The following is a 72,089-nucleotide window of genomic DNA, read 5'->3' as shown; positions in this document are numbered from 1 at the left end:
GGCTGCTGAGGGGAACATGCCCCCCCCCCAGACCGGCAAGAAGATGAGACACGTGGATGTCTCCTTGCTGCTGCTCAGGGAAATACAGCCTTCCGCTCCGTTTCCCTAGGAAGGAAGTGCCCAGCAGTGTCTTCACACTGGGGTGCTGGGACTTGTATTTTAAAAACCTTAGGAAGAATATGGCAAGCTTTAGCACAGATTATGGATTGCATATGAGGGATCTGAGGTTTCACTACAAGACAGATGTTCCTGTGGGGCGGTTGGCCTTCACTTCTGAAATGAGCCTCAAGCTGAGATTTGGAGATGACCACACAAGGCATTTACATGTAAAGTGAGTCTCAAAACCCTCAGCTTCTTTTCCTCAAGAAGGCTGTTTTGCTTCACCGCTGCACACCACAGGGGGCGCCACTGAGTTGGCAGGAGGCTCACAGGGGCAGTCCCATTCCCAGCTGCCCTAACCTTCGGTCTTTTCAGCTCCCATTATATTTCTTGCTTAATGAACTGTGTTCACGTTTTCCATATTCTCAACCATCAGTAAGAAATCATTTGCAAAACGTTATCATGCAGCTCGGAATAGTATTTTTTCTTTAGCATCGGCTTATAGTCATTAGCGCAAAGAGGGAGATACAGAACACAGGGTTCTGCTAGCCCTGGAATCCACCAGTGGGCTGGGCAATGGCAGATTTTGAAGCTGCGTGGCTTCATCAAACCCAGACCTCCACCCAAATCTCACATAACAGAAATGATCCAGTTTCTCCCTTTTAGAAATGTCAGGGGTGCAGTATAAGAAAGAGGACAAAAGTTAGTCTACCTTCACGGGATGGAGGGCCGGGAGGGCGCGCAGACCCTGACCTGCTCGGGGCTGCTGCTCCTGCCCTTGGTCACCGGGCAGATCTGAGGGCAGCAGGTGGCAGTGCTCAGGGCACATCTGCTGTCACAGACGCGGGCGTACTGTCACAGGCACGGGCGAATACAACAATAGCTTCGTCTGATGCCGAGAGGAGCGCACGGGAGTAGAAGACTCACTGTCTATACCCTCCAGGTGCGACTCTTCCAACTGCCATTTGTGTGAGGAACGTCAGCCATCCAGTGTCACCTTGTAATGCAATTTATAAAGCTCATTGCAGACACTCTTCCTTTAACTCTAACGGCTGCTTGTTAGGAAAAGTTACATATCAGTGAGAATGTATTGATTTTCTGAGTCTCAAACCTACCCAGATCCACAGAAGGCAACATCTGTCACTTTTAAAGGCACATTTGGAAACAGTGAGTTCCCAGATGTATCAACCTGCTGTGTCTCAGCTTCTCCACAAGGTCTTGGACAGAGTGACACGGTCTGCGCCTGGTCCTGGCTCCGCCTATGTCAGGGACCCTGGGCACCTTGGCCGAGACAGAGACTGATGTAAGACAGGTGTGTGCTCTGGGGCAAGCTCCCCGGCTTTGCCAGGCCCCCGTCTGCTCGGATCCAAATGGAAACGGCAGGAAAGGTGCTCTGGAGGACTGCGGGAGTGTTACATGGTTAACAGATGTCCCGAGGAGCTCAGGACTGTCAGTGTCATCGGTGTTGTCATTAGGCTGAGGGTGTGCTGGAACCTGCCCCAGTCTTTGTTCCCGCGTCTGGACCACATCAGTGCTTCTGAAACCTTTCCTGCCAAGTCCCTGTAGCCTCTCATCTGAATGTGTCCCCCGGAGGCCACCTGGGACAGTAACCGAGAGGTGGAGATCTCGTTTTTACAGTTTACATTTTTCTTACATATTTCCTTTTTTAAAATATGTTTTTATTGATTTTAGAGAGAGAAGAAGGGAGAGGGAGAGATAGAAACATCAAAGAGAGAGAAGCATCGATCAGCTGCTTCCTGCACGCCCACTTCTGGGGATTGAACCTGCAACCAGGGCATGTGCCCTGACCAGGAATTGAACCAGTGGCCTCTGGGTGCACGGGACAATGCGCAATCCTCTGAGCTACACTGGCCAGGCCTTACATATTTTCTTAATCAAATTTTGAGCCCTGGCCTGTTTGGCTCAGCGGTTAGAGCGTCGGCCCGCAGACTGGAGAGTCCTGGGTTCAGTTCCCTCTAGGGGCACGTACGTTGGTTGCGGTTTGTCCCCAGCCCCTGTAGTGTGGGTGGCAGAGACACATCGATGTTCCTCTCTCTCTTCCTCCCATCTACCTGAAGATAAATGCAAAAATGTCCTCGGGAGAGGATAAAAAAAAAAATATATATATATATATTGAATTCTGCTTCATAATCAATCTTTGTTTAAATTTTTTTAAAATATCAGAATTCAAATAATCTTCAACTGCATTTGAGACTTTGGGAAGACGGCCTTTGATCAGCCCCCCACGCGGGGGTAGATCCCAGCAGGTACAGTCTGCCAGACCCCTGCTGTCAGTGCGGTCAGTGGGTCAGGTGCTAGAACGCCTCCTCCCATAGAGCTCGCGAGCAGTGCAGACCCGGCCCCACCACAGACCCCCAGGATCCGAGCTGAATTTCATCAAGATCCCTGCGTGATCCGTATACACATTGCACTTGAGAAGCACTCAACTAGCCAGGCTCAAAGAAACTATGGGCACTAGCTACTATCATTAAGTCAGGGGAAATCAGTAAACATTCAACGAGCAGCTAATTAGGGCCTGGCATTGTGCTAATTAAAGTGAGGAATATAGAGATGACCATGATTTAAGAAGGCTGGGAAAATTCCTTGACAAGTGGAATGAAGGAAACTGAGACAAGATAGTTAAATAAGGCTGAGCAATTAACAGCCTGCTAATAAACCTCAAGATCTTATCTTTCCTGACCGAGGACACTTAGGATGGTTTATGCATCTCAACCAAACAGTGAGTAGCTTAAATCACCCTGCTCGAGGAGACAGACAACAGAGACCCAGTCAGTGCTAATAGTGCCAGCCAAACCCCAGAATGGATGAAGTCAGGGGAATCAATAACAGCAGCTAAGAAACAACACATAACAAAACTAACCAACCAAACAAAAAATACCAATTAGAGCTTGACAAATGCAAGTTAAAAGTAAAACAGTGAAGCTGACCAGAGAATGATCCCAAACTCCCCTGAGCTCATTTTGATGCATCAGCATATCAAAGAACACACCTAGAAATCTGTTGAATATTCTATTGAGACCCTCTCCTGTGACCTCCCCTAAAACTTTGCCTTAAAAAAAACATAAAAATCCTTCAGACAAATGACCCAGTAGGCGCTCTTCCTTGAGCATGCCTGTGCCCTGCCTCTCCACTTTCCTTAGGTTCATACCTTTGCTTTCTTTCTCCTAAGCTCTAAAGGTTCCTAGGAGACTTGCAATCAGGGGAGCAGCAGGGAGTGGAAGCTTGTCTCAGGCTAACTTCCTGAACTTGTCTCCAAGGGCAACTACTCTGCCTCTGTAACTTGTTTCCCGAGCCCACACAGCCCAGTGTGGCTCACTTCTGTTCTGTAACTTCCTTTCTTGAGTCCACCCACCCACATGGCTCACTTCCTCTGCCTCTGTGGCTTTCGTTCCTGTGTCTAGGCGCTAAGCCTAGGCTCCCTCCTGTTCATGTGATCTTGCCTCTTTTATCTTAAGCTCTTCCTTGGTTTCACTGTCCCAACTTTAATAAAAGTACTCTCCAAATCACCTGGACTTGTGTCATAAAATCTTTCCTGCATGAAGTCAAGAACCCACATATTCCAAACTGTGCAAGGGCAGACCCTCCCAGTCCCTTTCAGTGACAATATGTTCCCTTCTCTTGAGGGTTTTCTAACCAGGAACAAAAGAGTAGCAACAACTTGGCCCCACAGGCACTTGTCTTCTTCTCCAGGAGAAATGTACTCAGTAATTCTTTCAAGATTGTCCACATTTAAGGAGAAGTGAAAGTAAAGGAGACTGGTGATCTTAACCCAGAAACTTAAAAGAATGACCATAACCCTCTTTCCTTCTATTCCTTTCTCCACCTCCCTACTATCTTTAGCACTATTAAAAATTCTCCAGTGCTTTAACATATTTTTCTTACATTCCTACAAATATTAGTGTTGAAACATAAGCTACCTGATGTAAAGGAGTAAAAATCCACTTTAACCAGGCTGGCAATGAGCAATTTTCATTATTATATTTGTTGTTATTGTTAATCCTCACTCAAGGGTATTTTTTCCACTGATATTTAGAGAGAGTTGAAGGGCAGAGAGAGAGAGAAACATCAATGTGAGAGCGAGACACATGGATTGGTTGTCTCCCACATATGGCCCGACTGGGGCTGGGGATTGAACCTGCAACCCAGGTATGTGCCCTTGACCAGGAACCGAATCTGTGACCCTTTGGCGTTTGGGCCGATGCTCCTACCACTGCGCCACACTGGCCAGGGCACAGCATGTAGCTTTGTTAGGTGCGGAATGAGCGGGCTGCATTGCAGACACCTGTTTGCAGTTCAGCTCCCACCATGCTCCCATCGACTCTGCTGCTAATAATTGCAGGGTCCATGGAGAACTGCAAGGGAACACATGTGTCTTCATATGCACAGCGCCCTTATTTGCTCCCAGAGACAGGGTCGTGTGCAGCGGTTCAGGTCTGATGCTGACGCGTTTGCCGAAGACAACCGGTGCCGCTGCACTGCTGGGGAGGTTTCTGAGAGCTTTTCGGAAAAGCAAACAAACAGTGAACGAAAGCCTGACGGTTTCTCCTGATGCCTGCAAGTGGAATGGTGTCGCTGAAAGTGGCGACCGTGACAGAGAGTCGTCTGCAGGCCTGGGCACAAGAGGACGATAACAGAGCCCGTGGGTCACCGAGAGGGTGGCTGAGGGTCCCTCTGAGCCTGCGCAAAGGGAGGGTGGGAGGGGGCGCTGTCCTCCCAGACCCCACTCCTTTGGGACATCCGTGAGGTCCCGGTCTTTTCTGGCCTAACTTCGTGGCCAGCCACCCTTCTTTCCTACGTGCTCACGTCTAAGCCCATTCCGTCTGCCTCATGTCCCCTCCATCACAAACTGCCTGAATTCTGCCGATGATCCCTTAAGTTTTAAGCCCTATGGCCCTTCTGAAAGGTCTATGAGGCTTTATTTCAATATTTGAAATACTTTTTGAAAAAATTCTCACCTGAGGATGTTTTTTAAAATTGATTTTTAGTGAGAGAGAGAGAGAGAGAGAGAGAGACAGAAACACCGATCAGGTGCTTCCCATACGTGCCCTGAGTAGGGATCCAACCCATAACCTGTGGTGTACTGGACGGTACTCTAACCAACGGAGCCGCCCAGCCAGGGCACTACTTGAAACACTTTGTCATTTAGCATCCTCTTCCTCGGGAGCCTCAGTGTCCCGCATCTTCTCAGCAAAGCCGGTCTCTTCCGTGTTTCCGCCGATGCGGGACCCCTCCCGCTGTCGGTAACTACAACCACCGCCTGACAGCCGGTCTCTGCCTCCCTCGACTACCTTCTCACCTGCAGACACGCATCCACTCCAACAGCTTCGAATAATACTCCCCTGAAGATAAGATACCTCTAGAATATACATACCAATAATCTGAGGTTTTTTGTTTTTTGTTTTTCCTCACCCGAGGACATTTTTCCATTTTCTGTTCAGGTAGAGTGGGAGGGAGAGAGGGGAACAGAGAGAGAGAGAAACATCGATGTGAAAGGAACACATCGAGTGGCTGCCACCCACACGACCAACCAGGGCCGGGGACAAACTGCAACCGAAGTACATGCCCTTAGCGGGAACCGAACCCGGGTCTCTCCAGACCGCAGGCCGACGCTCTAACCGCTGAGCCAAACTGGCCAGGGCTAATCTGAGGTTTTTATTCCCCAGGATCAAATAATAAATCTCCCACTGTCTGCCTGGCATTTGCGTATAACTGACCATCTGTCCATTTCTCTGCACATAACTGAGCACTCCCCACCACCCGGCCGGCCTCCAGTCCTCTGCGCCTAGATCAGCCTCTCTCTCCCTGCGGAAGCCGCCCCTTGAGATCTGCAAAGTACTGCTTGTTCTTTGTATTTCACAGAGCGGTTCTCTCCCCACGACGATGAGCCTTTAGCAATTTGACGCTGCAGAGAGGAAGATTTCTGCCTTGTATCCCTCACTCAGTTAACAAATACTTATGGAGTGTCTACTGTGTGCCAGGATCACCCCATGTGTCGGGAAGAAAAGAATCAGCAAAGAAGTTGCCATCAAGAGGCTTTTGTTCTGGAATGGGAGGGGCTCTGGCCAGTGAAGAGATAAGCACCCCACTGGTAACATGTACCATGAAGAGAAGAGACAAACACGAAGAAGTGATGTGCATAACCACTGGCTCCGAGAGCAGAGAGGTGAAGGGAGGGAGAGCGGGGGGAGGGTGTCCAGGGGGGAGAAAGGAGGGACACCTCTAATACTTTCAACAATAAAGATAAATTTTTAGCCCGGCCAGTGTGGCCCAGTGGCTGAGCGTCGACCCATGCACCAAGAGACTGCTGGTTCGATTCCCAGTTGGGGCACATGACCAGGTTGTGAGCCGGGTCCCCAGTGGGGGGCATGCAGGAGGCGGCCACTCCATGTTCTCTCTCATCGATGTCTCTATCTCTCTCCTTCTCCCTTCCTCTTTCTCTAAAAATCAATAAAGACAAAATTTTTTAAAAAGGTAAATTTTTAAAAAGTAGAAGGAAGGAAATGACGTGTCTGTAGAGCAGGGTTATTGATTCAGAGTGATCCAAGGGGGCTTCTCTGGTAGACTGAGAGGGAACAGAAGTCTAGAGGGAGGGAGGGCCAGTCATAAAGGCAACTGCATGGAGGCCCCTCCGGCGCCGGGAAGGCGTGGCGGCTGCCGTGTGGGACACGGGATGACGCCAGCGTGGTCCGGGCAGGGAGGAAGGGACAGTGGGAGAAGCCGCTGAGGGACTCGGGTCCAGCGACGACTGTGGGCTTGTGTCGGGGCAGAGGAGAAGCCAGCCTGCGTGCCGAGTGAGCGTGTCTGGGTATCAGGACCGGCTCAGGCTGGGGGAGAACCAGGCGGCTGCCACGCTGAGGAACTGCAGGAGAGCGTTTCACAGGCCGCAGCGGGCGTGGGGTGAGGGGGAGCCAGCAGCCCAGGCGCAGGTGTGCAGGCGCAGGTGTGCAGGCGCAGGTGTGCAGGCGCAGGTGTGCAGGTGCAGGTGTGCAGGCGCAGGTGTGCAGGCGTAGGTGTGCAGGCCCAGGTGTGCAGGTGCAGGTGTGCAGGCGCAGGTGTGTAGGTGCAGGTGTGCAGGTGCAGGTGTGCAGGTGCAGGCGATGGGTCAGGTGCGATGCTCTGAAGATGAAGCCAACAGCAGCAAGCGAGAAGAGAGAAGCAGGTGTGGCCCGCACTCCAGCCCTGAGCAGCTGCGGAAGGAGGCCCTGAGGGCAGGAGCAGCTGGGCTGTGGGAACCTGAACTTGGCTTCAGGCTTTTTACCTTGTAGAGCGCACGGGACAAACGGGGAGAATCCAGGAGGCAATCTTAAAAAATATATTTTTTCTTTATAGCTTTTAGAGAGAGAAGAAGTGGGAGGGAGAGTGAAAGAAACATCGATGAGAGAGAACATCAACTGGCCGCCTCCTGCACGCCCCCCACTGGGGATCAGGCCCACAGCCTGGGCATGTGCCCTGACAGGGAATCGAACCAGTGACCTTTTGGTGCAGGGGTTGGTGCTCAACCACTGAGCCACACCGGCCAGGCGGGGAGGCAATTTTTAGACGACCCCTGCACTAAAACACCAGTTAGGATGCTGCCGGGCAAAAGGAAGCAACCCCACAGGGTCGGACCAGACACAGCGCACGACTGCTCTGCTTCGCCAGGAAGGCCCCCCCCCCCCCCCCCCCCCCGCGTACAGCGGCTCCTTCACTAGGCCTGCCGTTTTCACACCGTGAGCCAGTGTTTGGGGATCATTCAGACCTTCTGTCTTACTCACTGCAAAAACTATCAGTGTAGTGTAAGGGGATATATTCATAGAGCTGACGAATTCATTCACTTTGTTTAACAACAACAGCAGAGGAAATGCACTCTAGTACGACCTGGCAGATGTCATGTAGGGGCGATGGGAACAAGCTCTAGAGTCGAGGGAAAGCCTCTGAGACGCAGGTCAGCCACGGCTCCGGCCACACACATCTGCCAGGACAGGAGCCACAGAGCTAATTATCCCGAAATGTACATGGAGCCTGCACAACTGAATCCTGTTTCTGCGACCCCAGATCCACTCCAAACTGGCCTATTTCTAAGGCGATGATGACTTGTTTTTCAGAGATAACAGAATGAGGCCGCAAATCATGTAGCCAGACACGTGCACAGAGAATTCACCCCAAAGTAACTTGTCAATGTCGCCAGGTTGACATCCACCTACATACTAAACCCCCTAATTCAAACATGCCACCCAGAACAAGCTGAGATCTCCCAGGCCTACACACCAAGCTCTCACTACGTTAGAACAATGTAACGCTAAAGAATTTGCATAACTTCCCCACTTCCTTTAAACATAACTCAAAAATCCTCTGTCCAGCCCTGGCCAGTGTGGCTCACTAGTCAGAGAATTGGCTCCCACACCGAGGAGTCTCAAGCTCGCTTCCCTGGTCAAGGGAACATACCTGGGTTGCAGGTTGGATCCCACCCCGGTCAGGCCAATCGCATCGATGTCTCTTTCCCATCCCCTCTCCCTTCCACTCTCTCTAAAAATCAATGGAAAAGATATCCTCTGGTGAGGATGAACAAACAAACAGACAGACAGAAACCCCTCTGTCCGGGGAGCCACAGGGGACTTCATATCTGAGTCTTTTCTGTTTTCGGAAGCCGATGTCACAGTTGGGCCTGAGTATGTGTTAGGTGTGCAGTAACATTCCCCGTCATTAATCACGAACTACCAGGAAAGTTACTGAAGCTCTGCTGATGTGAAAGGGCCTCTTGTGATGTATGTTCACTTTGAGACCTCTATCCCTTAAAAAGTGTTGTGATTTTTTCTCTCTCCTTTTTTTTTATCCTCACTTGAGGACACTTCTTCCATCTTTGTTCAGATAGAGAGGGAGGGAGGGAGAGAGAGAGGGGGGGGGATGGAGGGAGGGGGGGAGAGAGAGAGAGAGGGAGGGAGGGGGGGAGAGAGAGAGAAACATCGATGTAAAAGGGACACATTGAGTGGCTGCCTCCCGCATGACCCCAACCAGGGCCAGGGACAAATCGCAACCAAGGCACGTGCCCTTGACTGGAATTGAACCCGCAACTCCTTGGTCCACGGGCTCTAACCGCTGACCAAACTGGCCCGGGCTCTCACTTTTTAAAATTTCGTATTTTATTCTCATCCAAGGACATGCTTAGAGAGAGGAAGGGAGAGAGAGAGAAAAACATCAGTGTGAGAGAGAAACGTGGATTGGTTGCCTCCCACAAGTGCCCCAACCAGGGCCCAAACCCATCACCCAGGCATGTGCCCTGAACAGGAATAGAACCAGTGACCTTTTGATGCACAAGACGACGCTCAACCAACTGAGCCACCGACATATAGGTAAAATCACGGTTTCCACTTCACTTTCTCTGTGACTGCCTTTATTTTTATTCATCGTGTTCTGCCTGCTTTCTTTCTTCAACTCTAATGGAAAAGAAAGAGAACGGAGGAAGGAGGAAAGCATGGAGACCCCCGCACTTAGGTGCCCGCCTGGGTAGAGGAGGTTCCATCAGGTGTATATGTAACATATATGTATATACAACTTTGATTAATTATAAAGCCGGTGTTTATTAAAATACATTTCATTTTCAAAATGTAATAGAATCTACAGACACCTGTATATATTTTTTGGGGGGACACCCTATATATTTGTTCAAAGCAGTAATAAATGTCTTAAAATAAACTATAATAACAATATGATTTTCAACATGATAAAATTATGCTTAGCCAGAAGATTCCAAGAAATATCTCTTTTGTGTTCTCATGCCAGAATATAAATGTCACTGAACACAGTCAATGTAAAAATATCAGCATAAACTCCCCTTATACCTTACTGTGTGGAGTTGACAGTTTGTTTACACTCAGCTCAGACTAAGATGAACTGGTCAGATCTAGCGTGCTGCCTGCTCAACAAACAACACTTTTTAGTTCAAAAGGTGATCCTTTAAATCTGAAAAGTCCCCTGTTCATGAAATGCCAAGATGACCAACTTTAAATAAAAATTATGAATCTTTATAATGTTTTCCTAATTTCTGAGACTACAGCAAATCCATTCAGGAAATACACTATTATTTGCATCCTGTAGAGCCTTTCATTGTTTGCATGATGTAAACACATGAAAGAATTAAGAGAAAGGCTGTCATCTGTATTCTCCTGACTCCAATCAGCATATAACCGGTCAATTAACAAGGACCGAAAGAGCAACTCAGGCAGCATGGAGAGCTACTTCACCCAGGGCTCATCAGAAAACCTTCCAGACAGCGGCGATGTCTTCATTCCCAGCATAAGGGGTTGAAATTACCAGCGGTTGTACAAGTCACTCCATGCAATTAGTCACATTAGTCCAAGTCATGTATGTATGTATGTGTGTGTGTGTGTGTGTGTGTGTGTATATATATTTAATCCTCACCTGAGGACATTTTTTCTTTTTGTTGTTGTTCAGATAGAGTGGGAGGGAGAGAGAGAAACATCGACATGAAAGGGACACATTGAGTGGCTGCCACCCGCACGACCCAACCAGGGCCGGGGACAAACTGCAACGGAGGTACATGCCCTTAGCGGGAACCGAACCTGGGTCTCTCTGGACCGAGGGCTGACACTCTAACCGCTGAGCCAAACCAGCCAGGGCAAGTCATATATTTTCTTAGATTATTGTGAGAAAAATACTTTTTAAGGACCATACATAAAAAATCAGTTCCCATGTACAGATAGTATGAGCAACTTTGGAAATTACCCCATGTCAGATATTTACAGAGTTATGATAACAATTTAAATATTGTTATCTAACAAACATGACTATTTTGCTGTTTAGAAAGACTTACTAAGTTTATTGATATGATCAGAAACATCTTAAAAATATAAAGTGAGGGACAAAAAGAATGGAATGGAGATATATCAATGTAGTATCAGTTAGTTACTTAATATTGGAAGTGGTTTAATACCTTATGAAACTTGAAACATCAGAAACACTGCTGATTGTTGATGGGGTAGTAATTAAAAGGACAGAATTGTAGCTGAAACAAACTGAATTCATAAACCTCTGAACAGCCGCATCCCCACATTTTACTGGCAGGAAAATGAAACACACAGAGAGATCATGTATCAAGTGACCGACACTAAAACCAAACGCAAAGGTCGCAGAGTGGACTCGAGGTCACCACGCCTCTTGCATGGGTCTGAAATCCGTTACTGGTAAATCCATTTCCACCTAGGATGGCCCCACAACAAATCTACTGCAAATTACAGGTCATCTCAAGGGAAGGAGACAAGTAAGTGGAAGAGGCAAAACTCAAGTTAACCCCAAGTGTCTGCTGTTGTTGGGGTTCTCCCCTCATGGTGCACACCCCTTCGTTACAGCCATGGGGAGCCCGGCGTTGGCCTCACAATGTGCTCTGTATCGTCTCCCATCAGAAATGTTACAGCTGCTGCCTGGCGTAGCCCTTGTTTTACTGCGATCTCTGTATTTTCCATTCAGAAATGTCTGCGGTACAGAAAACACCATTTTCTAACCTAGACATCGGACAGGGGGCAATCTGAGCAGCAAGATCCCCCTTCCCTGCCCGCAAGTCATGCATCTGCTCACTCCGTACACTAAAGGCTGTAATGGGATGAGAACTCCCTAGACTCCTCGAAAAGCTGAGGGGACCTGCCCAATTCCTGCCAGGTAGGGCATTCTGCCTAGCCCCAGGAGGTGAGGTGTTGTCATGCTTAAAACCGAAAGATCCGAGCTCCGTGGACCGGTGCCTGCAGGCCCCTGGCCGACCTGCTAACCCCTCTCTCCTCAGCAGGCAGGCACCCTCGGGGACACTCCGGGATCCAGGAGCCTCGGGTGTGTGGTGCTACTGCTTGTCGCCACTTTCCCAAAAGTCCCTGAAGTGGGCACGGGCTCCTCGTGCTTGTCTGGACTCGTGCCAAGTCGGGGGAGCGTCCTAGAGTGAGTTCTCATCCAGGGGCCATCTGGCCAGTCACTCCCGACAAGTCCATCCCATGAAAATGACCAGGTCACTGCGAGTTTATTTATCACTCTTCCAGGGGCAGATAAAAATCTTCATCTCTTGAAACAAAGAAATGAAACTATATTAAAAGAAGCAATCGTGAAGTAATCCCCAGAGAATTCAAGAAACCAAAAACTGTTCTCACAGTACCTTTCAGAATGACTACTCATGGTAAAAAAAAAAAGAGACAGCAGTATTTTACTGAAGCTCAAGAATTCATATTCTAATACTGGGAAAATATCCAAGTACGTGACAAATAATCAAATATGACTAAAGCATATTAACATATTTGTAGTGTTTCTTGAAAAATAACTGCAAGTCAAATGATCTCTTTAGCCAGAAAGAGTAGCCAGCAATGCAGGGTGGCTTCCTGTCGCACTATTCTATGTAAGACATTCACTGTCTAGGTAATGGCACCTGTACCCAGGCTATTCCCAAACGCAGGCCAGGGCTTCCTGCAGAATACAAATCACAGCCACGTCATTCAAACTTGTCCTCATTTACCAAGACACTAGCAACACCGTGATCGGAGCACTGACCTTCAGCCCAGGGAACAGGCTCAGTTTTAAACCGGACTATGTGCTCCCTTCTTGAATGTCCTTGGAAAGAACCAGTCATCTTTTCTGAGCCTTGAACTTCACCGTCTGTAAAATCCAAAGTCCTAACATCCTATGGCTTGACACAAACACATTTTGGTTTTAACAAACTGCTATAAACAAGAGAAGAACAATGAATATAAATAAGTCATCTTATGCGCAAGCCGGTTTGGTCCAGCGGTTGGAGCCTTGGCCATGTCTCTCGCACATCGATGTTTCTCTCTCTCCCTCCCTCCCTGCCACTCTATCTAAAAATCGATGGGAAAATATCCTCCGGTGAGGATTAACAACAACAAAAAGTCGCCTTATAGTTTGTTGAATATGAGGAGAGTTTTATAACGTTATATCAATTTGTGAACATTAAGATACATGTTAATGTTGAGGTCTTCTCAGGGTTTATATAACTATGACCTGCATGAGGGCAATAAGGGACTTCGGTCTCTGCCTGTTCCCAGGCCTCGCCCGGAGTCTGGCTGTAATCGGCTGATGCCTGGACGTTGATTCTGAGTCTCAGAAGCTTTGTTATGAACAGACTGAAAGTGCTCAGTGGCAGGGATTTGTCTTGTTCATCACTGTTTCCCTGGTGCCTGGCGCACAGTAGGTGCTCAACAACATAAATAAGCAACTAAATAGCAGAGCTTTCTCTATCCCGCGATCCTGGCAGCGACAGAGAGAAAAATGACACAGGAAAGAACGTTGTTTTCTTTGTTTGGTCGGTTTGTGTCTTTCTATTCGCCTTGATGCTGAAACCAGGCTGGAGGACAGTCTGCGCACACAGCAGCAGCGGCAGCAGCTGGGACAGGCTCTTCTGGACTCCTGCCAAGTTGGGGGAGCATCCTAGAGTGAGCTCTCATCCAAGGGGCCATCTGGCCAGTCACTCCCGGCCAGTCACTCCCGGCAAGTCCATCCCATGAAAATGACCAGGTCACTGCGAGTTTATTTATCACTCTTCCAGGGGCAGATACAAATCTTAATCTCTTGAAACAAAGAAATGAAACTATATTAAAACAAGCAATCGTGAAGTAATCCCCAGAGAATTCAAGAAGCCAAGAACCGTTCTCACAGTACCTTGCAGAATGACTACTCGTGGTCAAAGGCCACAAAATAAGAACAAAAACGAGGGGACCTCTCTGAATTGGGACCTGCCCAGGTGCCTCTGCTTCTCGCTGGCCTCTTCCTCTGCCTTTGAAACTGGCCTTCTGAGCGGGATCTGTCGCTGTCACACTAACCACACACATTTGCAGACACACTTGGGCTCCTGGGACGCCCACCGGCGTGGCTGGGCTGTTTGTGGCCTTCACAGCCCCCGCTCCAGGGGGAGCCCCTTCCCGCGCAGTGCGAACGCCTCCCCCCTACACCCTCCGATCGGGAGATCACACCGGGCCTGCGGTCTGCTGCGTGATCCCCCCAAATGAAGCCAGTCTGCGGAGGGCTGGGAACGTGTGACGTTAGCAGACATCAAAGCAGGGAATCGACCAGGAAACCGGGAATGGCGACAGAGCCTTTCCACAGCCGCGCAGAGGCCGAGTGGGCGCTGCCCCGCTCTGGGTCCCCTTGCTCAGCAGGCCCTTAGCTACGGCTCTGAAACTGCCGCTGGCCCCCCGGAGGGCAGTCTATTGATCCGACGTGCTGTACCGCATGCTCCCCCCCAGGAGATCTCTGCAGATATTTTCCTCTTTTTTTTTGGTGGAACTTTACCGGTAAAACAATACAAAACTGTGAATAATTTTATTGTGCATTTACCTTTGTAACAGTCCTTTTTACCAAGTGACACCTCTTATACAACCACAGCCGTCGAGGCTTTACCCATCGATTGACTCAGATGTCAATAAAGCTGTCCCTTGCGGCCCCATCTCTTGTGCCCGGGAGCTGACAGGGACCTGGGAAGAAGGGTCCTGTGCGGAGGTCAGGGAGGTCATGTCCCACCTCAGTCCTGCTCCGAGTAGACCTGCCTTTGCCTCTGCTCTGTGTGCACCGCTGCCAAGCAGACAAAGGACATTGAGCTCAGGTAACAGCCGAGAGAGATGAACTAAAATGGAACGAGCCGCAGATTTATTCAGTGTGGTTTGGAAGGTGGTATTCTGGTTAATGACCATACAAATATATGCCTTCTTTCTTTTTTTGTTTTTTTAATTCTCACCTGAGGACATTTTTTGTTCAGATAGAGTGGGAGGAAGAGAGAGGAAAAGAGAGAGAGAGAAACATCGACGTGAAAGGGACACATCGAGTGGCTGCCACCCACACAACCAACCAGGGCTGGGGACAAACTGCAACCGAGGTACACGTCCTTAGGGGGAACTGAACCCAGGTCTCTCTGGACCGCAGGCCCACGCTCTAACCGCTGAGCCAAACTGGCCAGGGTATATCTTAGTTCTTATCACTTACATACTAGGCACAGACAGACTGGCAACTTTTCAGCAAACTGCTGTTCTCCTCCTTCCCAGCAGAGAGCTAGATAAGGAGGGTCTGCGTGCCACCTGGGGACACGGCACCACTCAGGCCCACGGTGCCCCTGTGGCCAAGCCCACATTCCCTTTTGCTTCCCACTGGCTGCAGTGGACACAGCATGAGGCTGACTGTGGAGCCAGCACTGAGCACAGTGGAGCCGGACGCTGGAACGACTTTCCAGTCCCTGCTCAGGGAAGAGGTGTCTGACCACGGAACCCAGAGCGGGCTCTCACAAGCACATCAGGAGCTAACGCTGTTTATCAGCCACATCACCATAGTGAATGCATAGTCAATATCCTTCCCGAGAATCAAAACAGCATAAAATATACGTTAGCCTTTAATCAGATGAAATGTCATCTTTTCTTGGTGATTTAGCGTGTACTGCAGTCTCACATGTGGGGTCATCCAAATAAAAAGGTCCCAACATCATGTTTGTCCTAGTTGGTATCAGGAGGAAAAAACACTGAACTATGTAATCTAAGAATTACAGTAAAAGTGACAACTATTCACATTGAGAGTGTACTTTAAATATATATACTTATATATGTTATATATTTATATGTTTGAATATAAAACATTTTACATATGTTGGCACATTTAATCCCAAAATCCTCCTTGAGCTTCATGGTATTAACTCTACATTTAGACACCTGTGCATCTGTGGGTAAGGTGTGGCGTCACCTGAGGTCAGACGACTGTGGAAGCCAGAGCTGCAGCGTGGACGCAGCTGTGATTATCATGCTCATTCTCATGAAAGGAGTTGCTGGAGACAGTTCTCCATGTCCCTGGAGCAAGACCAGCATGGGGACAGTCTGCATCTGTCTGCTTCACACCCCAGACTCCGCTAAGGTCACAGAGATCTGAGTGGTGGTTTCCGCCTCTGGAGACTCTCGTTCGGGCTCCTAAAACGCGATCTGCCCTGGTTTCCTCTCCTCCCTGCAGGCTCCTTTCAAGCTTCTAGCCTCCTGCCGCGGGTCTGCCTGTGACTTCTCGCTCCCTGTGTGGGTGGCCTGTCAACTGCCTGAACCCCCCGCATTACCTGCCACCTCGAGACGGGGCTCTGCTCCTTCAAATCCGGTGTCCTCTGAGTCCCCGCTGCAGCCCCTCGGTGGCCTGGTGGTACCACGACCTCGTGATTCTGGTGCTCCAACCTTGCACCCAGCCTCTCTCCTGTGCCGCCAGCCTTCCTGCATTCTCCATCTCCTCCTTCATTGGTTTTTCGCAGAGTCAACACCCTTGATTCGAATCCTGCGCTCACATTCCTCCTGGTTCATGGCAGTGGCCCACTCGCTAGTCTTCCTGCCTCTGTCTGGCCCCTCTGTCGCCACCTCTGTGCTCCAGCCAGACTGATCAGTCTGCAAACTAAATCTCATTATCGCCTTTGCGTGCGTAATGCCCCTTTTGGCTCCAACTTCAAACGCCCCGGTTCAGCAACATGACCTTCCATAACCTGGCACACCGCTCCACCAGCTCCTCTCGTGCGCGCTGCCCGCCCGCCCGTACCCTGCCTTCCACTGTGCTCAGTGGTGCCCCGAGGCTGTCGGCAGCCAACGCTGTCAGTGTCTACAACAGCACCCACCTCACTGATGGAGTGGGCTTCAGTGAGGCACTGTGCGGGAAGTGCTCAGGATGGCACTTGGCACATAGGACGTATGAGTCGGTGATAATTATGACTCACTTCTGCCTCACCACAGCCTGGCAGAGTGAACAGACGTGTTAATATAATAGATTACACACAGCTGGGGAGGGAGTGCTCTTAGGGTACAATTTAAAACACAAAATCAGATCAAACTGCCCTTGACTAAGGCACTGCCCCATCTCCCTGAAATTAAGTGGCTGTCAGCTGTGGGAACCGGTGGAAACGGGTTCGAGGTGCAGCCGATGGCTCCTCAACATACAGCACAGCCAACGAGTCATCCAAGACCGTATGTTGAAAATATCAGACTGGCTGATGTCATGAAAGCCCGTGGACATATTTCCTGATATTACTTCTATCCTTATGCCAACATGTACGTGTGCACGCGCGTGGGCACGCACCGCCCCCCCAGGAAAGACGCTCCAGAGTGCCACACGGGACTGATCTACCCACCGAGCCTTTCCATGTGATGGAAATGGAAACCACAGCCTGTTGGTGACATCTGTTTCTACCATCAGTTTAACCCTATTTTCTACGAAGGAACTGGCCCTCTTTAATCTCAGATGGTACATGTGGGGTCAGGAGAAGTCACTGCCCAAGGCAAAAATGAACTGATAGCAAGTAATCAGATGGACATCAAGGGAAAAAAAAAAAAAAAGAAGGAAGGAGCCTGGTAGGAAAGAAGGGAGAGAAGGGGCAACACCGAGAGGCAGATGACAGAGCACAGGCAAGTCAACAAGACGGTCACAAAAGCAAGCAAGCTATCTAGGTGGTCTCCAAGCAGCTGGACAGAGAACCAGGGGCTGAAATGATTTATTTTCCTATTTTTAAGTCCTCAAATTCTCATCTCAACTAAATTCCAAAATCAAGTTAAAATAACACAGCCTTAATAACTCAGAATTTAACTTTAAGAAGTTACCTAACTAGGTTTTATATCGTTTCCATCTCACAATTTCACCTGGTCTATGCAAACGAAACGTTCCTGAATGAAGCTGCAGGGCTTCGTCCGCGATCGCGGGCCAAGTGGACACTGGCCTCGAGCTGCATGGCTTCATGGGGAGGCTGGAGAGCTCCCCCTCTCCCTGGTTCTGTTTACACCGAGACCCGCACATTGCGCGGAAGGAACCGCCAGCCTGGCCGAGAGGCGGCACAGTTTGCCCACGGGGAGTGGACGGATTGCGGAGTCAGCACACGGACAGCCAGGAGATCGAAGAGAGCAGGGCACTGAGGACCAGCCAGACAACTGGAGGGTAAACTTCTGTTTGCTTTTCACCAACAATTTGCTATGCAAATCTAGCAAGCATTACAAGGGGGAAAAGACTGAACTAAAACTGCTGAAAAACAGCTGGAACAGACATTAGAATAATTAAGTCCCCCCCACCCCAAATATTTATCAAGGGAGGAGAAGGATGCAGAGAGGCTCAGATGAGTTGGGTAAGGCCTTGTTCTAACAAGCCAATTCAGATTATGATGTGAACAAATAATACAAACCTATAAACCGAGATTGATTAGTAAGTGGTCACTGTAAATATAAAGAAAAAAATAACCGTCCACTTTTCCTTCTGACACGGGACAGAAAGTGACTGCTACACTTCCCTTTTTGAGGGAATAGGAACAGAAATGGAGCCACAACCAGTGTTCCGGAACATAACTAGTCTCCTCTGAGGACAGGGCTGTATATGGTCATTGCAAGTGTTTATAAACGGGAGAAGGAAAAGTTGGACAAAAAAGGTCAAAATGAATAAGACCTGGCATCCCCTGTAATTGGGGCTCGGAGGAGAGGAATTACAGGACTGTGTGTGGGTAACGTCCAAGTCATTTCTGAATCAAACCCAAATCCCCAAGCCGCTATCAGGAGAACACCATGCACACCCACAGGCTCACAGCTACCCACCCAGAGCAGGGCCCCGCGGCCCTGCCGCTGCTGTGCCAAGGTCCCAGCGTCACTGGGAAAGGGCCGGAGAGGCAGCGGAAATGACCAAGGTTGGGGGGAGTAGTTGCATTTGTACATATTCTCATGTGCCGGGGGAACGTGGAAGGGGCATTGGGGGACGTCTATAAAGTCGAAAGGGCGTAAGCAGGGTAAACATGGGACTTTTAAAAAAATTTTAATTAATTAATTTATTTTTTATCCTCACCCGAGGACATTTTTCCATATTTTGTTCAGATAGAGTGGGAGGGAGAGGGAGAGGGAGAGGGAGAGGGAGAGGGAGAGGGAGAGGGAGAGGGAGAGGGAGAGGGAGAGGGAGAGGGAGAGAGAGAGAGAGAGAGAGAGAGAGAGAGAGAGAGAAAGAGAGAAACATGGATGTGAAAGGGACACATCGAGTGGCTGCCACCCACACGACCCAACCAGGGCCAGGGACAAACTGCAACAGAGGTACGTGCCCTTAGCGGGAACCGAACCCGGGTCTCTCTGGACCACAGGCCGACACTCCAACCGCTGAGCCAAACTGGCCAGGGCAACATGGAACTTTTGCAGCCAGGAACTACTGAAACCCGGAGCTGGGGAGAGAGTGGTGGAGATGCCGCCTCGGAGACTCTAGAACCACATTTAGGGTGAAATAAAAGTCCCATTTCATCAGTATGAACATCTGTCACTCATCACTTCAAGAATGGGTAAATGTTGAAAATATATAGAACTCCAAAAGATGGTTTGCTTGATATTATAAAGTCTAATAGTTCACTTTTATGATTTGAGACTATATATAATGTTGGGATATACACTATATTCTTTTTTTTTCCATCCTCACCCAAGTATTTGTTTATTGATTTTTACAGAGAGAGAAGAAGGGGGAGAGAGAGAGAAACATCGATTGGTTGCCTCCCATACATGACCCAACTGGGGATGGAACCCACAACCTAGGTATATGCCCTGACCGGGAATCAAATCTGCAGCCCCTTGGTGCACAGGATGATGTTCCAACCAACTTGGTTGAGCCACCGGGCCAGGGCTGCAGACCATATATATATATATTATCCTCACTGAAGACATTTTCCCATTGATTTTTAGATAGAGTGGGAGGGGAAAAGGGGGGGGGAAGGGAGGGAGAAGAGAGAGAGAGAAACATTGATATGACAGAGACATAGTGATTGGTTGCCTCACGAAGACCCCACCCGAGGCCGGGGATTGAAACTGCAACCAAAGTACATGTCCTTGACTGAAAATCAAACCTGCAACTCTTTGGTCTGTGGGGTGACGCTCTAACTGCTGAGCCAAACCAGCCAGGGCCAGCCTATATTCATTTTTCCCCCCAATTTTTTTTTCTTTATTGACTTTTAGAGAGAGAGGAAGGGAGAAGGAGAGAGAGACACAAAAACATCGATGAGAGAGAACATTGATTGGCCGCCTCCTGCATGCCCCCCACTGGGGATTTGGCCCACAACCTGGGCATGTGCCCTGACCAGGAATCGAACCAGTGACCTCTTGGTGCAGGGTCCACGCTCAGCCGCTGAGCCACACCGGCCCGGCCAGACTATATTCTTATACGTTTGAGTTCAAGGATATGACCTTGCTTGATATGCTCCCGACTTCTGCTGAGAGTGAAAACTCAAACCCAACTCTGTATTTCTTATGTTCCCCGTAAGAAGAGAAATTGGCCAAAGGCACATTATTTAGGTGTCCAGGCATATAACCCTCCAACAATCTGAAGAATTCAAGTTTGCCGCTGATGTCTCACATAAAGCCTAGAACACAGTATGTGTTGACGTGGGCCTTAGTTTTTTCTGTACTTCATTTGTGTGTGAAGAGCCCTAAACCACCCGCTTGAAGAACAGGAGAGGCTGTGCATTTATGCCCTGGTACACCACCATCCCCTACTTAACTGCACAAAAACTCTGCCCACATTTGGGGCACAATTTTTTTTTTTATCCTTACCCAAGGACATTTTTCCATTTTCTTGTTCAGACAGAGTGGGAGGGAGAGAGAGAGAAAGAGAAACATTGATGTGAAAGGGACACATCCAGTGGCTGCCACCTGCATGACCCAACCAGGACTGGGGACAAACTGCAACCGAGGTACGTGCCCCCAGCGGGAACCGAACCCGGGCCTCTCTGGACCGCTAGCCGACGCTCTAACCGCTGAGCCAAACTGGCCAGGGCTTGGGGCACAATCTTTACTGATGTAAATGTGATATGTTTAATGTTTGATCTATCTGAAGTCTTTGTTGCAATTCAACGGATTATACCTATCCCACCCCAAATAGCACAGTTTTCAAAACAAAGTTTTATGGAATAATGTTAGTTTTCCTTTTTCATAGCTACTGATCTAATTAAACATCTATCTCATGGCATTTTTAAGCTATGTATATATTTTTTCCCTTTTCAGTCACTGCCTTGGAAAGTTGTCAAATGTCTTCTGAAATCAAGATGCACCATGTTGGATGTGCTCAGCTCTGCTCTCAGGTAGGTGATGATGATGGCTTGGCTCCCCATCTTTGTCTGAGATCTTGTTCGTCCCTAGGGGTGCCTTCTGCTTTTCCATTGTTCACAACTGCCTGGTTTACAACATTTTCTCTGTGTTACATTGACAGGCAAAGACTTTGGTTACTGCTGAAGTTCAAGGAAGAAGGGCGCACACCTTCACGCGCCACGGTGCGGTCGGTCCCAGGCACAGTCCTCAGTTGACAGATGCTTTCTCGGGAAGAGTCTTCCTTCCCCCTCCTTCCCTTCCTTCCCCTCCTCCCTTCCCTTCCTTCCCCTCCTCCCTTCCTTCCCCCTCCTCCCTTTTCTCCCTTCCCCTCCTCCCTTCCCTCCCTTCCCCTCCTTCCCTTCCTTCCCCCTCCTCCCTTCCCTTCCTTCCCCCTCCTCCCTTCCCTTCCTTCCCCCTCCTTCCCTTCCTTCCCCTCCTCCCTTCCCTTCCTTCCCCTCCTCCCTTCCCTTCCTTCCCCCTCCTCCCTTCCCTTCCTTCCCCTCCTCCCTTCCCTTCCTTCCCTCTCCTTCCCTCCCTTCTCTTCCTTCCCTCTCCTTCCCTCTCCTTCACTCTACTTCCCTTCCTTCCCCCTCCTCCCTTTGACCAATTAGGAGGTTCTTCCTACTTTGCTGAGAGTTTTTATCAAAAATGGGTACTGGATTTTGTCAAATGCTTTTTCAGCATCTATTGATATGATCATAAGATTTTTAAAAAATAATGCTTCTTTAGTGGTTTTAGAGAGAGAGGAAGGGAGAGGGAGGGAGACAGAGACATCGATGAGAGAAACATCAATTGGCTGCCTCCTGTATGCTCCCCACTGGGGATCAGGCCCACAACCTGGGCACATACCCCAACTGGGAATTGAAATGGTGACCTACTGGTGCATGGGTCAATGCTCAACCACTGAGCCACACCAGCTGGGCTGATCATATAATTTTTATCTTCCATTTTGTTTATGTGGTGTATCACATGTATTGATTTACATCCTAAGAACCCTGAAACACCAATCAGAAATAATATATGTTCATAGCAGTGCTATTTACAATAGCTGAGATCTGGAAATAGCCCAAGTGTCCATCAGTAGATGAGTGGATAACAAAGCTGTGGTACATGTACCCAATGGAATACGATGCAGCTGTAAGAAAGAAAGGTCTCTTATCCCTTGAGACCATATGGAGGGACCTGGAGAGTATTATGCTAAGCGAAATAAGCCAGTCAGAGAAAGACAAGTATCACATGATCTCACTTATTTGTGGAATATAATGAACAAATTAAACTGATGAACAAAATAGACCCAGAGACATGGAAGTAGGGGACACACTGACAAACCTCAGAGGGAAGGGGGGTAGGGGTGGGCAGAGATAAACCGAAGAACTTAAATGCGTATATGCACAGCCAATGGACACAGACAACAGTGTGAAGGTCGAGGGGTGGGAGAGGAGAGGGGGTGGTATGGGGGAGAAAGGATGGACATCTGTAATACTTCCAACAATAAAGATAAATTTGAAAAGAAAAGAGCACCAAAAATATAAACTTAAGGACATCTATTTTATCTGAATGTCACTTTTATGACAAATTGAAGTAAAACTCACATGGGTACTTTCATTCTGTGATAAGTAAGTATGATTGCGCAGGATGGTTTGCCTTCTTCATTACCAAGGTTCGCGCCATGAGCCTTCCCTTGGTCCCCTCAGCTGCTCTCTTCTCTGCGGCCCTTCCCCTCACCCCCAGGACAGCAGAAGCTCCCAAGGCAGACATCCTCGAACCCTTCACACACGATTATTGACATGTTTACCTGGGCGCCTGGGTTTCTTCTGAACCACATTTTCATAGGAAGTCGCATACATCTTGTATATATCCTTACACCACCAGTTGAACATATTTTTTATATTTCGCTAAAATTTCTTTCACTTTATGACCGTTTTCCACAAAGAAATAAATTTTCCATGTCATAGGCATCACTGATTAAGCTAAGATTACCAGAGCCACAAAGTCACAGAGCACATAAGCACGGGTGCTGTCCAGGCTCCCCGGGGCCTCGGACCCCGTTTGGATCCGGGTCTCCAGAGGCGTGCACTCGAATCTGAGGGCAACACCAGCTGGTGAGATAAAAGCCCCCGGTCTGAACAGGCCATGTCAGCTGTACTCTCCACGCCGCGTAGACATCTTTCAGTACAGAGCTCTGGTGAGTCTTGAACCAGAGTGATCTAAAATCGAATAAGTACTTTAAAAATGAAGCCATACTATTACATTTGTAAGTTGCTTGTTTTTTCCTCCCAATTTTTAAGAGGAAAGTAGTCCCCATAACAGACAGAATTTGAGCCAAAGAAAGTGGTGTTTCCCTGACAGAAATGGGTGGATCCCAAAGGCGTGATCCTGAGCCCCGGAGAACAGGGATGAGGTCACTGAGGGATCCAGAGAGGAGTGGAAGCACAGAACTGACACAGAATGGCGACCCCTTCTGGACAGGTGCTTATATAACCAGCTACACGCTGAGTAGGTCAACAACACACCCAAATCACATTTTAAAGCAAAGAAGATCTAGCAGGGTGAGGGGGCAGAATGGGGAGGAGGGGGTCTGGAGGGGGAAAAGGAGAAACATCTGCAACAAAAATAAATTAATAAAAATTTAAAAAGAAAATAAGTAAAGAAGATCTTAGGACTTTAAGTCTCTGAGAACCAGCAACTTTGACACTGAGGTCCGCAGACAATTCTTAGGGACATAACATCAGAGATGCCTTTGCCTGAGACAGTTGCGACCAGCCCCAGGTGGCTGCAGATGGGACTGATCACGGCCTTGTGCAGCCAGCTGAGGGGCCACAGGTCCTGGAGGCCCCGCCCCACTGTCCCTTGACACTGATGGCCTAGGTTCTTTCTTCTCCTGCTGGGAGGGAAGAGCAAATGCATCACAGACTTGCCACTTCTCCCGGAAAGCAACCAAATTAAAGAAGAAATTCAAAGGCAGATATGCAAAATCATTCAGGGTACACTCTGAGAACAGAATCCCTGGTTCTGGCCGGGTCCTCATGGAGAATAAGGCGAGGACGAAACTTAGAATGTGGGCAAAACTTAAATCTGGAGAATGTTCTCGGCCCCTACACCTCTCCACAGCCATCCCCACAGTGTCTAAGGGTTCCATATAAGAAGCATTAGTTAAAGAGACAAAGGAGACGTCCGCACTACCAAAAAAGTTTAGCAGTAACAACTCGTCCCTCTCTCTTACAGCATGGTTTTGCAACCTGCATTTTAATCATGCTCTGCTGTTAAATTTTATACATGTTCATTTTCACCAAGTTAACTTCTCCTTGAAGACATAAGTCCTTCTGTATGTATTCTGTATCTCCTCTTCACCCCACCCCTTCCCTGGGAACATGTACTGGGCACAATAATGGTTATGAAATTTTACCCCATCCTAACTACAAGTCTTTATCTCTGTGTTTCCTCCAAAAAGTATTATCTTCAAACAGCCAACCTGATGGAGCGCAATGGTTCTAAAGCTAATCTTCGGTACACTTAATGAGAAACTATTTCTACTTCCAAAAAGATTTCAAAAATGGGGTATATGTTATTGTTATTCTCCTTTCAAAAAGTGATAATGCACATTAGCAATTTAAAGGCTCTGAAAAGATCTGCAGGGATCAATTTGGTCCTGTTTAGCCATTTCTATTGACATACTCTGGGATATGAGCTTGAGAGCATTGCTACCAGCAGCACGGACATCTCTTGGGAGCTTGTCAGAAATGCAGAACCTCAGGCCCACAACAGCCCTGCTCGACCAGAGTCTGCACTTTAAAGACTGCTGTGCGTGACCCACACAGATCAGTGTTCACAGAACACAGCTGAGGAAGTTCTAGGGCGCTGCACAGGGCTTCAGCTTTGGAACCAGAGAGGTCCAACCAGTTCTATGAATCGCAAATTATGTTCTCCTGCAAGAAATATGTATTCAGCATGGTCACTGTGAAAATGAGAAAATATATATAAATCATTTGCATTACAGTAACTCATGATTATTCATTTTCTACATATATTTCACTCATGATATATCACATAATATATAATTACAACTATTTATTTCAAATGATCACCAGAATTGATTTGTTGATAGTTTTGATTCTAGAAGGTTGGTATAATTAATGTTTACTGCAATAAAAAGGGGGATTTCATAACCTGAAAAGGCCCCTTTACTTCTTTAAAGGAGTTGTGTTTACTTGAGGGATCTATACTTTTAGAGAAATAGGAAGCAGCCTGACAGGGGTTCGAGAAGGTTCTCTTCTGACAGCTTCCCCTTTCCTCTGCAGGACGGATGGAGGCCACAGAACTGGAATGTATGTCTCCTGTCTGAGATGCTTCGATTCCTGAGGACCACAGTAAATTAAGACCCTCATATCTAATAAGCTATTCAACTTCAATGTATCTTAGGCATGTATAAACAATGTCCATTTCTAAAACACACCAGTCTCATCTTCGTGTCGCATGTAGCAGATATTTCCTGAGCTATTAAATCAGGAAGAAAAACTATATAAAAATCTGTTGGGAAAGAGGTGAAACTAAATGAAAAAAGAGTTTTGGTTAGCAAGAAAAAAATTCTTTCTGTCCACGTTTTCTATTTTTGCCACTATATATATATGTGTGTATATATATATATTTATATATATATGTATATATGTATCCTATAATATATGTACATATGTATCCTATGAACTCCATTTGTATTTTGTATTCGCACATGCTTTAATTTTTTGTTTGTTCATTGATTTTGGAGAGAAAGGAAGGGACAGGGAGAGAGAGAGAGAAACACTGATCGGTGGCCTCTGGGATGCACCCCGACCTGGGACCAACCCTGAAACCTGGGTATGTGCCCTGACCGGGAAATCAAGCTGGGGACCTTTGGGTGCATGGGTCAGCACTCGGCCACTAAGCCACACCAGCCAGGGCAATGCCCATACTGCTTTAAGTGGCCCAAACTTTTTTTCCTAGAAATTATGTTTCAATCTCTATCATATATTGATGTATTCTATATTATGTAACACACACACACACACACATATTGTATATTTTTAAATGCTTAGAAGGTCCCTTCTAAGCTCACAATATTGCCCAGAGGTACAGGAGACATATAATGCTTTTTGTAATAGGGCGTTTCCAAGGCCTGGGGTGGTTCATGGCCCTGGCGAGGCATACCCACCCGTGTTTTACAGGCAAAGCCAGGATCTGAACTCGGGCTTTGTGCATGTATTGGTGCTGGTGTTTCATTCCATCTTTCTGCTGAACCTACTACTGCATCAACACTGAGTCCTCTGGAGGTCTGATTCTGAAGTATGGGAGTCACACGTTCTTCAAGGAGCTTAGCCAGTTGGAAGCTTGACTGTCTTTCTTGTGAAGAAAAGGTTTACCTCCCACCTGGCCAGGAGGTTGCGTGTGTTTCTGCCCATAGGTGCCTGGGTGTTCTCCCCTCTGGTGCTCCCCACCCCACGCCACACAGTGAGAGCCCTCAGAGTGGAAGGGGGGGGGAGGGGTATGTGACCATCTCTCCAAGGCTCTATGGATGCTTGACAATGTGAAGTAAAGACAAAAATGAAGAGTTTACTGCATCCTGACATTGAGATGGTACTATCTTAACCCTTCCTGGCCATATAGGTGGTCTATCTTTACTATGCTTAAAGGACTCGTGTTATTCAGCTAGGCTTCAACAAGCCCTGGAGAGATGGTGTGCTGGCGAGATGGTTCCCAGGCGAGATGGTGCCCTGGCGAGATGGTTCCCAGGAGAGATGGTTCCCAGGAGAGATGGTGCCCAGGGGAGATGGTACCCTGGGGAGATGGTGCCCAGGCGAGATAGTGCCCTGGGGAGATGGTGTCCAGGCGAGATGGTGCCCTGGCGAGATGGTGCCCAGGCAAGATGGTGCCCTGGGGAGATGGTGCCCAGGGGAGATGGTGCCCAGGCGGGATGGTGCCCAGGCGAGATGGTGCCCAGGCGAGATGGTGTCCTGGGGAGATGGTGCCCTGGGGAGATGGTGCCCTGGGGAGATGGTACCCTGGGGAGATGGTGTCCAGGCGAGATGGTGTCCAGGCGAGATGGTGCCCAGGTGAGATGGTGCCCTGGCGGGATGGTGCCCTGGGAGATGGTGCCCAGGCGAGATGGTGTCCAGGCGAGATGGTGCCCAGGCGAGATAGTGCCCTGGGGAGATGGTGCCCTGGGGTGATGGTGCCCTGGGGTGATGGTGCCCAGGCGAGATGGTGCCCTGGTGAGATGGTGCCCAGGCGAGATGGTGCCCAGGCGGGATGGTGCCCAGGCGAGATGGTGCCCTGGCGGGATGGTGCCCAGGCGAGATGGTGCCCAGGCGGGATGGTGCCCAGGCGAGATGGTGCCCTGGCGGGATGGTGCCCTGGGGAGATGGTAGATGGTAGATGGTGCCCAGGCGGAATGGTTCCCAGGTGAGATGGTTCCCAGGCGAGATGGTGCCCAGGCGATGTGGTGCCCAGGTGACATGGTGCCCAGGTGAGATGGTTCCCAGGCGAGATGGTGCCCTGAGGAGATGGTTCCCAGGCGAGATGGTGCCCAGGCGATGTGGTGCCCAGGCGACATGATGCCCAGGCAGGATGGTTCCCAGAGGAGATGGTGCCCAGGTGAGATGGTGCCCAGGTGACTTGGTGCCCAGGTGAGATGGTGCACCGCAGTGTGTGTGCTGTTTTCTCTCATTTTCCTCCATTGTAGTTTCTCTCTGTGGCATCCCCACTATGGTGACCCCATGTTTGATAAGCTCTCAGCATTTCAGGTATTTACACATACTATTTCTTCTCCTTATCGCTCCCATTTGTAGCACTTATTTTTGTTTACAAACACCTGTTCCTTGCATCAGGTTCATCCCACCGCCAGCTGCGCTTGCGCGGTTTGAGCGTGTGGATGATGCTGAGCGCACCGGTGGCCTGGTCGCCCTTCCAGCTTCAGTGTCCTGTGTGCGGTGACAGATAAACGTCCAAGCTCGGCTCTTCCCCACAGAGCCACCTTTGTGTAGAGAAAGACATCAATGTCCAGGACCAGCTGCCACTACACATCCGAAGATTCAACCACTGGTCCTCTGACCTAACACTGTTTGCCGTTCATTTCTGTTGCATGTCACAGACTGTCCAAATGAAGTCTGTGTAGGTTCCTACTGTCTATTGCTATAAACAATTAGCATTACACGTCATAACTAGAAAATAATAAAGCATTAACCAGACCTGACCCCGAGCAGTACTTGTTGCCATAGTGATGAGACTTAAACAGCGAGCTAGGTCCAGGGCCCGACAGCAGAGGGACCTACGTGTTCCCGGAGGGCCGTGAAGGGCAACAGGGAGGGAGAGCCTGGCCCCATGCCCTGCAGAGAGGTTTGCTGACTCCCCTGGGGAAGACCAACTTGTCCCTGGAGAAGCCAGGGCAGGGCACCACTAGGACCTTCTGAACACCCGGGCTGGTCCGGTCTCATCATCTCTGGGACGAGGGAATGAGATGATATATAGGTTCCTTTCATTTCCAGTCTATTCTAAGTCTAGGTTCCAAACAAGCCTGGGAATCCCTCCCCACCCCCCCTCCCCCGGAATCGTCTGGGCTGTAGAGCATGGGAAATGGCAGAAAAGACCTGGAGTCCTGCAATTTCTCCTCAGTGGTAGCCAGGGAACTAAGTTCCTTCCCATGGTCACACATATTACCAACAAAAGGCCATTTCAGGACAAGACTGTCTTGAACAGCAAGAATGTGGAATAAGTCTTTACCTGTCCTGAACCTGTCCAGCCAAGAGAGGAATCTGATAAGAAACAGCTAGAAAACAGCCTCCTTTGCCCAAAGTATTTTAATTGTGTTCATGTAGCTTAACTGATCACCCCATTGCGCTCTGGTTGGATATTCCAAGGCTAACAAAACTGTCTTCTGTTGTGAAAACTGCACTAGCATACAGAAAGGAGACTAAGAGGCAGAGAGGTGGGCTCCCTCAGCCACTACTGAAACACCTTTGGAGCAAAACCAGGTCCCACGTCACCACCTTCCCCACACCTGGTGTCACGCCCAACATGCATCTGATCAGCGTCCACCTGCCCACCGGCTGCTGTGCAAACTCCCTTCACATCCTGGGAGAGGGCAGTCTTCCTCATGCAGAGGATGATTCTTACACCTCAGCATCAAGTTTGCCCTCTTTTCACCTCAAAGGGTGCTGGTATTATCATTCCTTTTTTTAAATCTTCACCCGAGGACATTTTTGCATTTATCTCCTTAGAGCAGGAAGGAGAGAAGGAGGAAGAGAGAGAGAGAGAGAGACATCAATGTGAGAGAGACACATCAAGTGGTTGCCACCCACATGACCCCAACCGGGGCCAGGGTCGAACCACAACCGATGTAGGTGCCCTGAGTGGGAACCGAACCCGGGACTCTCCCGTCCGCAGGCCAATGCTCTAACCCCTGAGCCAAACCAGCCAGGGCCTGGTCCCACACCCACGTGAAGCGGATAAAAATCAGGAGGACACCTCGGCTGGGAAGGTCCTCCCTGAAGATTGAGGGGTCCCTCTCCCACACCAGGCACCCAGCTCAGGGTTCCAGTGCCAGGAAGAGAATCCCCATCACTTCTGGCTGGAAAACCAGCGGGAACTGAGGCTCAGGGAGGCTGAGGCGGCTGGAGCCCCAGGCACCTCCTCTTAAAGGGCCCATGCACGGACTTACTTGGACTCGCTACCTCCAGGCTCCAGCTTGGGGGAGGCAGCTTGAAAGGCACCAGAAACATACAGGGAAGAACTGAGCTGTTTGGCCTTGGGACGAGGACTGGAGAGGCGGCTTTCTCCTGGACAGATGTGCTGGTGGAGGCTGATGTTGCTTTGGTGAGCCCTTCCCCAGGGTGGCAGATAGCTGCCATATCTGGGACTCCAGCAACCTGGCTCACACTGTTTGCCCCACCCCGGTCATTGGTCATTTCCTGAGGCCCTGTCCCACCCAACTTTCAGGCCCACCCAAGCTGTTTCCAAAGGTTTTACCATAGGACTGGCCTGTCTTAGATCTTGCTTCAGAGTTTCCTAAAATCTCTCAAACAAGCAGCACCTGGTCTCAACGAGCCCCATGTCTCTCATTAAGTAGCCCCAGGCCTGGCACTAGAAGCAGCCAGCCTTGGTTCACAACTTGGCTTTTCCTGGGCACCTCCTAGCCCAGCACAAGAAGCAGCCATCTGCCGATCACTTTGTAGCCTATGCCAGGTGGCCCCAGATAGAACACAGGCAGTGGCTGACCTTGCCCCAGAGCCAGCACACCCAGTGGACAGCTTCAGATCATATAGAAATACCACCACCCAACCACCTCCACAAGTGACACACTCAATGAGCGGACTCAGTGGGTACCAGAGCCCTGATGAAGTAAGTCTTGCTCTGTGTGGGCCCCTGCACAGCTGATCCTCCAAGGTAGTCAGAGGTCGGTGGTCAGTGGGCACTGCCAGTCCTTGCAGCTGATCAGTCTGAGTAAATCCCTCCCACTGACATGCCAACAGCAATCAAGACTCAATTACAACAGAAGGGTTTACAGTCCACACTAGGGGCCCAGCTGGGGTGATCAGGGAGACTGTGCTACTGGATCCTACAGGACACCTACAACAATAGGCCACCCTACGAAGCCTAGAAGACATAGCAACTCTACCTAATACATAGAAAAAAATCACAGGGAAACAGCCAAAATGAGGAGACAAAGAAACATCCCAAATGAAAGAAAAAACAAAACTCCAGGAAAAGAATTAAACACAATGGAGATAAGCAATCAATCAGATGCAGAGTTCAAAATACTGATTATAAGGTTGCTCAAGGAACTTGGTGAGACATTCAAGGAACCTAGTGAGACCTTCAAGGGACTTAAGGAGACCTCCAAGGAACTTAGTGAGAACATCAACAACATAAAAAAGGACCAGTCAGAAATGAAGGATGCACTAACTGAAATAAAGAATAATTTACAGGGAATCAATAGTAGAGTAGGTGAAGCCAAGAAGCAAACCATCAATTTGGAATATAAGGAAGCAAAAAACACCCAATCTGAACAGCAAAAACAAAAAAGAATCCAAAAAAAATGAAGATAATGTAAGGAGCCTCTGGGACAACTTCAAGCGTACCAACATTCACCTCATAGTGGTGCCAGAAGGAGAAGAGAGAGAACAAGAAATTGAAAACCTATTTGAAACAATAATGACAGAAAACTTCCCTAACTTTGTGAAGGAAACAGACATACAAGTCCAGGAAGCGCAGAGAGTCCCAAAGAAGACGTACCCAAAGAGGCCCACACCAAGACACATCATCATCAAAATGCCAAAGGTTAAATACAAAGAGAGACTCTTAAAAGCAGCAAGAGAAAAGCAGTTTGTAACCTACAATGGAGCTTCCATGAGACTGTCAGCTGATTTCTCAAAAGAAACTTTGTAGGCCAGAAGGGAGTGGCAAAAGATATTCAAGGTGATGAAAAGCAACAACCTATAACCAAGATTACTCTATCCTGCAAAGCTATCATTTAGAATCAATGGATATATCAAGAGTATTCCAGACAAGAAAGAGCCAAAGAAGTTTATCACCACCAAACCAGTATTATATGAAATGTTGAAGGGTTTTCTTGAAGAAGAAGAAAAAAATATGAACAATAAAATGGCAATTAATACATATCTATCAACAATCGAATCTACAAACAAAATGAGCAAGCAGAACAGAAACAGACCCTTAGATACAGAGAATATTTTGTTGCTTGCCTGATGGGCAGGGGTTGGGGTGATGAGTGAAAAAGATGAAGGAATTAAGAAGTACAAATTGGTTGTTAGACTGATGAACCTCAAAGGGAAGGGGAGAGGGAGGGCGGGATGGGATAAACCAAAGAACTATGCATATCTGCATAACCAATGGGCACCGACAATAGTGCGAGGAAGGCAGGAGAGGGTGTGATTGGGGAGGAGGGGGTCAATGGGGTAAAAAGGGGGGGACATCTGTAATACATTCAACAATAAAGACGAGTTAAAAAAATAAAAAGCTAGTATACGTTAGTAACGGTTGGCTGAGTCTTTCATTGACTGAGTCCCAATGCTATGGCTGCTCCTTGTTTGTCTGCATGTTTTCTTTGTCACAACATGCTAATTTTCCATACATGCACCTTCTTCTTGCAGAAGAGTAGAAGAGCGAAAGGGAGAAAGGGGATAGGTTTCTCCATGGCTCCATTTGCACCGTTTTAACAGCTCTTCTTAAAACCTTATATTTGTCAATGCTCTTAAAATAAAAATAGACCTAAAGAATGTCACAGAATTTTATCAAGTTTTTATAATTATGACTATAAAAAGTAATTGCCGTTGCCATTCGATAGCATCTTATAGCAGCAGGCAATTTCATTTTTGATGCATTTTCAACTTGTGATTCACTGTGGCTCCTACAATCTTACTTGGTTCCAACCACTTCTGTCATGACATGCAGTTTAGTTTCTTTCTTAAATTTAATACTTGTAGTATCTAATTTTATATACTTTATTTGCGATCACTCCTCCCACTTGCCGAGGATATAATTAGTTCTAGTCTCGTATTTTAGGTTATGATTCCCTTAGGATTTGGGTTTGATCTACAAATTTAATGAGTTTGCTCATTATTCCCTCATTTCTGTCACTGGTAAAACTGCAGAAAGACTAAAGGGACAAGGCAAAGCAAATGAAAATAGTGGAAAATGCACTTCCTTTATCTGCAATGATAAACACACGCCCCAATTCTCACATATTAATTAGTATGAACGTATTATAAAGTCCTCTGTAACATTGTATTCATTGACTCACTCAACCTTCACTAAGTGCTACATGTACCACGCATTTCATTGTGTAATGAGAGGTTTCTTAAAAGGATATGTAGTGGGTTCTACTTTCAAGAAGCTTACAATTTATTTATTTTTAAATGTTTTTATTATTTTCTAGAGAGAGAGAGAGGAAGAGAGAAAGAAATGGAAACACTGATGAGAGAGAAACAGGGGTCTTTGCCTCCCGCTCGCCCCCTACTGGGGATCCAGCCTGCAAGCTGGGCACGTGCCCTGACCAGGAATTGAACCGGGACCTCTCAGTCCATGGGACGGCGCTCAGGCCACTGAGCCACACTGGCCCGGCAAGACGCGTACGCTGCACTGAGAGGCACCTTGTAAACCTCGAACACAGTGGAAAGCAGAGCAGATGTGCTTTAATGGTAGAAAAAGGAAAAAACTAGAAAACTGGAGATGAGGTCACAGTCAGTTCTCCTGGGGAGAAATGGGATTCACGAACTTTCTTCAGGGAAGTGACAGTTAAAGTAGGATTAAGGAGATGAAAGGGGTAAGTTAGAATTCTGCTTCTGGTCATGATGGAGTAACAGGAACAGAATTGGCTCTCCTGCCTTACCTAGAAAACTGGACAAAATACACGTAACGGAATGAAACTGGACAACAGGCAGTGCGGGCAGGGATCCCCAAGAGCAGAGAAACAGAGGAAGGCACCCTATCACTATCCCCATCTCCTGCCTGGAGACAGCGTCCAGGCTGCGGTGCCGGAGGGACAGCCAAACAGGGCCCAGGACCCCCGAGAGTTGACGACAGTGAGCTGGGGATCCCTGGAGACCGAGGTGGTGAGAGCTGGCAGCACAGTAAGGAGGGGCTTTGAAGAGAGAGTCAAGAGACCTGTCTGGTGTGACTGCTCAGTGCCTATGTGGAGGGGACCTCCGAGGCCAGGAGGCCCACCCGGGGACAGGGGAAGCAGCTGCGGAGCACAGGGCCGAGGGCCCCATTTCCGCAGCAGGAGTGGGAAGGGCTCCTGGCTCACAGGTGCTGGCCGCTCACCGGGGGATCGCTGCGCGTGCGGGGCCCATGCAGCCTCAGCGCGGGTGCTGGCCCTCCCGAGAAAGCTGGAAAGCGAGCCTCGGGAAGATGGAACGTTCCAGAGCTAAGTGCATCACAGAACAAAGATGAAACACTTTACAGGAGTACAAAATATGGACCAGGACCCGTGATGTGAAGTTCACAAATTAAAAAATCCTGATAGGCAGACAAGCAGGAACATACAAAATATATTTGAGGCAGGAGAGTAAGAAGCTAGGAAAATCCCTAGGCAAGTAGACTGGGAAAACTGAGACGAGATAATTAAACAAGGTAAAAAAATTTAACCAATTTACAGACACCTAGTGAATCATAAGACCTTCTCTTCCCTAAACAAGGACACTTGAAATGGTTTATACCTCTCCTTCCCGAACAGAAAATAAATAGCTTAAGTCACCCTGGTCAGGAAGGACAGAGACCCAGTTAATGCCATTTGTGCCAGCCAAACCCAAGGATAGATAAAGTCAGTGGAACAAATACCAGAAACCTGATTAAAACCAGACAGACCCAAGGTAAAAGCTAAGCAATGAAGACCACCAAAGAATAATCCCAAACTCACCTATAGTCTCATTTTGATGAATCAATATATTGAAGAAAAGCTGATGAATATTCTGCTGAAACCCTCCCCTAAAATTCTCTCCCACAAAAGAGTGATAAAACCTCTGAAAACAAAGGATAACCTCATGGGAATTCTTGGGGGCTGCCCATTCCCTTTTCAGACATGAATGTTTTACTTTCTTTCTCCTAAACGTTAAGGGTCCCCACAAGACTTGCAACCGCTAATGTTTTGATTAGCTAGTTATTAATATTAATAGAAAAGGAGCAAATGACAGGCCAGACACTATAAGCATGGCCATCTGGGCAGCTGCACCAGGAAGCTGCAATTTCACACTCCCCAGAGAACCACCAGTCCATGCCCTGCAGATCACTGGGGGAAGGAACTGGACAAAGGGGAAGATAGACACATGCACAGTAAAGTTGGGGTGTCAGTCTAACCTGGAACAGAGATCACTATTCAGAGGGGGTGGGGCCACTCTAATGACACAAAATCTTAGAAGGTTAAAATCCCCAGACGAAGGAACTCTCTCTCTCTCACTCCTGTGGTTTTGTCCTATTTCCTTGCATTCACCTGTGTTCCTGGAGGCCGCACAGCCCATGGCCATGGGGACCCCACACGCAGTGGACTGATGGGCTGCAGCTGAGAACACAAGCTAGGCCAGCCTGATGCTGGACTGCACTGTGCAAACACGGAATGGAAACTCGGGGCAGCAGCTTTGCCAAGGACACAGCTGGGCTTCTCCCACGGCAGGACACAGAGAGAGGGAGCCCCGGAAACGCAGGGATTTAATTCCATGCAAACAAATGCCACTCATTCTCCCATACAAGTCTTAGAAATTCCTTTTCTTGTGACATCACAAGAAACCCACTTCCACTAGCAACTGGTGGGGACACGAAGAGCACCTCACCAATGACACAACTAGGGGAGCAGCGGGCAGTGGCAACTCATCCTGGGCACCCCCTGACCCTGTATTCAAGGCCCCCTTTTCTCAAACTTTCGAGTGAGCAAAAGGCAGCCCTGCCTTGGCTTACTTAAAAAATTTTTTTTCTTTATTGATTTTAGGAAGAGAGGAAGGGAGAAGGATAGAGAGATAGAAACATCAATGAGAGAGAACACTGATTGGCTGCCTCTTGCACAACCCCCACTGGGGATTTGGCCCACAACCTGGGCATGTGCCCTGACCGGGAATTGAACCGGTGATCTCTTGGTTCATGGGTCGAAGCTCAACCACTGAGCCACACCGGCCAGACTTGGCTCACTTTTTTCCTATAACGTTCATAAGGAGCCAAAGCAGAGCACCACCTAGGCTCTCTCCTGTTGCTTCTTCTTCCCCAAGCCCTTCCTTAGTTTTCACTGTCCTCAGCTTTAATAAGTGGGACTCATGTTGTGAAATCTTTGCTTCATGAAGTCAAGAACCCACACACTGCAGGCTGGCCTGAGGCAGCCCTGCTTCGGGCCTGGCCCCATCCGGTAACGTAGTGAGAAGAGAATCGATAGTGATGGACTCAGACGTGACCCAGAAGATGTCATTCATACACAAGATTGTTAAAAGATATCACACACACATTCAAGAAGGTGAAGCATAAATATGATACAGAATCACAGAGGATATAATTAGAATAAAAATCAAGCTTTTAGAGTGAAATTACTATGTCCTGTGTTTTTTGTCTTCAGATACAGTGGGAGAAAGGGAGAGAGAGAAACATCGACGTGAGAGAGACACGTCGATTGAATGCCCCGGCCAAAAATGGGAAAAAAGTATCCTCAGGTGAGGATTAAAAAGAAAAGAGAGAGAGAAAAATTTTAATGTCCTGAATGAAAAACAAAAAATAAAGAATGGATCACCAGTGAGCAGTAGTACATCAGTTGGCAAAATATGAGAATTTGGAGTTTCATAAGAGGAAGGGGAGAGGTGGAAAGAGGGAAACAGATGAAATATTTAAAAAAAAAAATGCTGACTGAAAAATGTTCAAATCTGATTAAAACTCAAAGCCAAATTCCAAGGAGAAGAAATATAAAGAAAATTACACCAAGGAACGTCATAATCAAATTGCTTAAAATCGGCGATAAAGAGAAAGTCTTAAAAGCACCCAGAGAACAAACATAACTTATGTAGACGAGTAAAGGCACAAAGGACAGCGGATTCCGGTTGGAGACGATGCAAACCGCAAGGAGATGGAGCGACCTGTGGGCCCAGAATCGGAGTCAGAGAACTGTCTCACCAACAGAACAGTGAAATGAAGAGAAGAGAAGGCGCTTGCAGGGACAAGGGGCTGGTGTAAGAAACAGTGTGCTGCCCTGGCCGGTCTGGCTCAGTGGTTAGAGTGTTGCTCTGCGGACCAAAGAGTTGCAGGTTTGATTCCGGTCAAGGGCACATACCTTGGTTGTGGTTCAGTCCCTGGTCCTGGTCAGGTTGTGCGGGAGGCAACTAGTTAATGTGTCTCTCTCACACCGATGTTTCTCTCTCTTTCTCTCCCTCCCTCCTTCCTTCCCATTCTATATGAAGATAAATAGAAAAATATCCCAAGATGTGGATTTAAAAAAAAAGAAAGAAAAGGTGTGTAGGTAGGAAGAAGTACCGTGAACTCAGGGAGCTGACATGGCAGGGGTGGTGTGCAGGGCAGGGTGCAGAGCAGGATGGAGGGCAGGATGGAGGGCAGGGTGGAGGGCAGGATGTAGGGCAGGATGGAGGGCAGGGTGGAGGGCAGGATGGAGGGCAGGATGGAGGGCAGGGTGGAGGGCAGGATGGAGGGCAGGGTGGAGGGCAGGGTGGAGGGCAGGATGGAGGGCAGGATGGAGGGCAGGGTAGAGGGCAGGGTAGAGAGCAGGGTGGAGGGCAGGATGGAGGGCAGGGTAGAGGGCAGGGTGGAGGGCAGGATGGAGGGCAGGATGGAGGGCAGGGTAGAGGGCAGGGTGGAGGGCAGGATGGAGGGCAGGGTGGAGGGCAGGATGGAGGGCAGGATGGAGGGCAGGGTAGAGGGCAGGGTGGAGGGCAGGATGGAGGGCAGGATGGAGGGCAGGGTAGAGGGCAGGGTGGAGGGCACGATGGAGGGCAGGGTGGAGGGCAGGAGGGAGGGCAGGATGGAGGGCAGGGTAGAGGGCAGGGTAGAGGGCAGGGTGGAGGGCGGGATGGAGGGCAGGGTGGAGGGCGGGATGGAGGGCAGGGTGGAGGGCGGGATGGAGGGCAGGGTGGAGGGCGGGATGGAGGGCAGGGTGGAGGGCGGGATGGAGGGCAGGGTGGAGGGCAGGATGGAGGGCAGGGTGGAGGGGAGGGTGGAGGGCAGGATGGAGGGCAGGATGGAGGTGGAGGAGAACAGGCAGATCAAAGGGCCCTTGTCTTTCCGGCTACAACAAAGAAAAAGTTTTTATCAATCAAAGTGGGGCTTTCAGTGAAAATTTTTAAATGGGATGATATGATGCATAGTATTTTATAAACCTTGATCAATAAAGGCTGGAGAACCAACTGATGAGGCAAAATTTGAGAAATTAATGTTATCTCACAACACTGTATTGTATAGATTATATATAATTATTTTAGACATAAGCATGCAATATAAATGTATCAACAGACATTAAAGGACACATCTTAGAAGCTGGTTATAAATTATTCAACTACACCTATTGAGGTGCTTTAAAAAATAGTGGCCTTACTCAATCGACTAAGTGCTCTAAGTCCTGTTCCAGGGGCAACAGCACAGGCCTGCACTCACGTACTCAGTTACTGCCTGTCGGGGTAAACGCGCAAAACGTGGCACGACTACACTCATTTCTGTTGTTGTTTTGTTTTTAAAAATCTCTTAATTTTACAGTTTATTTCAATACCCATTTAAAGCACAATAGGATTCATCTTGCTATTTTTATGCAGAAACTGAAGAACAAATTCAGATACCTAAGAAGACACAGCAGTGTCGTTTCATCTGGGGTGATGGAAAAGCCTCCTGTTTTGTGGTTACGTGGCAAAGACTTAATGGACGTAGCACAAAGCCTGTTGTTTTTTCGCTTGCAGCTTCTTATTTAGACCATAAACGGTATCCACATTCACCCTCACTTCCTCTTTGATAAATTAACATGAAATGAAATCCTAGGTAAAATTAAACAAATAATATAGTAAAGAGTGTGTTTTCAAATAACATTTTATTTAGTTAAAATTCAGCCCAAAGCGTATATGCATGTGTTTTTAATATGCGTTTCCTCTCTGCTGAAGCCAGGGGACCCTCCGGAGCGGCCTCTGAAACTAAACACCCCGTTTGGAAGCCAGTGTCCGCGCTGCTGTCCTGTCGCCTCCGCGTTCAGGGTTGAGGAGTGGAGTCGTGTACTTAATAACTCTCCGTGGGAAACCTACACATGTGCGCGCCACGTACCTGACTGTGAGACCATCTGCACTGCTGATTCCCTGACTTTCTAGAAAAGACGCCCAAGGCTTCTCGTTCCCTGGAGACAGCCAGATGCGTGAGAATCAGGAATCGCCCTCCTTTGGTGTGAGCTGTACTAGACGGCTGTCTACAAAACCCAGCTGTCCATTTCTGCAATCCATCTTTAGCTGTGATAATATACCTGCGCCCCCCAACACACACACACACACACACACACACACACACACACACACACGAGGATCTGTAAGAAAAGTGCTTTCTAAAGAAAAAAAATCATAGATCTATTTTTAAAAAATCATGCCTTTGAACCAATTATATTCAGAACTGCTTTTAATAGACAAGCCAATTTTAAGAAAACAGTGCAGGCATTTAGCAATTTCAGTCATCTCAAAAACGAGAAAGCATGAAGAGCACCCTCAGAGACGGACACCTTTGGAACCATGAGCAAGTATGTTTATATATTCATATTGCAATAAGCAATTGCCAACCATTTTCACAGAAACAAGCTGCTGCCCCTACCACCTCACGACAATGATCACAGCACCTCGTCTGCGAGGCGAGGGACGGGGGCCACTCCCTGGGCACCAGCCGTCGGCACAAAGACCGACTCTGCAGGCGCAGAGCTAGACGGTGCGGGGCACATATATGTACAGGAACAAAACATGTCTCCTGTCTGCCACTTAAGACTGAGTTGTTAAAATAAAAGGCTCTTTTCAAATTACAATTTTGAGACTCAAGATCAACAATCCCTGGACCGCACTGCATTAGGTCAAGGCAGGCTTGCCCTGCCCTCTACCCCCAGCTGGGGTCTTAAATCCAGGTGTTTGACTCTTTCTATAAAAAATCTAGATAATTTACAAAAGTTTGATATTCATATTTTGGTATTTCTGTGATGTAATCAGGCCCACATCTACACTGGTAATGAGCAAGAGGAAAGGAAAGTTTCCCCTGAAATGTATTATTCTGTGTCTAATGGCCAACGAGACCGGGCGGTTTGAGGCATCTCTGTTCAGCCCAGGAGTGTTGGGTAAGACACTCAGTGTGACAGACCAATATCAACAGCTGCTATTCATGCAGAAAACTGCTAAGATGTAGCACTGTCTTGTTGGGTAGTGCTGGACATTATTTAATTCTACAAATTAATTTGGATTTCTTCACCACATGTATAAGACATTTGCAGTTGACTGTTTCTGACCCAGAATCACTGAGGAAGAGTGAGTTGCATTTAAACATCTTCATATCACTTACTTTTAGTAAGGTACCTGCTTCCTTTTCTCCATTTCGTGAGATGAGCAAACAGAATACATTAACATTCAACATTCACTTACCAAATGTTTACTGAGCTTTAAAGTAAGAAAAGCAAAGGATTAAATGGATTGCTTGTATTGAACTTCTACCTTATATAGCCACTGGCAAGTACATAAAAAATACTTTCACATCTACCATTCAGACACCCTTAGTAAGGATGTCTTCCTTATAGTTATTTAAAAATAGTTGTATACACTGAACGGAGAAGATGTCAGACAGATTCATCAATTAGACAGCATAAGATGAGAACGGTGAACACTGACTCTTTCAATATCTCACTCCTTGAATTAACAACTACATGAAGTTTGGGATAAACACTGATAAGGGAAATAAATTAAAATGGCAACAATATTTATTTTTGTGCTAAAAACCATTTTTAGCAGCTGTCATGAAATTCTCCAAGTCCTTAACAAATAATATCACAACATCGTTGTGTGAGAGAAAGATGGTATTTTTTTTTTTATCCTCACCTGAGGATATTTTTCTACTTATCTTCAGACAGAGTGGGAGGGAGGGAGAGAGAAGGAGAGAGAGAAACATCGATGAGAGAAGGATACATCGAACGGCTGCCTCCCGCACAACCCCAACCAGGGCCAGGGATGAACTGCAACTGAGGTACGTGCCCTTGGCCGGAATTGAACCCGTGACCCATTGGTCCGTGAGCTGAGGCTCTACCGCTGAGCCAAACTGGCCAGGGATAGTATTTTATTTTCAAATGAAAAAACAGAGGCTACAGCACACCACATGGTCTATTTCAGATTCTATTAAATAAACTATGTATAAGGATAAAACTCTTTAATGATTACGAGTCATTTGTTTAATGCTTAAAAATGCAAATGATAACCTCATAAACCAAAATACAAACAGTCTAAAAAAATGTCCCCCTGACTGTTCAGGGGGCAGAAATACAATGTGAAAAACCCAGACAAGAACAGGGAGGCAGCTTTGGGTGAGGACAACAGTTTCCCTGTGCCGCCCACTCTGGGCATCAAATTTCCCTGCAACTAGATGGTTCTAACTCAAAACTTCACACAGAAACCAGATCAGTCCTTCCTCCCCACCATTTTGTGCACTCAGAGCATCCAGTTCATTTCTTAGCTCACCCCCATTTTCTATCATTATTCCAATTACTATTATATTTTTCTTCCTTCCTAGACATTGCGTATTGGAACAAGATTGGCCCAGTATATGCAAACACGTTAAAGCTATGCATTTTCTGCTATCAACAAATTGATAGGCAGACGCCTACTCTATAAATACAAATGCACTTGTATCAATCTAACAATTATTAACACAGAGATAAAAGTAATGTAACACACAAGCTTCGATTATTATGTAACAGATACTTTCCCTTTGGCAGCATTTGATTTGAGTCCAGGTTCTCGGTCCTGGTTATCCACACCAGTGCCCAAGGAACAGGGGACACTGTCTCCGCCCTGGCACGAGAGTGGGCGCCCGACTGTGCACCGCAGCGGGGGCTGAGTGATCGGGGACCCCCTGTGCGTACGAGCAAGTCGAGTGAACAACATACAGGAACACGAAGTCTGTGCGCTAGACACACCTTCTTTCGGGGGCATAAGAAAATACAGAATTTGCTGTTTTCAGCTTTTAACAGTTTCCACTTTCAAAGGGGGGTTTCCAAAGTAAATTTCACATACAATTGTCGGATTGACCCAGTTTTACTAGAAAATAAGATGATATTCTAAATAAAGTGGGGTTTTTCCAAGACAATGATAGCTTAGTCTTATAATGAACACAACTCGCAAACATCACAAATACGAGAGGAACCTTATGGAACGTGCTGCAAACTCCTCTCGCCGGCTGGGAGCCAGCAGCCCTCCTGCACCTGCCTCGCTGGACGGCGCCTCTGAACATGACCTCTGGACACTCCCAAGGTTTCGGGGTTCCTTCCCTGTTTTCCAGCCAAGTGTTGGTCCCTCCTCCCCCCACCTTCTCCTTGCCAGGGGTCTGCCGCTCCGAACCTGCCTCTCAACCACACGCAGCTCCGGCTGTTCATTCCTCAACCAGTTGCTAGAAATCCAGGTAACTGTGCTCCTTTGAACTATATGCAAACTGAGAATAAACGGGCTCCTAGGAGAGTCTGAAAGTTTCCTGTTTTTGGCAAAGAAATCAGGAAAAAATAAAAATAAAATGAAGGGGGGAAAAAAGGAAATAGTCCTAAAATTGCCCTACCTATTTGAGGTTCACAGATAAGGCACTTCCTGGTAAGTGGGGTTTTATTGTGTGACTGAAATAGAACAATGGTTCACGGGGTGCAGCCTGCAGGCTGCCAGACACCTGAGGAAGTGACACCTCTCAGAGGGTCCTCACAACAGCCCGGTGGTTCAGGGCAGAAGTCCTTTAAAAACTAGAAAGATGTGGTCCTCTGGAATATTTAACCTGGTTAGGGAAGCATCGATAAGGACATGCTCTGAATTCAGTGTGAAGAGAACAAAGAAAGGATAAAGCTCATTAAAATCAACCTCAGTTAAGTGGGGAACTTGCAAAGCACAGCAAAGTCTCTTAATCCCACCCAGAACCCTTGAAGGCAGGGCAGCCTTGGGTGCTAAATGCATTCGTGATTTTCACCTGATAGTTACATCCGGCATCTTTCTCCAAAAGGAAACTCTCCCTCCTCCTCCCTCCTTTTTCAGCCCCAGAGAACTAGGCTGTAATCCCCGGATTTGAACTTTTCCTTCCTCCCCGCTGGGGTCGGGCTGACCTGGGACCAGAGCTTAGGACACAGCATTAGTCCTCCCAGACCGGGGGGCTGTCTGTGGGGGTGCAGTTCCTTTCCACGTGCGCAGCCCAGGAAACACTCTGAAGCAGCATCTTCGAACAGAGGTGGGGAAAGAGCGACCTGCTCTCTCCAATCAGCTCCAGGGGGAGCCAAGACATTCTGAGAACAATCCTGCCCAGCCCCGAGCTACCCTGTGTACTACCCTGATTTTCCCGTGTACTGCCCTCCGCTGTCCCATGTGGTGCCCTCAGCTGTCCCATGTGGTACCCTCAGCTGTCCTGTATACTGTCCTGAAGTCTCCTGTGTACTGTCCTGCACTGTCTGGGCAGGGTCCTGAGCTGTCCTGTGCACTGTCCTGAGGTTTCCTGTGTATTGTCCTGAGCTGTTCCATGTACTGTCCTGAGCTATCCTGTGTACTGTCCCGATGTCTCCTGTGCACTGTCCTGAGCTGCCCCATGTACTGTCCCGAGGTCTCCTGTGTATTGTCCTGAGGTCTCCTGTGTACTGTCCCGAAGTCTCCTGTGTACTGTCCTGAAGTCTCCTGTGTACTGTCCTGAGCTGTCCCATGTACTGTCCCGAGCTGTCCCGTGTACTGTCCCGAGGTCTCCTGTGTAATGTCCTGAGGTCTCCCGTGTATTGTCCTGAGCTATCCTGTGTACTGTCCTGAGGTCTCCTGTGCACTGTCCCGAGGTCTCCTGTGTACTGTCTTGAGGTCTCCTGTGTACTGTCCCGAAGTCTCCTGTGTACTGTCCTGAGCTGTCACATGCACTATCGGGCAATGAGGAATCTTGGCTTCTGCACAGTGTTCATTTATTGTGAGACCTTAAATTGTTCCCACATGTTTCAAAACGCGTCCTGGAGGGTGCCGCTGACCCGTCGAGAAGTCCTTCGGCCACCGTGCTCTGCTGAGTGGTCTAAGAAACGGACGCCACCACTGCCAGCCAAGCGAACACACAGGTTGAAACGAGGCCACCACTGGTCGCCCCGTTCGACAGCTGCTGAGTCAATATGCAGACGACGTTTGGGTTCTACATTTTTGGTACACATGGAGCACAATATTTATAGCTTATGACTGTGGTTCTCACACACATATCCCCTGTACCATCTACTGCAATCCACAGGCATGTTACATGGTCTGCACATACCTAACGGCCTGCAGTGTCTGAATTTGCCTCTAAACTATAAGCTCATTTAGAGAAAGGTGTCCTGTCCCCCTTGTTTGTCACTGTAATTACAGTCTGGCATAACTAAATATTAAAAAAAAAAACAACACACACACACATAAATGAACACAGCAAAGCTTCTACCGACCGTACAAGATACTACAATCAAACAGGGGCAGGCTCTGTCACACCTGATGTATGATGTTTAAAAGGTCAACAGAAGAAACTGTCTACTTCTACTGAGCTACTTTTCTTATTCTGTCAAAAACGTCTTTTGAAAAATTCTCTCGGAAAATATCCTCTGTTGATTTTAACAACAACAGTCATTTGAAAAATGACATCTTCCCAATATACAGGTGCTTATATAACCCAGGAGTCAGCTGAGGCCTCTCTGATGCTCAGATTTCTATCCTTCATTCTTTTAACAAAATAGGAAGACTTACTATCTGTTAACTGTATCTTATCTGCATCTATTTAGGTATCTATATTTCATCTATGTCTGTATCTAAGTCTACATCACATCTGTATCTACATCTAAATCTGTATCTACATCTTCATCTACATCTGTTTCTACATCTGAATCTGTATCTACATCTACACCTATACCTATATCTGTATCTATAGCTACATCTGTTTCTACATCTACATCTGTATCTACATCTACATCTGTATCTACATCTACATCTGTATCTACATCTACATCTGTATCTACATCTACATCTGTATCTACATCTACATCTGTATCTACATCTACATCTGTATCTATTAGGCATCCCTCTGGATCCTGAGGCTAAACCCTGGTGAATAAGACAGATATAACTCCTGCCTTCAGGAAACTATAATAAAATATCTATATTTTTGACCCATAGTAGTTCTAAGTGCTGATATTCTTGGGGGAGGTTCATATGCTAACTCTAGTAGATTTCAGAAAGAACATAAATTGTTCCAATCTTACACATTGTAGTATCTTTGCAGTCTTGGGCAGCTTATCAAAGTAGTTCTTCCAAATAAATACTGTGCAGCCCAAAAACAAGTTTTAAAAATCATCACTTATTTCCTTTTATGTAGATATCAATTTATATTGATGTATTTATAAATCTATACAAGTTATATTTAAAATATATATTTTCTTTACTGATTTAATTTTTAATATTTGTTTAGGATTTTTCTTCTATGTTCATGCATGATATTGGCTCAGAGAATGCATATTTTTCTTCCAATGTCTTAGTCTGGGATTGGTATCAGGATAATTCTAGCTTCATGAAATACTGAAGTGTTTCCCCTTTCTATATTTTCTGAAAGATTTTCCATAGGATTGGTATTATATCTTCCTTAAGTATTTGATATAACTCATTATATATTCATTTTATACACACACACACACACACACACACACACACACACGAATAAAACTTCACCTTCTCTTTATGAAGACATGAAGAGGCTACTAATCCTAACGCTGATCCTAGTTCTTTTTTTCCCTTTGATTTCCGATGCCAAATGAGAAATATTAAAAAGATATAATTATAACATCTAACAGACAGTCATAGGAATTTCAGAATTTTCTAATTTAGAAAAACAGCTTAGGAAAACTGGCAGTTAAACCATTCTGTTTGCCCTGAAAACTATTTGAATGCATAAGTTTGTTATAACTTCCCTTAACGTTATTCACATTTGAAATGGAAAAGAAAAAATAAATCCACAGAGTATAGACTCTATATTTTTGCAGGTGATTTTTCAATTTGGAATGCTATTTAATCAAGGTGGTTATTTTACTAAAAGTCAGTACATCGAGAACTGACAGTGTTCTTGTAATTGGTGTATTCCCACATCCTCATAGAATAAAGAGAAAGCCACAAAACTACGAACTGTGGATAGGCTCACCTCACAGACTCCAAGTAGGCAATTTCCGTGAGACCTGTGTGTGCCCTGCCGATGGCCCGCAGAAGCCCCCAAGATGAAGGGCACCATCCTCTTCCGGGCAAGCAGACGCATGGTACGAGAGGGGCAGAGTTTACCTCCTCAAAATGTGCCTCTTTGGGACATTGATTATTTTAAGCCGGTTACTTTTAAGAAACAAGACTCAGGGTGAACATTTGACCTCCCCCCAGCTGTCTAAAAGAATGTATTTATTAATTTGTTAATCCTCACTAGAGGATATTTTTCCATTAATTTTTTGATAGAGTGAAAGGGAGGGAGGGGCGGGGAGGGGAGAGGAGAGAGAGAGAGGGAGAAACATCGATGTGAGAGAGATCCATCGATTGGTTGCCTCCTGCACAACCCCAACCGGGGCTGGGGATCGAACCTGCAACCCAGGCACATGCCCTTTACTGGGAATTGAACCTACAACCATGGGTCCACAGGCGGACACTCTAACTGTTGAGCCAAACCAACCAAGTCTGTCTGAAAAAATTTAGATGGAGGATCCGCTCCCGGGAGTAGCTAGCATCATAGATAGCTACAGTTCAATACGAACTAGGTGTGACAGGCAGGGTGGAACCCAGCCAGGCCCCTTTGTCAGTCTCTTTGTCACACTGTTAAAGATGGCTCAGCAAACCTGGGTTTACTCCTCTCGGCGAACTGCCTTCCTCCACTCTGAGGTCCCAAACCACTACCCTCCCTTCTCCTGAGCCCAGGTGGCATCTGAGCCTCACCTGCCTGATTTGTTCTCCAGTCCTATACGCCTATGGAACCCCATGTACATGTGTAATTAAATGTTATTTTCTCCTGTTAATTTAAGTCTTAGGCCAAAAAAACTACGAGGGGTAAGAGGGACCCTGTTCCACCAACTCTGGCGTCGGGTGCTCAGCTGTGTTCCCGCCCACCCGGTCTTTCCTGTGAAGAGCTTTGTGACTTTTCCCAGTGCGCTTTGACTGGACCTGACATGGGCTCCATCCGTGTCTGACCCCAGACCCCCCACATGTGCTGTTCCATGTTCTTTTGTCCTTTCCATGAGCTGAGATGCTTTGAAAGTGGTGACCGGAAGGAGAGCCCACTGACATGGAGCACCTGCTGAGGAATTTAAGTGGACAGTACAGCAATGTCCCTCTCCTGAGCCACTGAACTGCAGGGCGTCCTATGTTAGAACAACGCAGAGTCCCTTGTCTAACACCCAGACCTGATGAACTCTCCAGTAAACTCATTCTCTTGTGTCTTCTCACATACCTTTATTTATTTATTTATTTTTAATCCTCACCCGAGGACATTTTTCCATTTTTTGTACAGATAGAGTGGGAGGGAGAGAGAGAGAGAGAAACATCGATGTGAAAGGGACACATCGAGTGGCTGCCACCCACACGACCAACCAGGGCCGGGGACAAACTGCAACCGAAGTACGTGCCCTTAGCGGGAACCGAACCCGGGTCTCTCTGGACCGCAGGCTGACGCTCTAACCGCTGAGCCAAACCGGCCAGGGCTCTTCTCACATACCTTTAAAATAACAATGTGTTGATATTACAATAGCTCCTATTTTTTTTCTATGTATCACCCAATGTTAAACACGTTCCTTGGATCCCATTACTCACCACAAACTCTGGTAGATTCTACCACTGTCCCCATTTCATAGATGGGAATATTAAGGCTGCTCAGATGACTTAGTGGGAGTGAGACGAGAATCCCAGCCTGTCACTGTGCTTTTTCCTCTGACCTGATATTCTTTATTTCTCTGACGTTACCCTGTCTAGTTGGGTAAATGAGCAGTGACCCACAAGTCCAACATCTAAAAGAAATGATGTATGTGTAAAAAGATTTTAATAAAATTATTCATGAGAATTCCCTCTATATGAACTGTATTTAAGTGATCAATGTTCATTTGTTCTTATTTCAGCAGTAGAAGTCAGTCTAGAATGACTGATATGAACAGCACATTCCTTTGAAGAAATAAATTGCAGAAATTGACTGGGTGGTGAGCACCTTTAGCACAGAAACCTTGAATATGTTTTATAGAGTAACACAAAGGATGCATATAAAAGATAGCAATGAATATCAATTCAATTACTATCTCTTCAAGGGGTATTAAATTATATTGCATATCTTGATGTTAGCAAGAAATCCTAAAGGGGCTCTTCATCCTTTGCTAAGGATAAGATGAAAGAATCTATCGGGACATATTTGGCAAGAAGAACACTCTGGATGTGACAATATAAATTCCTTAAAAGGGAAGTCTCATATGTTCATGGATTGGAAGAATCAACATCATTAAAGTGTCCATATTACCCAAAGCAATCTATAGATTCAACAAATCCCTATTAAAATACCAATGGCATATGTCACAGAACTAGAACAAATACTCCAAAAGTTTATATGAAACAGAAAAAGACCCCAAATAGCCACAGCAATCTTGAAAAAGAAGAACAAAGTTGGGGGGATCACAATACCAGATTTCAGGTTATACTACAAAGCCACTGTGAGCAAAACAGCCTGGTACTGGCACAAAAACAAACAGATCAATGGAACAGAACAGAGAACCCAGAAATGGACCCAAGCCATGATGCTCACTCATGTTTGACCAAGGAGGCGAGCGCATACCACAGAGTAGACAGTCTCTTCAATAAATGGTGCTGGGAAAAGTGGACAGGTACCTGCAAAAACATGAAACTAGACCACCAACTTACACTACATACAAGAATAAACTCAAAATAGACAAAACACTTAAATGGGTAAAAAACCATTAAAATCCTAGAAGAAAATGTAGGCAGCAAAATCTCAGACATCACATGGAGCAGAATTTTCACTGATACGTTGCCTAGGGCAAGAGAAGCAAAGGAGAAAATGAACACATGGGACTACATCAAACTAAAAAGCTTCTGCACAGCAAAAGAAACAACCATCAAAATGAAAAGGGAACCCACTCTCTGGAAGAACATATTTGACAATGATGCATAGATAAGGGGTTAATACACAAAATATATAAAATTCTCATACAACTTAACAAAAGACAAATAATCCAATTAAAATGGTCAGAGGACATCAATAAACATTTCCCCAAAAAGGATATACAAATAGCTAAGAGACATATGAAGAAATGCTCAACATCACTAATCATCAGAGAGATGTAAATTAAAACAACAATGAGGTTTCACCTCACACCTGTCAGAATGGCTGCATCAACAAATCATCAAACAACAAGTGTTGGCGAGGGTGTGGAGAAAAGGGGACTCTAGTACACTGCTGGTGGGAATGCAGACTGGTGCAGCCACTATGGAAAACAATATGGTGATTTTTCAAAAAATTAAAAATGGTACTGCCATTTGACCCGTGATCCCCCCTTTCAGTAATATATCCTAAGAATCCTGAAGCACCAATCAGAAAGAATATATACACCCCTATGTTCATAGCAGCACTATTTACAATAGCTAAGATCTGGAAACAGCCCAAGTGTCCCTCAGTGATGAATGGTTAAAAAAGCTGTGGTACATGTACACAATGGAATACTTCGTAGCTGTAAGAAAGAAAAATCTCTTACCCTTTGAGATGACATGGAGGGACCTGGAGAGTAATATGCTAAGTAAAATAAGCCAGTCAGAGAAAGACAAGTATGACGTGATCTCACTTATTTATGGAATATAATGAACACAATAAGCTGATGAGCAAAATAGATCCAGAGACATGAAAGTAGGAAACACAGTGACAAACCTCAAAGGGAAGGGGCTGGGGGATGGGAGGAAATAAACCAAAGAACTTATATCCATATATGCACAACCAATGGACACAGACAACGATGTGAAGAAGGCAGGGGGTGGGGCAGGACCAGGGAGAGAGATGTCTGTGGGGGGGAAAAAGGAGGGACATCTGTAATATTTTCAACAATAATGATATAGCAAAAAAATAAAATGTTTATAATAAAGAAATAAAATGACATACACAATGAAAAAATAAAGTTAATCAGGAAATGAGATTTAGAGTTGATTGCACGATGATAGCAATACAAGCTATCAAATGAAATAAGAACTTCGAAATCTCAAAAATGCTTTTGACTGCAATAGATGTCACTGAGTCCTCCTAGAGTGTTCATTCATCAGAGGATGTTTTCGCATTGTCATCTCAGTCCTGCTTGTACAACTTTCAACCAAGAACAGCTGTATCTGTTCGCCTGTCATCTTTCTGGTTATGTCAGCCAGCGCATCCGTAGGCTGCAAACCCCCAGGCTGAGTACAGGTGCCAGACGGAGGTCCTCAGGGGTCACAGCTTGGAGACGGAGCGCTCAGAGACAGTGGCGAGAAGCACAGACTAAAACTTCAGGTCATAGCCCTGGCCAGTTAGGCTCAGTGGTTAGAGCGTTGGCCTGCGGTCCGGAGAGACCCGGGTTCGGTTCCTGCTAAGGGCATGTACCTCGGTTGCAGTTTGTCCCCGGCCCTGGTTGGTCGTGCGGGTGGCAGCCACTCGATGTGTCCCTTTCACATCGACGTTTCTTTCTCTCTCTCTCTCTTCCTTTCTCTCCTTCCCACTCTATCTGTACTTAAAATGGAAAAATGTCCTCAGGTGAGGATAAAACTTCGGGTCATAGACCAGCATTATCCCCATTAATAAAATGTCAATCTACGAATAACTATTTCGTGAACAGCAGTCACAGACGATCCTCACTCTTAACTGAGATAAAGCCAGTGTAAGGTCACACAGGTCCACGCACTCAGATGTCCTCTTACTCCCAGGCAAGTCAACTCTTCAGTGCCCAAGTGGACTATTTTACAATCTGAGGTCCGGAGAGCCTACACGACTTCTAATCTGTGTACAGGAGAGACGGGTCCTGAGGTTCACACACTATTCAGGTTACTGATTAACCCGCCCCCCTGAAAGTGGGCCTCAGGGCCTGCGGAGCTGCCCCAACTCCTGGCCGGGCGGTTCACCACTCAGGAGACTGAGGGCACTTGGCTCTCCTGCTTTAGGGCTTCTCGGGAATAGTAGGCCACGCACCGTGGTCTGAACAAACCAGTCTCCCTAAAGGAAAAAAAAATCCATGTCAATTCGTTATTGCAAAGTTGTCCCAGTGAAAAGGTCGTTTTAGCACTGGTAAAGATTCTTCTTTCTTTACCAAATATCACCTAATCCAAATTTTCCTAAAGGAAAAGCAGCCCTGGCCAGTTGTGGCTCAAGGGTTAGAGCGCCGCCCCTTGAACTGAAGGGTTGTGGGTTCAATTCCCCAGTCAAGGGCATGTACCTGGGTTGCAGGTTTGCTCCCTGGCATGTGCAGAAGGCAACCATTTGATGTGTCTGTCATATCGATGTCTCTTTTTCTCTTTCTCTCCCCCTCCCTCCCTTCTACTCTTTCTGAAAAAAGAAAGAAAAGAAAGAGCAAACATGGAGGGGAGAAAAATAAATATATCCCTGGCTTTCTGAGCTGGCGGGAAACAGCCTGTGGCCCGGGCCTGGTGAAGGCCCAGCTCAGCGCCCAGGTTCCCCCACCCGCCCATCGGTGGGGAGCCCCGGGTGCTCGGTGCTTCACTGCGATGCTGATTTCAGCTCCCACTCTCCGAGCTGCACACCCTCCCGAGCCAACAGCCCAGCCTCATATCGGAGGAGAAGAGCTGCCTCAGCCCCTGGAGAAGGGCTGACATCAAGCAGAGGGCCCACCAGCAGCTACATAACCCTCCTCTGTCTTCTACAAATTGTTCCTCCTGCAATGAAGTTGGTGTTTCCAGTCTAATGATATTAATCAAATGGATTATATTTATCCAGTGGGACTAATCACATATTCCCCTGCTGTTCCCCCTAACGCGAGGCTACCATGACGCGAGATATAAGCAAATGGGTTCTAGTTAATAACTTCAGAGTTTAAATTTTCCTGACCTAGAAACTGACTTCTGCACAGAGTTTACTACTCAGCCGTCCAGACATTTCATTAACTGAAAAACACCGTATATTTAGATATTCTCTGGAATTAAAGAATCAAGGGCAGATGGGTATTATGACTTATCCTTTGCCACAACCTGTGATGGGGGATTGGTCAGGCTGAGAAGCAGAGGCACTGCCAATAATACCCATTCCTTAGAATGAGAGAGAAGTGATGTTTAAAAACCAAAATAAAACAAGAAAGAGGAATGTGAGAAATGAGAATTAATGATAAAACCAGTACACATGCAACAGTTTAAATCGGTGTAGATAATGAGTGAGTGTGTGGACACTTGTTTCTGTGGTGGATTAAGATAACCCAATACTTCATAATCCAGTATAATTTTACAAAATGGTGAAATCTATAATAGGTTTCTATTCAAATTAAAATAAGATCATTTCCTCATTCCTATTTTGATAGTGTTCCTTTACACAGCAATATATCTAATGGACTCAAAACATTATTCTGTAAAACTGACGAACATTTCATCATACATTTAAAATACAGAGCAAACCACACATGGTCAAAGCAACAACTCTGCGCCCTGGATTTCTAGTTGCTCTCTACGCTTGACCGAAGGTGAGGGTCTGAGAAGAAGCAAGGGTGGTTTTAGGGGTACGATGTGAGCATCACCACTTTCTTCTGCGAGAGTTTCTCAGTGGGAGGTTCTTGACCAGAATCTCTGGGTATCGTTTCGTACAGGCCAGTGTCCTGGGTCCTGACGGGAGTTCTGTGCACCTGCAGACAGGTAATTCCGACGCACATCTTTGGTTGAACATATCACAAACTTAAATCGAATACCTGCTCCCAAAACACAGGGACTTGTGGTCATTTTGCTTATCGTTCTTCATTGAGCTTCTAGAACAATGCCTGGTAGATAGTACATGCTGAGTAAATATTTGTGAAATGATATTTTGTCAGTTCCTTGAAAAGGAAACTAATGGAAATGAGTCCATTTAAATGTAGGAAAAGCAAATAATTTATATTTTTACATAATACAAAATTAATTTCGATTTTTTTCTTTTAATTTTATCAATTATTCATCAAAATTTCAAATATCTTGTTAATGGATTGAAATATTTAGAGTGATGAATAGTAACCTTTAATAGGACTTTAAGTAGGACTTTTATCTGTTTTGGCAAACAGACAAAAAAAAAAAAAAACTGAATCCTGACCACTGATAGAAAAAAATACTTAGAAAAAGGTTTTTTTAATCTTTTTTTTTATCCTCACCTGAGGACATTTTTTCAGTTTTTGTTCAGATAGAGTGGGAGGGAGAGAGAGGAAGAGACAGAGAGAGAAACATCGATGTGAAGGGACACATCAAGTGGCTGCCACCCACACGACCCAACCAGGGCCGGGGACAAACTGCAACCGAGGTACGTGCCCTTAGCGGGAACCGAACCCGGGTCTCTCCAGACCTCAGGCTGATGCTCTAACTGCTGAGCCAAACCGGCCAGGGCAGAAAAAGACTTTATATTTACTAATGAGATGAGCAAATCTTCACAACAGCATCCAAATCTTCTATGAGAAACAAGACCCGCACACCGGCAGCATCCCAGCCAGGCTGGCCGCGCTCACGTCTGTCCCCTCCCAGCGAAGCTGGGTGCGTGGACGTGGACACTCGGGGGAGAGCGTGCTTGTCCTTAGCCCAGTCATTTAAACCTCTGAGCCTTGAGTCTGTCCGAAGTAAAGTTACAACTATATTGCGGTGTTTGTTTTTTTTATCCTCACCCGAGGACACTTTTGCTTTTATCTTCAGATAGACTGGGAAGGAGAGAGGGAGGAAGAGAGAGAGAGAAACATCGACGTGAGAGAGACACATTGAGTGGCTGTCACCCACACAACCCCAACTGGGGCGGGGGACAAACTGCAACCATGGTACGTGCCCGTAGCAGGAACCGAACCCAGGACTCTGGTCCGCGGGCCGATGCTCTAACCACTGAACCAAACCGGCCAGGGCCGGGGTTTTTAAAATTAAATAAAAGTTCGTGTGAGAGTGCCTGGCACCGAGTGGACAGGCGAGGAGCATGGCTTCGCACTCAGGCTCGGCCAACACCAAGGACGAGCCCCTCTGACCACCGGCGTTCACTTCAGCATCAGGGTCTGCATGTTCCTGGCTCCTGCAGCTGGTGTTCCGGGAAAATGCTCCACTGTTTCCCAAAATGCAATATTTTGTTTGATCAGTATTATATGGATAATGTTATTCTGGATAGAAAACACAGGGGGTATTTTTGAATTGCCATTTTTTAAATGTTTTTATTGACTTTTTTAGAGGGAATAAGGAAGAGAGAGAGAGAAACATTGATGTGAGAGAGATACATTGATCGTCTGCCTTTTGCACGCCCCCTACTGGGGATCAAGCCGGGACCCTGGCATGTGCCCTGACCGGGAATCGAACGCGGACCTCTCAGTCCATGGGATGACGCTCAGGCCACTGAGCCACACTGGCGGGGGGCGATCTTCCTTTTTTCATGTTACATTGAAATGGGATTTAATCACAAGTTGTGTCGGTGTCTTTGGGCTCCAGGTGAAATGACTCGTTCACTGTGACACAGGAGGGGCAAGCGCTGTGGACAGACTTGCGAATACTTACGATGCACTCACACTTCAACATAGATTACAATTTTAGAAGAAGAGTTGTCAAGATAGGAAAGGCCTTCACAAAAAAGCAGTCAGTCACATCACGGTATGCTCTGACAAAGACTGTTGCAAAAAGTAGCAGTAAACACAGGCCACTAGCTGTCCTTTTAGGACTATTTTTAACATGAAGAGGTAGAGGTACACATCATCTTTCCGTAGCTCCTGACCTGGACATGGTGTGACCGTCCCTTTTACCTGTCAGCAGTTGTGACGATCATGACCAGCTCTCTCCCCTCTCCACGTGAACCTTCGCCAACCACAGCCTTTTTCTCAGTGACGCAGCAGGCCCTGCCCACGCCTGCCCACAAGCCTCCCTGGCTGCTGTGCGGTGCAGGACAAACAGGAACTGCCCTGCCCCGCCCTGCAACACTGACGCAGCCTGGCCCTCCCACCTGCCCTGCCCTGCCCTGCCCTGCCCCGTCCCTCCCTGCCCTGTGTCCCCAGCGAAGCCAGTCCCTCCCTGCAGGGTCCTCTCCCCAGTTTCTGCTCCGGCATCTCATGCAAGGTCTTCAGGCTCCAGCCCAGACATCTCCTGTTGTGAAGTTGCCAACAGCACTTTCTCCCTGAGCTGCACAGATTCAAACTCTCCAGGAACCGATGAAATCCCCGTGTGTGCACCAGCCCAGGTGTGCCCAGCACTCCCATTCCTACATCTGTCCGAGTTCCCCATTCATGTTTAGTAAGCATCTTAGAATTAAAATATCTAAAGCCACCCCCCACCCTGGCCAGTTTGGCTCAGCGGTTAGAGCGTTGGCCCGTGGACCAGAGAGACCCGGGTTTGGTTCCCCCTAAGGGCACGTACCTCAGTTGCAGTTTGTCCCCGGCCCTGGTTAGGGTCCTGTGGGTGGCAGCCAGTCGATGTGTCTCTCTCACATCCATGTTTCTCTCTCTCTCCCTCCCTCTCTTTCTGAAGATAAATGCAAAAATGTCCTCGGGGGAGGATAACTAACTAACTAAAGATAAAGCCACCCTCCCCCCAACCTGTGCTCTTCCTGTCTTAGTAAACCTCCCCTGCTGGCCGGGCCCCCCACCGGCCTCCTCAGTCTTTCTGCACACACTCTTCACCCTCGGCCTCAGGCGTTCGCACCTTTCCTCCCCTCTGCTCAGCAATCTTCCCCCACAGCCCCTGCCCCTGCCCGAGTCCTCCCGGCGTCTGCCCAGCTGTCATCTCAGTGGGCCTTTCCTGACCTCGGAAACCTCAGTTCTAGGACTCTCCTTTACCACCCCACACGTTGCCTTTTCCCTACGAATTATCACCTACTCATATGCTCTATAGTTCACTTACTACATTGTTTTGTCTGTTCCCTGATTATAATATGAGCTTAATGGCAAGAACTAGGTCAGCTCTGTTCCCTGATGAATCCCTTGGACAAATATGTTCAATAATGTACGTGGAATGAGTAGGTATTAATTTCACCATCAAAACGGAGGGCAGGGAGGCAGGGGGAGATTAAATGATGGCTTCTGAGTGGCCCAGAGAAGGAATTAAATCTGGTGGTCAAGGGCTGAGGTTTGGTCTGGGCTCCAGTCTGGGCTCCAGTCCTGGCTCTGTCACCTACTAGACCGGGGGCCCCACACCTGTGCCCAAAGCCCCGGGCCTCAGTTCGCCCACATGTGAAGCGGAGGACTAAGACCTCTGGTCTGGGGGCTGTGTGGGGTGTGTGACGAGCGTGTGGGGTGGAGCACCCAGCGCCCTCAGGGTCGGCTGTCCTACTACCTGGCCAGGTCTCTGGGCTCTTCTGTCTAGGCAGCCCCATTAGGGTCACACCACCGATTCACACTTTAGTTATTAAGGAATTGCAGTCGGGGCTCCGTTAGCTCCTGGGATTAAGATTCGAATGAGAAACGGCCCTGCTCTCAGAGAGCAGACGGATGACAGGACACCTGCGCAGGAGCACAGCTGTCACTCAGGCCGCCACGGGACGTCTGTCGGCGGGGATGCTGGCCCTGTTTGTAAAAGGTGAGGAGGCGTTAGACCAGCATCCAGTCTGTGCTCTGGGTAACGGCGAACCAACTCCACGATCTTTACAAACGCACAGTCTATCTTCCACGCACTGGGGCTGAGGGGGCAAGTGACTTGGCACAACAGACTGGCGGTGCTGCGGCTGGTTGTTCTGTCACGGCTGCTGGACGGCAGCACGTGCTGCGCCGAGCTGGCCCGGTGTCACGCACACCTGCAGTCGTCTAAGACAGAAGCTAGGCGAGCTTGTGAAGAAATCACCGTACAGAGCAGGGCCTTGGAGCGTGTCTCCCGCAGAGGCTCTTGTCCTGAACTCTGGGGATGCTGGGTTGTGTGGTTACAGCCCCCCTGCAGGCTCGACCAGCCCCACCCCCAACAAGAGACTCACTTGATCTGTGCCTTCTAGTCCTGGTGGCCCCACCCTACTGAACTTGCCCCTGCAGTGGGGGAGGCGGGCTGCACCCAACCCGAACCCGATCCTTCGGGGGGCTAGGTTTGGAGACTCTGGCTGTGGAGCAGGGGCCACTCTCCCCCCACGGAGTGCCTGACCGAGCTGCCCCAAGCAGGGGATCCCCTCGCTTGGTCTTCCCTGGGTCCCTCTGGCCCTACCAAGCTCGCACCTTGTGGAAGGGTTTCTGGGTTGTGGTCACCTGGGCCCACTGTACAGTTTTTCTTCAGAAGGCTCTGCAGGAAGACCAGGTGACCTCAGGGGGTGTTGGAGTAGCCAGCAGGTGGAGGCGGAGCTCAGGGTGCCTTGGACCTTTTATTGATCTGCTCCTAGCTCTCAAAGCTGGAGGAAGCTAACCCTTGTACACAGCTTGGCCCCTCCCATCACGGCCAGGACCCGTCAAGGCAGCCACAGATAGTTGAGAAAGTAGTAGCTCCAGACAGGTAGCCCAAGGTTGGTTATCCACAGCGGCTGACATCAACCTGCACCGGAACTCTGCCCAAGTGGGTCCAGAACCAACACAATCAGTGGTAGGCTTCAGGCCACATCAGAGCTTGACCCAACTAGCCACAAAGTGGCATACCCAAAGGGGGATTCCAACAGGTACCAGAACCTACTGGAAACAACTCCATATTGGGAGTCAGCCCCTGCACATCAACATGTACACTGTACTCGAGTTCTGTCCTTATCGTCAAAGGGTTCACTCTATCTACAAGCAAGCCAACAGCATTCAAGACTCAACTACAACAGGGGATGCCCATAACCCATACAAAAATCATTTCTGGAGCACCTCGCTCAGGTGATCTGGAAGAATGTGCCACTGAGCCCCACAAGACACAACCTCATAAAGCCATCATAACAAGTTTGGGAGTCATAGGAGATCTACCGAACACACAGAGACAAACATAAAAAGGCAGACAAAATGGGGAGACAAAGAAGTGTGCCCCAAATGAATGAAGAAGAGAAATCCCCAGAAAAAGAATTAAATGAAATGGGAGCAACCAAGACACCAGATGCAGAGTTTCAAAAAAGGAAACGGCAGTTATAAGCAGGCTCAAGGACTGCTGTCTGATCCCAGTGAGAACTTAAAGCGATAGTAAGCATTAAAAGTGACACAAAAACCATAAAAAAGGAACCAGTCAGAAATGAAAAACACAGTATCTAAAATGAAGATTATACTAGAAAGAATCAACAGCAGGTTAGATAGACACAGACTTAAAGTGAAGGAATGGAAAAAGATATCCCATGTGAGTAAAAACAAAATTAAAAGCTAGGATAGCAATACTTATGTCTGACAAAACAGACTTCAAAACAAAGGCCATTACATAATACTAGAGGGATCAATCCAACAGGAGGATATAACCCCTGTAAACATATATGCACCCAATATAGAAGCACTGAAATATACAGAGAAAATCTTGGTGGAAAGATCATGACAGTACAGCCATAGTTGGGGATTTTTTTTATCCTCACCCGAGGACATTTTTGCATTTATCTTCAGATAGAGCAGAAAGGAGAGAGGAACGAAGAGAGAGAGAGAGAAACATCGATGTGAGAGAGACACATCGACTGGTCGCCACCCACATGACCCCAACCAGGGCCAAGGACGAACTGCAACTGAGGTACATGCCCTTAACGGGAACCAAACCCAGGACTCTCTGGTCCGCAGGCCAATGCTCTAACCTCTGAGCCAAACAGGCCAGAGCATAGTTGGGCATTTTTAACAACCAATTCACATCAATGGATAGATCTTCCAGACAAAAAGTCAACAAGGACATAGTGACCTTAAACAACACACTAGATCAAACGGATTTAATTGGTATTTACAGAACATTTCATCACAAAGCAGCAGAATACACATTCTTTTCAAGTGCAGATAGAATATTCTCTAATAGAGACCACATGCTAGGCCACAGGATGAGTCTACAAATTCAAGAAGACTGAAATCATATCAAACATTTTCTCTGACCACAATGATGTGAAACTAGAAATCAATTACAATTAAAAAACTCAAAAACATTCAAACACCTGGAGGCTAAATAACATGTTATTAAACAATTAAGGGGTCAAACATAAGATCTAGGAAAGAATAAAAAGTTACCCGGAGACCAGTGAAAATGAACACACAACAACCCCGAATCTATGGGACACGGTGAAAGCAGTCCAGAGGGGAAAATGTATTGCATTACAGGCCTAGCTCAAGAGGCAACACGATTCTAACATAAACAATCTAATCCTGCACCTAAAAGAAGTAGAAAAAGAGCAATAAATAAAGCTCAGAGTAAGAATCAAGGAGAAAATAATGGATTAGAGTGAAAATGACATCGAGACTGAAAAACGATACTAAAGATCCATGGAACTAGGAGTTGGCTCCTTGAAAAGATGAGTAAGACTGACACACCTTCAACCAGACTCATCAAGAAAACGAAAAGACAGGACCCAAATAATAAACTCAGAAATGATAGAGAAGTAACAATTGATACCACAGAAATACAAAGAATTGTGAGAAAATATTATGAACAATTATATGCCAACAAATTGAATAAATTATGAGAAACTTACAATCTTCCAAAAAAATGAATCAGAAATAATCAGAAAATCTGAATAGACCAAATACAACTAATGATATCAAAGAAGTAAAAACAAACAAACAAACAAAAAAAACTCCCCACCAACAAGAGTCCTTCTTAAATTATTCCAAAAAATTCAAGAGGAGGGAAGACTTCCAAGCTCTTTTTATGAAGCCAGCATTATACTAATTCTAAAACCAGAGAGAGACACTACAAAGAAAGAAAATTATATGCCAATATTTCTGGTGAAAATAAATGCTAAAATCCTCAATAAAATATTAGCAAGTCAGATCCAGCAATGTATTAAAAAAGATCATTCACCAAGGGGATGTAAGGTTGGTACAATATTTTCAAATCAATAACTGTGATACATCACATAAATTAAATGAAGGCTAAAAATCACATGATCGTATCAATAGATGCAGAAAAGGCGTTTGATAAAATCCAGCATCCATTCATGATCAAAGTTCTCATCAAAGTTAGAATAGAAGGATCATACCTCAACATAATAGAGGCCACATATGACAAACCCACAGCCAACATCATACTCAATGGGCAATAGCTAAAAACATTTCCCTTCAGAACAGGAACAAGACAGAGATGTCCACTTTCACCACTCTTATCATAGTACTGGATGTTCTAGCCACAGCAATCAAACAAGAAGAAGATATAACAGGCATCCAAATTGGAAAGGAGGAAGTAAAACTGCTATTATTCACAGTGACGTGATAATGTATATAGAAAACCCAAAAGACTCCACCAAAAAACTATTAAAATTGATAAATGAATTTGGTAATGTAGCAGAATACAAAATTAATATTCAGAAATCAGTGGCATTTTTATATACCAATAATGAACTACCAGAAAGAAAAACTAAGTAAACAATCCCAATTACTATAGCAACAAAAAAATAAGGTACATCAGAATAAATTAAACCAAGAAGGTAAAAGACGTGTACTTGGAAAGTTATAGAATACTGAAGAAAGAAATGGAGGAAGGCATAAATAAATGGAAGTATATACTGTGTTCATGGATAGAAAGAATTAACATCATTAAGATATCCATACTACCCAAATCAATCTGTAGATTCAACACAATTCCTATTAAAAGACCAATGGCATAACTCATAGGTCTAGAACATATATTCCAAAAATTTATATGGAACCACAAAAAGTCTGAATAGCCTCAGCAACTTTAAGAAAGAAGAGCAACATTGGAGGTATCACAATACTTTATATCAAACTATACTACAAGGCCATAGTAACCAAAACAGCATGGTTCTGGCATAAGAACAGGCATATAGATCATTGGAACAGAAGAGAGAACCCAGACATAAACCCACTCCTTTATGGTCAGTTAATACTCGAGTAAGGAGGCAAGAACATACAGTGGGTAAAGACAGCCTCTTCACTGAATGATGTTGGGAAAGTTGGACAGGTACATGCAAAAAATGAAAGTAGACCACCAACTTACACCATACACAAGAATAAACTCAAAGTGGATTAAAGACTTATATGTAAGTCCCGAAACCATAACAATCTTGGAAGTTGAAAACATAGGCAGTAAAATCTCAAATATTTCTCGCAGCAATATTTTCATCAATATATCTCCTCGGGCAAGGGAAACAAAGGAAAAAATAAACATATGGGACTACATCAAACTGAAAAGCTTCTGCACAGCAAGAAACCAGTAGCAAAATGAAAAGGCAACCCACTGAAGGAGAGAACATTTTCACCAATGATATATCTGATAAAGGGTTAATATCCAAAATATATGAAGAACTTATACAACTCAGCATCAAGAAAGCAAACATCCAATTAAAGAATGGGCAAAGGATCTGAATAGACACTACTCAAAAGAGGACATACAGATGCCCAACAGGCATTTGAGAAGATGCTCAACATCACTAATCATCAGAGAGATGCATATTAAAGCCACAGTGAGATACCACCTCACACCTGAAAGAATGGCTATCATCAATAATCCACAAACAAGTGCTGCGAGGGTGCGGAGAAAGGGGAGCCATACCGCACTATTGGTGGGAATGCAGACTGGTGCACCCACAGTAGAAAGTGTGGAGTTTCCTCAAAATAATTAAAAATGGAACTGCCTTTTGAGCGAGCAATTCCACTTCTGAGAATATATCCAGAGAAACCTGAAACATTAATTTGAAAGAAATATGCCCCCCTATATTTATTGCAGTGTTATTTACAATAGCCAATCCCCAGAAATAGCCCCAGTGCCCATCAGTAGATGACTGAATAAAAAAGCTGTGGTACATTTACACCATGGAATACTACTCAGCCATAAAAATAGAAGAAAATCTTACTTTTTGCAACAGCATGGATACATTTGGAGAATATTATGCTAACTGAAATAAGCCAGTCAGAGGGAGACAAATACCATATTACTTCACTTATATGTGGAATCTAATGAATAAAATAAACTAACAAACAAAATAGAAACAGACCTATGGATACAGAGAACAGACTGGCAGCCGTCAGAGGGGAAGGGAGTTGGGAGGCTGGGTGAAAAAAGTTAGGGATTATGCAAAACAACAACAACAACAAAAAAAAACAGACATAGACAACAGTATGGTGATTACCATAGAGAAAGGGGGTGAGGGATGAAGAAGAGGGTAAAGGAGGTAGAAAAGGGATTTGACGACTTTGGGTGATGAACACACAATACAATATATGAAAGACATATTATAGAGTTGTACACTTGAAACCTGTATAATTTTACTAACCATTGTCACCCCAATAAATTCAGTAAAAAAAAGAAATAAATTATTGTAATCTGGACCATAGACAAAAGCAAAGACCTCCCCCATCCCCCAAGAAAAGGAGAAAAGGGAAAAATGGGGTAGAAACTGACCAGCTTATGGGTTCAGCTGTCCTCACCCTAACTTTGTTTTCCTTGAGGGTCTGTCATTTCTGGAGGCTGAAAGCCCTTTTACATTTGGTGTTAAGGATGCTTTTCCTTCCAAAACATGTAAGGAATACAGAGGCTGGCTCGAAGGACTGCAACCGTTACTGTGCCGTCAGGAAACAGGCAAAGCGAGCAGAGGAGACGTGGAAGCAGGTTAAAACTGACTTACAGATGTCGGTAGCAACAAGCTTATCTGAGTTAAAATCCTAGCTTATCACTTACTAGCCCTGGACCTGGGGCAAGTTACCGGAGGACACTGAGGCTCAGCTCTGTCATCTCAACAACAGGACAGCCAGCTGCTCTTGCCTGATGCAAGGAGGAGCGTCCCGGGGCACAGTCTGCGGGGCCCCGCATGTGGCCAGGCCAGGGAGTCAGCACGGTGGCGAGAGCTCCCGGCGCCTGGTCGCTGCATGCGTAGAAGAAAGTGCCCTTTCTCTGACAATACTCTTCCAAATTGTCCTGATTTAAGACACCTATTTAGATTTTTCAGTGACTCAAATCAACTTTTTCCCATTATATAGTCGGAAGTAGTAAATTTATAATTAAAACATTTTTATTTTGGTGGTGAGAGTGGGCAAAAGTCTTCTTGGCAAATAAACGTATGCTGTGTTTCTTTTTTTATGGAGAAAATTGTGAAACCTTACTGACAATCTCCCATACACAATCCCCTACATGGAGACATATGCCATGCTCATGAACAAGAAGACCCTTTGTAAACTTCCATTCCCCACAAACAGACACGTTTCTGCTTCACTGCAGTGTCATTGACAACAAAGGCCACGTTTGCGTGTCCAGCTGCAGTTTCACAAGGGGCCACGTTTCCGTGTCCAGCTGCAGTTTCACAAGGGGCCACGTTTGCATGTCCAGCTGCAGTTTCACAAGGGGCCATGTTTGCATGTCCAGCTGCAGTTTCACAAGGGGCCACGTTTCCGTGTCCAGCTGCAGTTTCACAAGGGGCCACGTTTGCGTGTCCAGCTGCAGTTTCACAAGGGGCCACATTTCCATGTCCAGCTGCAGTTTCACAAGGGGCCACGTTTGCGTGTCCAGCTGCAGTTTCACAAGGGGCCACGTTTGCATGCCCAGCTGCAGTTTCACAAGGGGCCACGTTTGCGTGTCCAGCTGCAGTTTCACAAGGGGCCATGTTTGCATGTCCAGCTGCAGTTTCACAAGGGGCCACGTTTCCGTGTCCAGCTGCAGTTTCACAAGGGGCCACGTTTCCGTGTCCAGCTGCAGTTTCACAAGGGGCCACATTTGCGTGTCCAGCTGCAGTTTCACAAGGGGCCAGGTGCGTGGGCCTCCACAGGCAGGACTCTCACTGATGTTTCACAAAGGTGCTGTTCATAGGTTTGCATGAATTTTACTAGGAACTGGTTTTCTCCAGCAAGAAAGCACAAACGCTATAATGACTGAAGGATACTTGTGCTTAAATGGAGTTTACTAAAGAGTATATACTAAAAAAAAATGTCTAAACTACACCCTACACCAAAAACTGATGACAAGTGGCTCCAATGGTCACTTGGGGCTAATGCAAAAAAACAACCACTTTAAAAAAAAAATTTAATTCTGAATTCAGATGACAAATAGGATTAAGTAGTGAAATGAAGGCATCCTCGTAGCCTACACAATCGAACACCTGTTAGAGTCTCCATTTAAGTCGAGTACTGTTTCTCTGGGCTCCGGGTCAACTCCATTAAATATTTCTGGACACCGACTACATCCCGGACCTGCTTCTCCTTGCAGTAATGACAGACGCTGGCACGTTCCCAAAGATGTGCATTCGGCGGACGGGGTCAGGTGCAGCTGGAGAACGTGGGTTTGAATGAAAGGGAAAACAGCAACACAGCTTTTCAGTTGCTTTCAGCTGTCACAGGACCACAGCCTCCCAACGACTCTTTTTTTTTTTTTTTTATCCTCACCGAGGACATTTTTGCATTTTTTGTTCAGACAGAGCGGGAGGGAGAGAGAGAGAGAGAGAGAGAGAGAAACATCGATGTGAAAGGGACACATCGAGTGGTTGCCACCCACACGACCAACCAGGGCCGGGAACAAACTGCAACCGAGGTACGTGCCCTTAGCGGGAACCAAACCCGGGACTCTCCGGACCGCAGGCCGACGCTCTAACCGCTGAGCCAAACCGGCCAGGGCCCAATGACTCTTGTTAGAAATTTTTAAATGCCATAAGATTCTTTTCCCCTTAATGTTCAGTCTTGCAACGTAAAAATGTTATTTCCCTTATCTGCATATTGACTACTGATTAAATAAATTTGACAAAAATTAAGAGGATGCTAGAGTAAACATGGCCACGAACTATTTCCTGCTCTTCCCAACATGGGAGTGTACTTCATCACCCCTCAAATCTCGGCTGGCCCGGGACTGGCCTTGACCCAGAGGACATGAAGGTCCTAATTATGTGACCGCCACGTCTGGGCCCCAGGAGGCCTGCTGCTCTGCTCCCCATCTCGACGGACGAGGCTGTCCCATGAAACCTGCTTCCTTGTGGGTCATCCGCTGGAGGGCTGGAATGCCCGCCCACTGCAAGACAGCCCTGGGTCACGTGGCCCAGGTGGAAGTCCAGGTGACTGAGCGGCATGAGAGACCCCAGGAGGGAGCACCGAGTTCCCCCCATGCCCGAAGGCGTGAATGTGGGTGGCTGTATACCAACAGATAACTGACAGCAGTTCTTAAATCATTTAAATGACAAAAATCTCCTCTGAAATGTGTCATTTTAATATAAGATTCCCTTGTATCAGGTTCAGCCAAAGCTATATAAACAGAGAAGGGACAAAACATGTACGCATGGCGCAGTGACAAGGCAAATATACACAGCAAGTATTCTGACTTATTATCCCCCCTGAGAAACTACTGGCATCATGTCACGAAAGAAGTTTAAGAATCGAGAGAAATTTCTCCAAGGTGTATTCCAAAGCCAACTCTTATTTCAATTTCCCACCAACCGAGATCAAGTGCCTTCCAGGTACCTCCCAGTGTGCTCTGATCTGTGACTCGTGTCTCAGAAGTCCCACACACATTGACACGCAGCATCGTCGGAAAGCAGAAGACCACATTATTTAAGGAATAGATAATGCTAACTGCTGGGGCTTATAGATCGAAATTAAAATGCAGTAGACCTTCAGAAGGACACGGGAGACCTGGGGTACGAAGCGGTGTGAAAAGGGCCTCGTACACAGCAGGTGGCTGGAGCCAAGGGCGACAGGTGAGGGGCTGAGACCTGCAGCAGCCAGAGCGACCGCCTGTGGTAACTGTCCTCCCCCAGGCTGCGTGAGGGACAGGCAGACGTGAGGCTGTGGGCAAAATTACACTGGATTGATTTTTCAGAAATAAGTTTTCCTTTCTTCTAATCTACCACAACTTTATCTTTGTGAAGCTAAGGGTAGCTTTTGACCACTTTTACATATAAATATAAGGTTGTGCGGGTGAATATACGTATACATAAGTGGGGTGTCGGTGCTTAATTGTAAAAATATAAAAGTACTTTAACCGAGTGAATTCAGTCAATATTCCATGGGCTTCAGAGAGGGAATTCCTTTCATTTATTTGTTCAAACCTGGATGTATTGCTGCAGGAACACGAATGGCTCACAGACACGTACACAGAGCTGACAAGAAGGTATACGAGCCCTGGCCGGTTTGGCTCAGGCGGTTAGAGCGTCGGCCTGTGGTCCAGAGAGACCCAGGTTCGGTTCCCGCTGGGGGCACATACCTCAGTTGCATTTTGTTCCCGGCCCTGGTTGGGTCGTGTGGGTGGCAGCCACTCGATGTGTCCCTTTCACGTCGATGTTTCTCTCTCTTCCTCTCTCTCCCTCCCACTCTATCTGAACAAAAAAGGGTGAGGGAAAAAAAAAAAAAAAAAGGTCTATGAACACACCAGGAAAAAGAAAACAGTGAGAGAGCAGTTCCGAAAGTAATGTAAGTGACAGGAGTGGTCACGGAAAAGGAGGAGCATCGTCCTTCAAGACCACGATCTGTTGACCTGACCATCCCCCCGTTGGTGTGTGGGTAAAGACTCTGGCCCCTCTGTCCCCGGGGAGCCAGTCCAGGCCTAGAACATCCTGTCAACAAGCCAAACTTCCAGCTTCAAACACCGGTCAACAATAGCGAGGAAAAAGAAATATTTTCCCTCACGTCCTAGGCAAAGCCTTCACTGGATTATTCTGAAGACATTCCCAGTTGTGTTCAAAGATAATGGTTTTCTTAACTTAACCTCTAAGATTCCTGGACCACACAGCGTCCGATTCCCTGACAGGAGAAAGAAGGTCACAGGACAGAAAGTGACCTTGCAAGAGACCAAACGCCTGGCAGCAGGCTGGCCTCTGCCACAGGCCCCGCGCTGCCCCCTGTGGACTACTCCTGTCCGGTCACGCGGGCTGACACACTCCCCCAACACCAGTGGAGAAGCGAGGCCACAGCAGCGGCAGCTCCCTGGACAGGGACTCCGCTAGAGCAGGTCACATTGTTTCAGCAAGAACACAGTCACTGGCCTCCCCATGCCAAGCACCCAGCAGCTAGCAAGCAGGAGAGAAACCAATCCCTTTAAAAAATAGCAGGTTGCTAAGGAAAATAGAGACTAAGTTATTTTACATCATTTTCGCCAATTTCCCCAAGATGATGGGGACACGCCTCGCTTTGCTCAGCGTGGTATTTAAAACAAGCCCGGGTGTAGCTCCTCGCTCAGGAACCGAGGCTCCGGGGCGCCTGGTGTGAACAAGGCCAGGACCACAGCTGAGCGGGCTGCTTCCCAGACTCGGTGCTGAGGAAGCCTCGGCCTTCACCAGCCTCATTCAAGATGACGTTCACACCTCGTGCTCAAAGAAGTCTCTAGCCTAAAGTGAATGCGATTTAGCCTGCCTGACTTAAGCTTTAACAGCTGTGTGATGCTAGGTTGAAAGACTGCTGCAGTTGGCTTGATGGGAACTGTTTCAGAAGAGAAAAGCTTTCGGACTTTTTCTCAGATGAAGAAGGCAGAGCAGGTGCACACCGGAGCGCTAGCAAGAGTCTTGCCGTCCCAGGAGCAGCGCCCAGTGCAGGCTCGTCCCAGCAGCTCCCACGGAGCTTTCAAATCAATCTGGCTACAAGTTCTTCCAGGACCACTCCCCCTGGCCACTCCCAACCTCCAGCCTCAGCCCAGCACTTGTTTGCTACAATGTTCTTGGCTGTTCTCCACCCATCAAGTCCCAAGAGAGTCTGCTGCAGAGCAGCAAGTCTACCATCGGGTGCTTCTTGTACTGAAATGCACAACAGCAGGTAGGGCGGCGAGAGAGAACTCGGGGCACCCTCAGAAGAGACATGAGGTGCATGACGCTTTAGCTGTGACCCAGACTTCTGCTCCAAACAAGTCTTAAATGAAACCTGCCCTCCCTAGGGCCGATGTGGGGGGACATTTCCCACTCCTTTCCTGATAACACACAACTCCTCGCTTTTCCGGTGCACTGAGCACACTCCAGACATCTCCCGAGAACAGAAAGAGGCCCAAGTGGTTAATTTGCTGTTTCTGTTCCCAGTGCACAAGGAGGAGGACAGAAGGAAGGTCACGCATCTGCCTGCCAAGCATCTAGTTAATAGGTTTCTAGTTCCAAGCTGATCATGTCTACCCACCCAAGATCAGAGTGATGCTTTGCCAGGGGACGAAGCGATTTCTGGCTGCCCGGGGATCGGTGTGTGCCCAATCTCCCATTTATAAACAACCCCTGGCTCCTCAGACCTCCTGAGCCTGACCCTGGGATAATCATCGCCATCTGGCTGGCTGGGATCACCCCTGCCCCCCAGTAAGCCACAGTGCTGACTGCAAGCCAGGGCCATCCATATGGGGCGTGCCTGCTTGCACGCTGAGGAACCCAGCTTTCTCTAATTCTCTGCAAGCAGAGATGGGCCCTACCCTGCAGCTGTCATCAGAGCGAGAAGTGAAGGGCACAGGATGCCCATGAAGCTGACACAACAGACCAAACACTATTTCCAAAGTACAGGCCCGGGGCGTGCGGTACAACTGTCACGGACGAAATGCATCACCCTCACCCATACTAGTCATTTGAAGTGTTTCTCTTAATTCTTGCAATAAATGAAATAGACCAACTATAGAAGCTACATCTACGGTAACTGTTTTTGTTTTTTTTTCCATTTGACCATGAGAAAGCAGTACAATGTTCCCGGGTGTTCTGAAAGGTCAGTTTATGGCATTTGTCGACTCTCCGAGCTATGACTCAGAGACACTTTGACAGGCACCTTTGTAATCCCTCACAACGCTCTCCTAGTTGGTGTCTTTCAGGAGGAGATTTCTGAGTTATCTATCCCTTCATCAAACCCAAACAGCAGAGACCGCAATGCTGTGAACAAAGCCAGCTCTACTCTGGAGAACACAGCTCTGCCCGGGTCACCCACAGTGCCAGGACTCGCCTGCAGAAACAGAGACACAGTCACACCAGGAGGAACTGGCTACAGCTGAAGGGCGAGGAGCCAGATCTGGAGGACGCAGGGGCCCAACCCAGAGGCCGGGCTCCAGCACGGGGCTGAGCCTCTGGGGCTTCGGTGAATGACACCTGAAACATTTAACACCTGTACCTGTGGTTAGCTGTATTTTGTCTTTTCTTTAACTGATCTGTAGCAATAATCCCAACAGTAACATTACCACACCATCTGTGACTGATCCTGGATTTACTGGTTAGATTTCAGTTCCACTATTTGCCCAGATTTCCTGTGAAAAACTCACGTTGTGCAAAGAGACCAATACAAAGTGGATACACTCATTACCCACGGTGATACAGGACAACAGAGTGTAACAGGTATTCTGTCATTTTATTAAGAGTGGGCTAAAATTTCTGCTAAATAATATACTAATGTAAATATGACACACTCAAGCACACTGTTCTCAATAGGTTCGCTTTAGAGTGATTTAGTGGAGAAGTGTTATGTGGAAAATGCAGACATTAAGTCAAATATATAGTTAACTGCCCAGAAGTTAGCTTTAGGGGAAAAAAAATCCCTGAAAAGAACCAACAACAATGAGCTATTTAAAAATACTCTGCAGTAGCAGTAAATCTATACAAATATAAATGTGTTACATGAATGTATTCACACATTTTCAGTCAGAGTGAACTTTCATGCAAAACTAAATTAAAAGCAGAGAATTGATTTCTGTGGTTACCCAATGAAATATTTTTAAGTCGATTCCAAGTTGCAGCCATTTTTATAGGCAATTTCTTCACAAGTTGCTTCGTGACACTTTATGTTTTAAGGAAACATAACATCAACAATTCAGTGTTGCAAATGTCAATGTTACTGGCATCGTCTGTTATAGAGCTAACATCAGCAAGATCAGCGATTCATCTTGGAAAGATTTCAAAAACAAAAACTAAAATGGAGTTTTGAATCCAGAACATAAAGCAACATGTACAGCCTTCTGTGTGAACCTGCCAGTCACTGGCTCAACACTGCTAATTCATCCTGAAATACATCCTTGGTTCCGACAGCAACATCTGTGGGCACAACGACACCCTTGGCACAAGCAACTAAGGTGGGGTCACTGTGTTCAGGGCAGGATCACATGGAGATGGAGTTAACAAGTTCTATTATTATTATCCTTGTTATACTATTGGTGATTGGTTATGCTTTTAACTATACCTTCGTGTTTAGTTGATAGTAACAACCTATTCATCCTCAAAGAGACTTCTTGAGTAGAGATGGAATGGGCAGGGTTTGCCCTGGCTGGTGTGGCCCAGTGGGTGGAGCATCATCCTATGCACCAGAAGGTCGCTGGTTCCATTCCAGCTTAGGGCACCAAAAAGAAGGGGGGGGAGGGGCAGGGCTCAGTTCAGACTCCAGAGTTCAAATCCTGGTTCTAGCAAAGTCTAGCCTGTTGACTTTGGGGCAGGTAACTTCCCACACACGCCACCAGTTCCTCATGCGACACGGACGCCTACAGCAACCAACAATAGCCTCCTGTGCACTTCTGCGGAGGGAAAGGTGTGGACACGTAAGGGGCAGGAGGCCTATATCTGGCCCTTGAGGAGGTCGGGCTCGAGGGGCGGCGGTCATTCAGTGTGGAACCTCCCGGCAGCACTGCTACAGCGCCTGGCCGTCCCGCTCAGCCTCGTGGCAGGAGGGAGTGAGGTGGGCACCAGGGTCAGGGATGTGTTTGCTCATGGCGTGTCCAGAGGGCTCCTGTGTGCACACCCACACTCTCCAGCGAAACCCTCCCGTGTGGTCTCAGCGGCTAAACTATTCCAGTATACCTTATTTTCTGATGTCTTCGGTTGGTGCAGATTATATAACAATGTTAATTTCTCAGCATTCTTCTTAGGGCAGCGTTTTTCTCCGAGTGGCAAATTCTCAAGGACAAAAGAAGACAGAAGTAACTGAAGCAGACTCAGTCCTCCAGGGTACGGATCAACCAGCACGGCCAGAAAACGGTGTGGTGGCCACTTCCACCTCTGGCCAGAGCTGCTTGATTTATTTATTTTTTTATCCTCACCCAAGGACATTTTTGCATTCATCTTCAGATAAAGTGGGCGGGAGAGAAGGGGACGAGAGAGAGAGAAACACTGATGTGAGAGAGACACATCGAGTGGCTGCCACCCACACGACCCCAACCAGGGCTGGGGACAAACTGCCACCGAGGTACATGCCTTCAGCAGGAACCGAACCCGGGACTCTCTGGTCTGTGGGCCAACACTCTAACCGCTGAGCCAAACCGGCCAGGGCAGAAGCTGCTTGATTTACTATTTGTTTTTATTCACTGCTTTGACTGATTCGAAAGTAATGAATCCATGTCTGGGGAAGAAAAGTTTGACAGTGACTTGTTTTGACAAAAATATTCAAAACCTTTCCATGATTTTTAAATAGGTTCACATTTAATAGAATAATAAAAGCAGGGGCGATTGTGTCCCATTTAAAACTTGTCACCTCCATGAAACGTGTAGTTGTAGCAGACAGTGCTGAACACGGTCATCCGGCAGGACAGGAAACAGACAGGCACAGTGCTCGGAGCCGGACTGACGAGCTCAGGGAATTAGCATCGTCCACAATGTGAAGGCAGAAACGATCTGACTTTTGCTTTGAAAGAAGTCCCTGCACAGAGGAACAGTCACAGTGGTCTCAGCCAGGGTGACAGTAGGGATGATAAACTCACGTTACATCGATTTCATAATAAAGTGTTATGTTTCTGCATCTCAGCACATATATTCAGTCTTTCTCCCCTAAAAAAAACAGGTAAGTTAAAACTATGATTGCCCTGGCCGGCTCGGCTCAGTGGTTAGAGCGTCGGCCTGCAGACCAGAGAGTCCTGGGTTCAGTTCCCGCTAAGGGCATGTACCTCGGTTGCAGTTTGTCCCAGGCCCCGGTTGGGGTCGTATGGGTGGCAACCACTCAATGTGTCTCTCTCGCATCGATGTTTCTCTCTCTTCTCCCCTTTCTCCCTCCTGCTCTATTTGAAAATAAATGTAAAAAAAAAAAAAAAACACATAATTTTTTTCCATCTATAACATAACCACCCTTTTGAAACAAATGCCAATGCCTGTGTT

Source organism: Molossus molossus, unplaced genomic scaffold, assembly GCF_014108415.1.
Source record: "Molossus molossus isolate mMolMol1 unplaced genomic scaffold, mMolMol1.p scaffold_m16_p_23, whole genome shotgun sequence".
Taxonomy (NCBI): Eukaryota; Metazoa; Chordata; class Mammalia; order Chiroptera; family Molossidae; genus Molossus; species Molossus molossus.
Note: the sequence above shows the minus strand (reverse complement) of the source record.